At 47.0% G+C, this 72,089-nt stretch overlaps 1 pseudogene; it reads left to right on the forward strand.

Annotated features, from left to right (window-relative positions):
* Positions 1 to 25,675: 25,675 nt before the first annotated feature.
* On the forward strand, positions 25,676 to 27,050 carry LOC144823761 (E3 ubiquitin-protein ligase TRIM39-like; annotated as a pseudogene).
* The last annotated feature ends 45,039 nt before the right edge of the window (positions 27,051 to 72,089 follow it).

Below are 72,089 nucleotides of genomic sequence, written 5' to 3' on the forward strand. Positions count from 1 at the left end.
TAACCACATTGGTCATCAGGCAGGGAGGCGGCAGCACAACAGACTATGGAGGGCAGTGGAAAGGGGGGCAGGGGCAACTAACCAACAAAACAGGACTGGCAAGAGAGGCTGTGGCAATATAATAGACCATTGTGGGCAGAAGGAAGAGGCAGTGGTAGTACAACTATACATGCCAACAGACCCGATTCAGCCAGGAACCGTCCACTGTTCTTAAACCCAAAAGGGCTTTATTTGTTATGTCTCCTGTCTACAATCTCCTCCTTTTCAATGTAAATCAAATAAGGAAATCAATACCCCTGTTTTTTTTCAAAATCTCCCTTTTACCAAGTTCAAAATGTTAGCCTGTGTGGTATATTGGATCATGGAAGGCAGGAGGAATTGGGGTAGGGACATGGACTCAGATAGTGTTTTAGAGTTTAGGGTAGTGCAGTGGTGTTTGTATAGGGTAGGGAGTTGTTCTGGGGTTAGATTTAGGGTTTAGTCTAGTGCAGTGGTGTTTGTCTAGAGTAGGGGGTTGTGCTGGGAGTAGATACAGGGTTTAGGGTAGTGTAGTGGTATTTGTGTAGTGTAGGGGGTCGTGCTGGGTAGTGTTTTAGGGTGCAGGGTAGTGCAGTAGTGTTTGTCTATTGAAGGGGGTAGTGTTTTAGGATTTAGGGTAGTGCAGTGGTGTTTGGGTGGTGTAAGGGATGTTCATGGGCTTAGATTTAGGCTTTAGGGTAGTGCAGTAGTGTTTGTGTTGTGTTTGCGGGTGCCTGCTGGGTGTAGTGTTTTAGGGTTTAGGGTAGTACAGTGGTGTTTGTGTAGTGTAGGGGGTCATGCTGGGGTATTGTTTTAGGGTAGTGCAGTGGTGTTTGTGTAGTTTAGGGGTTGTGCTGGGGGTAGTGATGTAGGATTAAGGGTAGTGCAATAGTTTTTGTGTAGTGTAGGAGGTTGTGCTCGGGAAGAGTTTTAGGGTTTAGGGTAGTGCAGTGGTGTTTTGGTAGTGTAGGGGGTCGTGCTTGGGGTATTGTTTTAGGGTTTAGGGTAGTGCAGTGGTGTTTATGTAGTGTAGGTGGTAGAGTTTTAGGGTTTAGGGTAGTGCAGTGGTGTTAGGGTAGTGTAGGGGGGCCTGCTTGGGGTAGATGTAGGGTTTAAGGTAGTGCAGACGTGTTTGCTTGTGTAGTGTAGGGGGTTGTTTTATAAGGTTTAGGAAGTGCAGTGGTGTAAGTGTAGTGTAGGGGGTCAGGTTTGGGGTAGATTTAGGGTTTAGGGTAGTGCAGTAGAGTTTGGGTATTGTAGGGGATCATGATGGGGTATTGTTTTATGGTTTAGGATAGTGCAGTGTTATTTTTGTAGTGTAGGGGGTCATGCTGGGGTAGTGTTTTAGGGTTTAGGGGATCGCAGTGGTGTTTAGGCAGTGTAGCGGGTCATGCTGGGGGTAGCGTTGTAGGGTTTAAGGTAACACAGTGGTGTTTGTGTAGTGTAGGGGTGATGCCGGGGATAGTATTTTAGGGTTTAGTGTAGTTCAGTTTTGTTTGTCTATTGTATGGGGTACCGTTTTAAGGTTTTTGGTAGTGCAGTGGTGGTTGGGTAGTGTAGTGGATCGTGCTGGGCAAACAATTTAGGGTTTAGGGTAGTGCAGTGGTGTTTGTATAGTGTTTGCGGGTTCATGCTGGGGTAGTGTTTTAGGTTTTAGGGTAGTACAGTGGTGTTTGTGTAGTGTAGGGGGTTATGCTGGGATAATATTTTAGGTTTTATGGTAGTGCAGTGGTGTTTTTTGATGTGTACGGGGTCATGCTGGGGGTAGTTTTTTAGGGCTAAGGGTAGTGCAGTGGTGTTTGCGTAGTGTAGGGGGTTGTGTTTTAAGGTTTAGGGTAGTACAGTCATGTTAGGGTAGTTTAGGGGTTCGTGCTAGGGTGGATTTAGGGCTTTGGGTAGTGCAGTGGTATTTGGGTACTGTAGGGTGTCATGCTGATGTAGTGTTTTAGGATTTAGGGTAATGCAGAGGTGTTTGGGTAGGGTAGATGTCGTCCTGAGTGTAGAGTTTTAGGCTAGCGCAGTGGTGTTTGGGTATTGTAGGGGGTCGGGCTGGGGGTAGTGTTTTAGGGTTTATGGTAGTGCAGTGGTGTTTGGGTAGTGTGGGGGTTATGCTGGTGGTAGTGTTTTAGGGTTTTGGGTAGAGCAGTGGTGTTTGATTGGGGTAGCGGGTCATGCTGGAGGTAGTGTTGTAGGGTTTAGGGTAACGCAGTGGTGTTTGGATAGTGTAGGGTGGTCGTGCTGGGGTAGATTTAGGGTTTAGGGTAGTGCAGTGGAGTTTGTGTAGTGTAGGGGGTCATACTGGGGGTAGTGTTTTAGGGTCTAGGGTAGTGCGGTGGTAGCGTTGTGTAGGAGTTTGTGCTGGGGTATATTTAGAGTTTAGGGTTGTGCAGTGGTGTTTGGGTTCTGTAGAGGGTCGTGCTGGGGTAGTGTTTTAGGGTTTAGGGTAGTGCAGACATGTTTGGGTAGTTTATTGGGTTGTGCTGGGGTAGTGTTTAGAGTGTAGCGTAGCGCGGTGGTGTTTGGGTAGTGAAGGGGCTCATACCTGGTGTAGTGTTCAAGGGTTTAGGGTAGCACAGTGGTGTTTGGATAGTGTAGGTTGTCATGCCGTTGGTATTGTTTTAGTTATTAGGGAAGTGCAGTGGTTTTTGGGTAGTGTAGGGGGTCGTGCAGGGCGTAGTGTTGTAGGGTTTAGATTAGCACAGTGGTGTTTGGGTGGTGTAGGGGGTTGTGCCCGGGGTAGTGTTTTAGGGTTTTAGGGTAGCAAAGTGGTGTTTGGGTAGTGTAGGGGGTCGTGTTGTAAGGTTTAGGGTAGCACAGTGATGTATGGGTAGAGTAGGTGCTCGGCCGGGGTTAGTGTTTTAGGATTTAGGGTAGCGCATTGGTGTTTGGGTACTGTAGGGGGTCGTATGGGGGGTAGTGTTTTAGGGTTTAGGGAAGGGCAGTGGTGTTTGTGTAGTGTAGGGGTTGTGCTAGGGGTCTTGTTGTAGGGTTAAGTGTAGTGCAGTAGTGTTTTTGTAGTGTAGGGGTTGTGATTTAAGGTTTAGGAAGTGCAGTGGTGTTAGGGTAGTGTGGGGGCGTGCTTGGTGTAGATGTAGGGTTTAAGGTAGTGCAGACGTGTTTGGTTAGTGTAGGGGGTTGTGCTGGGGTGGTGTTTAGGGATTAGGTGGAGCAGTGGTGTTTGGGTAGTGTAGATGTCGTGCTGGGGGAATAGTTTTAGTGTTATGGGTAGTACAGTGGCATTTGTTTAGTGTAGGGGGTTGTTGTTTTTTAAGGTCTAGGAAGTGCATTAGTGTTAGGGTAGTGTAGGGTTTCAGGGTTGGGTTAGATTTAGGGTTTAGGGTACTGCAGTGGAGTTTAGGTACTGTAGGCGGTCGTGCTGGCGTAGTGTTTTAGGGTTTAGGGTAATGCAGAGGTGTTTGGTTAATGTGGGGGGTCGTGCTCTTGTAGTGTTTAGGGTTTAGGGTGGAGCAGGGGTGTTTGGGTAGTTTAGATGTCATGCTGGGGGTAGAGTTTGAGGGTTTAGAGTAGCGCAGTGGTTTTTGGGTAGTATAGGGGGTCGTGCTGGGGTAGTGTTTTAGAATTTAGGGTAGCACAGTGGTGTTTGGGTAGTGTGGGGGGCCATGCTGGGGATAGTGTTTTAAGGTTTAGGGTATCGCAGTGGTGTTTGGGTAGTGTAGCGGGTCTTGCTGGGGGTAGCGTTGTAGGATTTAGGGAAGTGCAGTGGTGTTTGTGTAGTGTAGGGGGTCGTGCCAGGATTAGTGTGTTATGGTTTAGGATAGCGCAGTGGTTTTGGGTAGTGTAGGGGGTCATGCCCAGGATAGTGTTTTAGGGTTTATGGTATCGCAGTGGTGTTTGGGTAGTGTAGGGGGCCGTGCTGGGGTTAGTGTTTTAGGGTTTAGGGAACCGCGGTGGTGTTTGTGTAGTGTAGGGGGTTGTGCCTGAATTAGTGTGTTAGGGTATAGGGTAGCCCAGTGGTGTTTGGGGAATGTAGCGGGTGATCCTGGGGGTAGTGTAGTAGGGTTTAGGATAGCACAGTGGTGTTTGGGTAGTGTAGGGAGTCCTGCTGGGGGTAGTGTTTTAGTGTTTAGGGTAGCCAAGTGTTGTTTGGGTAGTGTAGCAGGTAGTGCAGGGGGTAGTGTTCTAGGGTATAGTGTAGCACAGTGGTCTTCGGATAGTGTAGGAGGTCTTGCTGGGGGTAGTGTTTTAGTGTTTAGGGTAGCCCAGTGGTATTTGGGTAGTGTATGGGGTCATGAGGGGGTAAAGATTTAGGGTTTAGGGAAGCGCAATGGGGTTTGTGTAGTGTAGGGGGTAGTGCCTGGGATAGTATGTTAGGGTTTAGGGTGGCGCAGTGGTTTTTGGGTACTATAGGGGGTGGTGCAGGGGGGGAGTGTTTTAGGGTTTAGGTTAGCACAGTGGTGTTTTTGCTGGGGGTAGTGTTTTAAGGTTTAGGGTAGCTCAATGGTGTTAGGGTAGTGTAGGGGGTAATTTTGGTGTACTGTTTTAGGGTTTAGGTTAGCACAGTGGTGTTTGGGTGGTGTAGTGCGTTGTGCTGGGGGTAGTGTTTTAGGGTTTAGGGTAGCTCAATGGTGTTTGGGTTGTATAGGGGATCATGTTTTAAGGTTTAGGGTTGCACAGTGGTGTTTGGGTAGTGTAGGGGGTCGTGCTGGGGGTAGAGTTTTAGGGTTTAGGGTAAAGCAGTGGTGTTTGGGTAGTGTAGGGGGACGTGCTGGGGGTATTGTTTTAGGGTTTTTGGTAGTACAGTGGTGTTTGGGTAGTGTAGGGGATTATGTTGGGGGCTGTGTTATAGGGTTTAGTCTATCGCAGTGGTGTTTGGGTAGTGTAGGGGGTTCGACCAGGGGTAGTGTTTTAGGGTTTAGGGGAGCACAGTGGTGTTTGGATAGTGTATTGCAGTGGTTCCCAAACGTTTTCAACCCGCAGCTCCCTTGACCTATTGGGCGTTGGCTTCAGCTACCCTTCATGTTACTTTTTTTTAGGGTTGTGGATGTAAACCCGCCCTCAGGAGTTCTTCCAGTTTTCTCTCTGACAATAATTGGAATAAAGCCAATGTAGGGTTTATAATCATACGTAGACAGTTCCCACAGCTATCTACAATGCAGACACATTTGCAGTATGTGCATAAACAGCTGTCACCGTTTGCAATCATATGTATGTGCCTAACAGTCATTCTCTTTGCAAACCTGGAGCTCATCTACCTTTACTAACTTCTGCCTTGTTTCATATATTTCATACATGCCTACCCTCATAGTTTAAGCGTCTGACTCACTAATTTATAAGGTGAACAATAATTTATTTTGACTTTTTTCCACATAAAACTCCCATTAGTTCGATACAAGTCAATACGAAAATGATATTCTACCAATTATCTTTTAATAAGTCTCCCACTTACCTGCCCCCAAATGCTGGCAGGTAAGATATCCGATTGACTGGAATGTCAAACACAGAACATGAGTGAGTCCTGTTTTTTTATCTTCCTTGCCAAATATAATTCTTAAATGGAGAGTCTTGAAGGGTGGTGGTAAATGCTGTGGAAATGTTTTAATACACCACTTCAAATATTTGGGGACTTGAACGTTTATTCAAAAATTGTGCACAATTCATAAAATGGTGAACAACAACGGGGGTACATGATACGTCATTTCACAAAGAATGTTGAATGTGCAGAAAAAATATGTGTATCTATTTTCTGTGGTCCTCACTCTCAAGACAAACGCCGTCGCAATGTACTTCTTTTGGGCTTGCCAGTATCTGCGTTGATACGTCCATCCTATCAGCAGGACGAAAGACAGCACAGAGATGCGATTTCTGCACCGAAACACCTCCTTCCTAAAAGGGCAGCAGCATAATACATCCGCAAAAACTCCAAATAGAAAAAGGAATAGTGGGGCATATTACCAACGTTAAGCGATATTTATCGCTAACGATGCTTAGCAACGAATTTTTTAACGCTAAGCATCGTCAGAAATTATCGCAGATAAACCTTGGTATTATCAAGGTTTATCGCAAATGCGATAAAAATCGGCCGCAATGCATGAATATCGCTGAAAAGTCAGCGATAATCATGCATTACTGAGCTAATGCTCTTAGCCATGTTATCCACCTCCCATTGGATACCATGGCTAAGAACTGCTCAGGGCAGGTGTTAGTTTTTGGAGATATTCGCGCTTAGCGCGAATATCCCCAAAAGTAGGTAATAGGAGATAGCGATGTTGGCGACTGTTTCCAGTCGCTAACATCTTGGCACGCCCACTTTGCATGTCATTAGTGATAAATATCACTGACATGCAAAGCGGGGCCCAAGAAGGTCGCTATCTCCTACTAGCTGTCGCTAACTGGTGTTAGCGACAGCTAGGTAATAGGGAGATAATTTTATCTCCACTTTCTTGGCTTTTAAAGCCAAAAAAGCGGAGATAAACCCCCTTGATAATATGCCCCATTGACTTCATTTTAATATTTGTCTGCGCTAAGGAAAACGCGGCCATCCGTGAACACTAGTGGGATGTCAGAGTAACCCGCCTGGTGTGCACTTGCCATGAATTAAACACAGCTGCTGCTGCAAAGCCACATCACATCGAATAGTATGAATGGTAGACCTATTTTTATTTCTAGTTTTACATCAACCATTCAATTGAAAAGAAACCGAAGGTACTAGAAATGACTGCATAATGATAGAAACAGCAATGTCATAGGATTGAGAATACTACACAAAGTGTGGTCCAATCAGGGTACGTAGCCGAGGTAGTCATAGGCATGTGTGGTGCTGGTTGCTCTGCAAATACCAAGTTTTCAAGACTCTGCCATAGTTAAATGATGTCAGAACGTTTCTGTAGCACACAGTGGTTTCTAAACTGTTTGCTTGGTGTGTGGCGCGGTGGCCCTGGCTAGTGTTAAAGGGCACTGGGGTGCTGCGGTGCACAGATTGGGAACCACTGATGTAGGTGGTTATGCCAGGGTATTGTTTTAGGGATTAGGGTGGTGCAGTGGTGTTTAGGTAGTGTATGGGTCGTACTGGGAGTAGATTTAAGGTTTAGGGTAGTGTAATGGTGTTTGTGTAGTATAGGGGGCAGTGCTGGGGGTAGTGTTTTAGTGTTTATGGTAGTGCAGTGGTGTTTGTGTAGTGTAGGGGGTAGTGTTTTAGGATTTAGGGCAGTGCAGTGGTGTTCATGTAGTGTGGGGAGGTGCTGGGGGTAGTGTTTTAGGGTTTAAGGTAGTTCAGTGGTGTTTGAATAGTGTAGGGGGTCATGCTGGGGATAGCATTTTAGGGTTTTGGGGATTGCAGTGGTGTTTGTGTAATGTATGGATCGTGCTGAAGGGTGTGTTTTAGAGATTAGCGTACGTCAATGGTGTTTGTGTATTGTTGGGGGTCATGCTAGGGGTAGATTTAGGGTTTAGGGTAGTGCTGTGATGTTTATGTAGTATAGTGGTTCATGCTGGGAGTATATCTAGAGTTTAGGGTAGTGCAGTGTTGTTTGGGTTGTGTACATGTTGTGCTGGGGATATAGTTTTAGGGTGTAGGGTGGCATAGTGGTGTTTGGGTATTGTAGGGGGTCGGGCTGGGGATAGTGTTTTAGGGTTAAGGGTAGCACAGTGGTGTTTGGGTAGTGTGGGGGGGTCATGCTGGTGGTAGTGTTTTAGGGTTCAGGGTAGCGCAGTGGTGTTTGGGTAGGGTAGCGGGTCGCTATAGGGGTAGTGGTATTATGTTTAATGTAACGCAGTGGTGTTTGGGTAGTGTAGGGGTCATGTTAAGTATACTGTTTTAGGGTTTAGGGTAGCGCAGTAGTGTTTGGGTAGTGTAGGGGGTCATGCCGGGGGGTACTGTTTTAGTGTATATTGTAGCACACTGGTGTTTGGAAAGTGTAGGGTATCATGCTGGGGGTAGTGTTTTAGGGATTAGGGTAGTGCAGTGGTGTTTAGGTAGTGTAGGGGGTTGTGATGGGGTAGATTTTAGGTTTAGGGTAGTTTAATGGTGTTTGTGTAGTGGGTCATGCTGGGGGTAGTGTTTTAGGGTCATGCAGTGGTATTTGTATAGAGTAGGGGGTTGTGTTGGGGTAGTGCGTTAGGGTTTAGAGTAGTGCAGTGGTGTTTGGGTAGTGTAGGGGGGCTTTCTGCGGTATATTTAGGGTTTAGGGCAGTATAGTGGTGTTTGTGTCGTCTAGGGGGTCATGCTGGGGGTAGTGTTTTAGGATTTATGGTAGTGCAGTGGTTTTGTGTAATGTAGGGGGTAGTGTTTTAGGGTTTAGGGTAGTGCAGTGGTGTTTGTGTAGTGTAGGGGGTAGTGTTTTATTGTTTAGTGTAGCACTGTGGTGTTTGGGTAGTATATGGGGTCATGCTGAGGGTAGATTTAGGGTTTACGGTAGTACAGTGATGTTTGGATAGTGTAGGGGTCATGCTGATGTAGTGTTTTAGGGTAGTGCATATGTGTTTGGGTAGTATAGGGGGTCATTCTGGGGTAATATTGTAGGGTTTAGGGCGGAGCAGTGGTGTTTGGGTAGTGTAGGGTTCGTGCTGGGGGCAGGGTTTTAAGCTTTAGGTTTTAAGCCATAAATTCTGAACATTAGGACTCTAGTTCCTTATTATATCACTGTAGGAAAGATACTGCTCACCAGGGAAGTCTGCTGCTGGTATTGAAAGTACATGTTTCAGTCTGCATGTCAGATTTTTTTTATGAAATAGAAGAGGAGTTGAGAATTCACTCAAAATGTGCCCTAATTTTTCTTTCTGCAGCACTAATCATACTTTCTATGCCAAAATGAACACCCTTATTTTTTTTCTTTTTAAATTAAATATTGTAAAAGTTACCTCTTTATTCCAATCAAGATGGCTTCAGGTGTGCCATACCTTTGTAATAAGTAGGACTGTTAGCGCTCTAGTTGTTCTTTAGAACACTCTGGGAAGCTGCAGTAGAACACAAGGGAATCAACTGACAGTCTCTGCTCTTGTTGGATGTACATGCTTTACTGAGAATGTCAAACTTCATTCTCACATGACTGAGAAAGATAATGTGAATTTACAGAAAATAAGCTCTTTGTTTAGCTTTTAGATCGGCTTCCAAACCTCTGTGGGAAAAGCATGAGAAAATACTTTTCTCTCAAACAGAATTAATGATATCCCTGCAGAAGGCTTTTTCACATGGTAATATCACCGTAGCACACAACACAATTCCTAAAATGAGTATGGTACGATCAACCAATGATTTCTAAAGTAACTAAAGTCTGAAAACCTTTTATTAACTGCAATGCTTTTTAATGAGGTGCTATCATGTATATTGGTCCCAAGATGGCTGCCAACACTTGTTGGATAGAGTGCTGACAGCCAATCAGAACTCACAATGAGATGTGTCGTTAGGCTCTGCCCAGATATATATGTATGTTTTCCTTTTATATCTAAAAAACTACTGAACATACTTATACCATTTAACCAAACGGTACGAGTGTGAATGAAGGACTACATCTTTACCAAGTTTGGTGTAATTCTGTTCAGTAGTTCGGGCTGTAGCCGCGATGAACGGTTCATATGGAAAATTGCATGGGGAAAACTTGTTTTGGGACCCGCTTTTTTCGCGGACCCCGCTTCACGAATCAACCTGAGACTTTCAGGATATGAGCGGACCAGAGCTGACCATTAATTTTGAAAATTTCACAAACATTCATCAACCGGCGCAAAAGTTATTCCAAATAGAATGTTCTGCATTTCCTATGGAAAATAGGTCCTAACTATAACTAGCTACTGGCAACCGCCAGTAGGTAATACATATTTAAATTTCAAACTAAATCACATTCACTGGATGATGTCATCAGTGATGTCATTTGTGATGTCATCAGTAATGTCATCAGTGATGTCAAAGACCATGTCACGAATGATGTAATATGTGACATCATCAGCAGTGCATTGCGTTTGCGCAAATTATAGTTAGCAAAAATTACTATAACAAAGGAATTTCTATGGGTTTTATACGATTGAAATGTCCAGCTAACTATAACATCCCTGAAATCTATGTTTTTTTCTGTGAATTTCAAAGGATTTTTAAATGCTAAATTCTAACTATAACGTCTCTGAAACCTATGGTTTTTTTCAGTGAATTTCAAAGCTTTTTTAAATGCTGATTTCTAACTACAGCGTCTCCGAAAATATATATATGTATACATATATATATATATTACCTACTGGCGGTCGCCAGTAGGTAGTTATAGTTAGGACCTAGTTTCCATAGGAAATCAGCAACATTCTATTTGGAATAACTTTGGCACCGGTTGACGAATCTTCACAAAATTCTCCAAGAAGATGGGACGCTCTGCTATCCTCCGCTATACTCTATCCTAAACGTTTTGGGGTGATTTGTCAAGTGGGGGCTGAGAAAAAAGGGAGGTCCCAAAACTTGTTTTCCCCATTCAATTTTCCATAGAGACCTTTAAGCGCGGCTGCAGCCCGAACTGCTGAACGGAATTACACCGAATTTGGGAAAAAGCTAGAGTTTGGCTCGCAGATCATGCTTTTTGTTAAATGGTGTAAATCCGTTCAGTAGTTCCTGAGAAAATCAAAAGTAAATTCACTGATATATCTATAGACGAAGTACGGAATGCGTATGGTACGCGTACCCTCCCGAGCATGAACTTTATGCTAATTGGCTGACAATACTCCAAACCAGGAAGTGTTGGCAGTCATCTTGTGCCTCGGTAGAACCAAGGCACAAGAAAACTGAAAAAGAAACGTGAAAAACAAGAAAAGGGGGCAGGGTAGAAACACCCTGACCCCCTAGGCCTGCTCAGAGGCATGTTTGCAGAGGGGGAAGTAATTCCCCTTGAATACTGGGGGTACCTGGAGGCCAAGTAGAGCACCAGAAAACTCCAATATGTGCCAGGGGTCTGCCTTGCAAAAAGGGGCGTGGCCTCATTACACCTCTCTGCAACACAGCCCCCTGGCGAATACTGTAGGTTTCTGGTGGGCTACTTGGCCCCAGGGTCCCCCAGTATTCAAGGGGATTTAGTTCCCACTCTGGAAACGCGCCAGGGGTCTGCGTTGCAGAGAGGTGTAATGAGGTCACACCTCTTTTTACACCTCTCTGCAACGCAGCCCCCTGGCGCATACTGGAGGTTCCTGGTGGGCTAGTTGACCCCAGGGACCCCCAGTATGCAAGGGGACTTAATCCCCCAACTTAGAACACACTACAGTGCGCGTTTGCACGGTGGTGAAGTTAGGGGGCGGGGCTTGAGGCGATATGTGTGCAAACATTCCCTGTGGCGTGTTTTAAGTTGGGGAATTAATTCCTCTTCAATCCAGAGGTCCCCTTGTGGCCAACTAGCCCAACAGGTACCTCCAGTAAATGCCACGGAGCTGCGTTGCAGAGTGTTGTCAAAAGGGGGCATGACCTCTGAACACCTCTCTGCAACGCAGCTCCCTGGCGCAACCTGGAGGTACCTGGTGGGCTAGTTGGCCCACAGGGGACCGCAGGATTGAAGAGGAATTAATTCCCCAACTGAAAACGCACCACAGGGCATGTTTGCAAATGTCACCTCAGGTCCCGGCCCCTTCCTTCACTATTGAGCAAAATATTCCTCTAAAATCAGCTGAACTACGAATTACCGATTTACTCACCTGTTATCACGAGAGACGTCAGTGCTGCATCTTTGAGCCCAGTACGGACCCTGAAAAGTAAATTTAAGCGTACTTACCATTAACTTATATTTCCTTCTTTTATTGTGCGGTTTTCAGCAGAAAAGTTTCAAAGTGTCTATTTTTGAAACATACAAATATTCGTCTAAAATGAGCCAAACTACGAATTCCAATTTACTCACCTGTTATCAGAAGAGACCGCAGTGTGCATCATTCAGCCCACTACTGATACTGAAAAATAATTCTAACCGTAGTTACAGTAACTTGAATTTCCTTCCGTAGGCTAATATTGACTGGTTTCACTTGGAGATTCTTCTAAGTGTGGAGTTTCGAAACTAAAAATCCTCTAAAATCAGCCGAACTACGAATTCCGAGTTATTCACCTGTTATCAGGAGAGAGCTCAGTGTTACATCTTTCAGCCCAGTACTGATCCTGAAAAATAATTTTAACCATACTTACCAGTAACTTGAATTTCCTTCCCTAGGATATCATTGCCTGCTATATAAAATATATATATATATATATAAATAAAATAAAAAAAATACAATTTCAATATTTTTAAAAACATTTTTTTTCAATTTATATTAAAAATATGTAATGTAATTAAAAAAATCAAATATCTAAAAATAAATTCTTTAAAACAATGTAGTAAATCAGTATAAAAAAAATAACAATACATTTAAAAATTATCATTTACAAAACCTTTGAAATTCACTGAAAAAAACATAGGTTTCAGCCACGTTATAGTTAGGAATTAACAATTAAAACACCTTAGAAATTCACTGACAAAACTAGGTTTCACACATATTAGAGTTAGATGGACATTTCACTCATACAAATCCATTGAAATTCCCCCGTTATGGTTAGTTCAGCTAACTATAAATCACGCGCCCGCAATGCACTGCCGATGACGTCACATATTATATCACTTCTGACATGGTCGGTGACATCACTCATGAAATCACTGATGACATCACAAATGACATCACTGATGACATCATCCTTGTGAAAGAGTGGCATACCTCCTTTCACCCTAATATAACTTTTGATACACACATTCAAAAATAGAAACACACATTTTCAAAAAGATTGAGATATCAATACCAGTTACAACAACCTATTCAGTAATTCAAACATCTACATACACCTTTACTCATTCACTAACAGTTCTATATAGTCACTCATACAGGTACTCACTTATCATATGTACTCCTACACCTATACATCCTGTTACACACCTACACTCATACATAGAGTTAATCATACACATACTCACACATGCATTTTCTTGCATCTACAGCTATACACACACCACTACACTTACTTCTACAGAAACGTACGCATATTTACTCTCTTAAAGAATCACTTATAGAAACACATACTTATTTATACAGGAACTCTCACTCTCATATAAACTCACTTATATACATCAATACTCACATATTGTAGATTAATACATATGTTCTTACTCATAAAGACACTATTGAGACAGTCATTCGCTCACTAACACACCCATACACACACTCATCCACCCATACAGTCCTGCACACATGCTGTCTTCAAAACACATACAAACAGTGAGTCAGTCATTCATGCATCTGTGCGCTGTTACTCCCCTGAGGCGGAAAGCCGGGGTGCTTAGGCTGAAAGTTGATTCTTAAACGCTGACTTTGTTTTATGGTGGCATGATTTGAAATGTTATCGTTTTTAAAAACAGACTGAATTACACGATTTTAAATGTAATTTTAGTGGCAAGGTTTTGGTTGAACTAACGTGGAGTGTACTTAATTGGGAGCAGCTTTTAAAAACGAACCTGTTTGCACTATCGTTTTTTATTTTAAGTTTGCACTTACCACTTTAACTTTTAACTCGGTGGCCCGGGCATTCTCCCTGCCTGTTCACTGTCTCCCGACCCACGTGCAGCCGAGTAGGTGCTGTCACGGAAGGAGGCACAGGGACCCGCCATCTTGGAGGGAGGGGAAGGTCTGCGGACTAGTTGTCGCAGCCTCCCGCACTCCTACCGCCCCTATAAAAACATCATGGGGACCCGTCGTGCAGCGGGCGGGCGCAGCGGGCGTGCCGGCGGCACGCCGAAGGCGCGCCAAAGGCAAGCCCGTCAGCGCCCGTCCGTGCCGGGCCCGCGCACAGCGCCACTTCCCCTGGTTGGACCTCCCCAGATCCTATCAGTAAGGTCACTTACAATCGAGCGCAGTTACTAAGACTGCGGGGGGTAGGTAATAACCACAGCTGCATCACGATGGCACCAGATAGCGAGCGTCAGGAAGCCACGCAATGCTGTCCTGTTTGCAAAGTTATTCTCCCACAGATTATCGGGGCTAGAACTAGGGCTTTTACCATTTCTCACATGTCCAATGAAAGTCGCGGAGATCAAATTACTAACTGTCTCCTTATTAACGCCAGATCCCTGGTAAAGCACAGCGTTGAGTGTGCTGAGCTTATCTTGGACAGAAATATTCAAATAGCCTTTATCACCGAGACGTGGATGGATGCAGCGTCCGGCCCCGATCTGGTCAAGGCGACTCCTCCGAATTACCGTAACTTTGTCCTGGACAGACCTCGCAAAAAGGGTGGGAGTCTGGCCATCATCTATCAAGCATCCCTTCAGGGAACCTTTTTCCCAGTGAGCTCTGGGGCGTGTGAAGCCCTGGGATTCAAGTTGGAGCTTTCCAGCCATCATTCCTTTAAGGGGTGTCTCCTGTACAGGCCACCAGGGACGAAGTCTACCTTCCTGGAAGCTGTCGGTAGTATCCTGGAGGAAGCCATGTGCACCAATTATTTCACGGTTTTGGGCGACTTCAATTTCCACTTAGAAAGCAACACCGATACGGACACTATTGCCCTAATGGAATTGATGACCACAATGGGTCTGACCCAGCGAGTCGTCGGGGCAACGCACATGGCTGGCCATACATTAAATGGGATTTTTTCAAATAATCCCAATTTGATATTTAGTAAGGCTGAACCAATGCCCTGGTCAGACCGTGGAGTTGTGCTATTTACCATCCTTAGTCCATTGGTTAGAAAGAAGTTGAGAGAGGGGCAATCATCCAGGATGTGTAGGGCCTGGAAAAATACTGATGGGACAGCCCTGGAGGGCTTGCTGATAGCGTCCAGGCCACTCTCACAAACCAATGTGAGTAAAGCTTCCATCGAATACACTGAATGGCTTGATAAAGCCTGTCACAGGTTAATCCCACCCAAAAAATGTCGACCTACTGGGCCGGTACACTCTGCCCCATGGTACTCAGCAGAGCTTAGAGAAATGAAAACAATATGCAAAAAGCTAGAAAGGATTTGACGAGTGAATTATCACAAACTGGACAAAGAGAGATTAAAAACCAGCCTTAGGTCATATAAAGAGCACATCAGGAAAGCCAAGAGCGATTTTTACACAGAGAAAATCGAGAAGGCTAAGAACTCAGCAAAGGAACTTTTCGACACGGTGGTCAGTTTAACTTCCCCGAAATTGGTGGCTGTACCTCCCAAGATCGAATTTGTTCAATCACTGGCTGACTTCTTTGTAAATAAAGTTCAAGTAATTTTTTCCACACTTGAACAGCAAGTGACTTTGAGTAGGGCAGAGAATCTACAAGGTGCCCTCCCAGCCGGGACATTAGCCTTCAACCCAGTAAACTCAGAGGAGGTCTTAAAACTTTTGATGGAAACCAAGTCCGGCTCACCTCAAGATCCTTGCCCTACGTCAATTGCAAAGCTGGCAGCCGGCACTATTGCAGACTCTCTAACCGGTATTTTTAATTTAATGTTTGAAAAAGGTGACTTTCCCTCAGTATGGAAGCGGGCATCCATCAGTCCACTACGTAAAAAACCCTCACTGGACGCTATGGACCCGAACAGTTACAGACCAATTGCCAGACTACCCCTACCCGCAAAACTGGTTGAGAAAATCATGAACTCCCAGCTCTGCTCCTTTCTGCGTCACGCAAAGGGTTTAGACCCGGCTCAACACGGGTTTAGAGAGGGACACAGCACTGAGACCGCCCTGATTTAATCTACAGAGGAGATCCGGAAGGTGCTTGATGATGGGGGCCAAGCAGTGCTGATCCTCTTGGATTTGACGGCGGCCTTCGATACGGTTCACCATGATTTGCTGGTGGACCGGCTGGAGGGCTGCGGGATCCAGGGGCAAGCACTTAACATCTTGAAGGCCTTCCTGAAAGACCGGGTACAAGTGGTGGCTAGGGTGGACGTCGAATCAAGACCTTTCGAACTCCCCGGGGGGGTCCCTCAGGGATCCTCCCTTAGCCCCACTTTGTTTAATATCTATGTATCCTCCCTTGCTCCGGTGATTAGAGCCTTCGGGTTCGAGTTAACCTCGTACGCAGACGATACCCAGATCGTGGTCTCGGTGCATCCGGAGAAAGAGCTGGGGGTGGCAGCCAGGTTTCAGGAATGTATGTCTGCTGTTAGTTCTTGGATGGCAAAAAGTTGTTTAAAACTAAATTCCTCCAAGACTGAGGTGATCGTCTTTGGGTCCAACTCAAATCTCTGGAGTCCAAGATGGTGGCCAACAGATATGGGAGACCCGCCTGCTCCAGCTCAAAAGGTAAAAAATCTGGGAGTCATCATAGACAGCCAACTCTCTTTCAAACCCCAAGTTATGGCGTTGACCTCGTCCATATTTTGGCTCTTGAAAACCATTAGGAAAGTGCTCCCCTTTTTACCTGAGGGAAGCAAAAAGACGGTAGTGACGGCACTTGTTCTCTCGCACCTTGACTATTGTAATAGTCTTTTTCTCTAGGCCCAACAGGGAGTATTGAACAAGCTGCAGGTCCTTCAAAACGCGGAAGCCTGCCTTATTGGAGGTCTGCCCAAATTTGCCTCAGCTACCAAGGAACTGGAGAAATTGTATTGCCTCCCGATGCGAAAGAGGATCATGTTTAAAGCCCTCTGCATTGTCTTTAAGGCACTGCACGGATTGGGCCCAGTGTCTCTTCAGGATCAATTCCAATGGTACAGACCAGAGAGACAGCTGAGGTCTGCCAGTATGGGACTGATAAAAATAGCTCGGATCAGGAAGGCACGCTGGGGGGGAAGGAGCTTTGTCCGAGGAGCGGCAAAGGCTTGGAACTCCCTCCCCCTGACCCTTAAATCAATCACCAATCTGTTAGCGTTCAGAAAACATCTCAAAACATGGCTTTTCACCGTTTAGCCGGGGAATCTTAATCTCAGGGAGTTACCACTTCAGCGCCAGGACACCGGTTGGTATTAGTGCGCTTTATAAGTGTTAAAATAAATAAATAAATAAGTAATACCCCCACCAAACCATACAGACACTCATACTGATACTCAAAAAACCAACTAATAACCCATATAGACAATAATTTAGCTACTCACCAACCCATACAGCTACTTATACACAAAGTTGGACACTGATACAGATATTTACATATTTAAACATTACTCGTTAATACATGTATTCACTAAGGTACACTTAATAAGTCAGTTATACAATCAATTTTACAAAAAAACCCATTCATTTAGATACTTATTTACTCATTTATTCTTCCATATTTATTTTTCAGAAAAACACAAATTCACTGGATGATGTCATCAGTAATGTCATTTGAGATGTTATCAGTGTTGTCATGAGTGATGTACCTGACCATGTCATGAGTGATGTAATATATGACGTCATCAGCAGTGCATTGCGGGGGCACGAGTTATAGTTAGCTGAACTAACTATAACAGGGGAATTTCAATGGTTTTGTATGAGTGAAATATCCAGCTAAATATAACATGTATGAAACCTAAGTTTTTTTTGTGAATATATACATACATACATACATACATATAAATATATATATATATTTATATATAAAAACATTGTGCTGTTCTATAGTGAAGGTTGTATTTGTAGTATGTAAGAGGTTCTATGGGTATGTGTCTGGTTCATGCTGATTGAGAGGTCGTGTGTGTGTGAGACGCAGGAGGTGCTTGGAATTTTGATATTTATCCCATCACGTTTTTGACCATTGTGACAAAACAAAATAAATAAATGCAACTTTTTCCGCATATTATGTTGTGTATATTATAATTTGGAAGGCAAGGACTTTTGGGTTGTCCCTACTTATCAGTGACTGTGTAGCACCTTACGTATTAGCATGGAGGCGGATGGTCTTTCTGTGCGATTATATTGGATCACTGACAGCGTCAACACAATAGCCCCCCTCAAGAAGAACAACAATGCACATGCCAAGAAAGCTAGATGGTTTAACCCAAAACTTAGAGCATCCAGGCGCAGCTGCCGCCACCTCTAGATGACCTTGAGAAACTCCAAATCCAAAGAAGCCCAGAAAGACTTCAAATATGCCAACACCACTAGCTCACCAGAAACATGAGGAAAGCTGCAATTGAAGACAGAATCTCCACACATACACACAACAACAAAGAACTCTTCAACATCATCAAGGAGTTCACTCAACCCACCAGCGAGTCGACGGACATTCCCCTCTAACATTCCCCCCTCACAAGACCTCTGCAACAAACTCAGCACCTTCTTGCACCACAAAACCAAGAACATCTACCACAACTACGACAACTTCGACGAAGACAACCAACACACGAAACCCCCAGCAACCACCCCAACACCTTAAAGCCAAAGATTGACAGCTGGACAATCATCACTACCGAAGACATACTGAAGACGATTAAGTCAATCCACTCCAGGGCCCTCATGAGCCCCTGCTCAACCACATCTTCAACAGAGCCGGCAACACCATCACACCCATGGTTCACCACAGCATTAACTACTCCCTGGCGAATGCCTCCTTCTCCAATGACTGGAAAAATGCCGAGATCAACCCCCTCCTAAAGAAGCCATCGTTGGACCCAACCGACCTCAAAAACTACATACTCATCTCCCTGCTCCCATTCCCAGTGAAAGTCATCGAGAAATCTGTCAACAGCCAACTCGCCACCTTCATCGAAGAACACAACATCCTTGACCCATCACAATCCATCTTCAGAAAAAAACACAGCACAGAACCTGCCCTCCTTGCCGCAACAGATGACATCTGCTCCCTCCTGGACAATGGAGAAACAGTAGCACTTATCCTCCTCGACCTCTCAGCAGCCTTCAACACGGTAGCCTACCGCACCCTACTACGAGGGACTCTACGACGCAGGTATCAGGGACAAGGCCATTGACTGGATCTTCTCCTTCCTCTCTTGCAGAACGCAGTGGGTCAGACTCCCCACTTTCCTCTTGCACCCTACACAAACACCTGCGGAGTCCCCGAGGGGTCCTCCCTCAGCCCAACGCTCTTCAATGTCCACATAGCTCTCCTCGTCCCCATCTTCAGAACCTAGGGACTCAACATTGTTTCATAAGTAGATGACACCCAACTCATCCTCTCCCTGTCCAACGAAGCCAACGCAGCCAAACACAACTACCAAGAAGGCTTGGAAGATGTCGCCAAATAGATGAAAAGCAGCTGCTTGCAACTCAACACTGAAACAATAGAAGTACTCATCATCGGCCCACACCCCGATGCCTGGAACAACACATGTGAGCCTAGCGCCTTCGGAAGCTCACCAGCCCCAACGGACCACGCAGGCAACCTTAGAATCCTTGCTCAAAATGGTCCACCAGATCAACTCAGTCACATCCTCCTACTTCCACATCCTCTGCTTCCTACGTAAGACATTCAAATGGATCTCCTTCGAGCACAGATAAACCTTCACCCAAGAACTGGTCACCAGCAGACTTGACTAAGGCATTGTACTCTACGCTGCAATAAACAAAAACCTCATCCGCAAGCTTGAAAACACCCCAAACACCGCCGCAAGATTGGTCCTCAACTTACCACAACACTGCCACATCTCCCAACACCTGAGCACTCTCTACTGGGTCCCCATTGAGGCAATAATCACCTTTAAGATCCTCACCCACACACACAAAGCCCTCCACAACACCGGATCAACATACATTAACAGCTGAATCAATTTCCACGTACCCCCAAAGAACCCTATGATCAGCCCAGCTCTCCTTTTCTGTGGTTCCCCGTGCCAGAAAGACCAGATGAGGAGGCCACTCCTTCTCCATGTTCGTGTCCAGTGCATGGAACGCCCTACCGCTCCACCTCAGGCAGACAACATCACTATTCATCTTCACGAGAAACCTCAAAACCTGGCTCTTCGCCAGACTCCCACCTTGATGGACTGGAACCTGCACCCCCTTTCCCCCTCCAGCACCTTGAGACCCTTACGGATGAGTAGTCGTGCTTAACAAGCCCATGATTGATTGATTACTTGATAGGCATCATCAAATAGATATAATAGTAATAACATTTACATAAATACTTAGTGGATGACCTTAAATCACCTAGAATAAACAGAGAAGGTAAGCTAAACTGCATTCAATGTTATAAGTGGTTGTAAAAAGTGTTTCAAGCAATACACACCTGATTTTGAAAATATGGCAGTCCAATTTTGGGGGTCCCTGTATTTAACAGTTGGTAAACGCCGACACGTGTTTCGTTGCAGACCTAAGGGAGAGGTCAAGGCTTTTTCAGAGCACCAGAAAGAATTTTAATCCAAGCAAATGGGGGTATGGAGGGTGGGACTAAATCCCAGAGCAGTGTCAAATCCAACAAGAATTGGGGTGCGTAACTAACTGTAATAAAGGGTCTAACATTCAGCCCTTGAGAGGATCCCCTCACCTAGAGGGAGGGCTCCTTAATACACTAGCATCTACACAGATCAGAAGGTTGACAGCTGATAATGAAACACCAGCAACGACATATTAAAGGAGAGAGGTAATACTTAAAGGCTGTCGGAGGTTCAGAATGACCGAGATAGGGGTTCAAATGGATACGCACAGTCAAAAGATAATCTAGTCAGGGGCCTATTGGAGGCTGTGAAAGGCTGCTTCAGCCCGGGAAAAGGAGCAGGAGTAATACAGGCCCCCCAACATAGAACTAAAGGGGGGCTGTGAGAAACCAGCCAGATCCTGAGATGACAGGGTGGAGATACATCAGATACGATTGAGAGGAGCAGGAGATAGCTGCCCGGCCAGAGCCCTCCTGCTAAGACAGTGTTAAAGGCCCACATGGTCTTGCAGGGGGCACCATGAGAAAGAGAAACACCGTGCTACAATGGCAGCAGGGGCCATAGGCAAGCAGAGGCTGCTCCTACTTGTGGGCAGAAGCAGCTACTGCCTCTATTGTCTGGACTTGCCCCCTTCATCTTGCCACATCCGGCAGGTGCTGGGGGCTTTGACCTGGATGGGAGAGCCCGTTGTGTCCCTGTTGTGAGAAGTTGGCCTGATGTATGATGTTAACTATTCTAGTGAGCACCTTGTATCAGTCCAAACAATGCCTTATGGTGATGGTTGTAAAGTCAATGTTATAGACAAGCTATCCAAGGGGTAGCATGGACTAAGCAGTCTTAGGCTTAACTCAAGAGGGCATGTGAAGCCAGCTATTTTAACATATGCAATCCTGTAATATCAAATGAAAGGGCACCACACAAGTTATATATTATAAAAATATATGTATTTATTACTAGAATAATCCCCTGTACTCTTTATGAGGACAGAGGCACAAGCGTTTAAACAAAAGCACAGTTAAAGATACAAAAGTTGCACAATTATGGATAGGGCCGGTGGCCACTCAAACCATATACTAAATAAGTGGTATAAGTACCGTTTTACGAACAATGGTAAGGCCTAGGGCCTTGGGAATGGCTGGGACTACACTGAGCTAACAGTAGTTAGGTCGGGAGTAGCCCGCGGGACTCGGGTGCAGCGCTAAAAGCACACGCATGCACCTATGCAAAGTCAATGGTGCGTAAAAATTACATAGTTACTGTTTTGGAAGTCTTCCGACTGGAATACAATTAAGCCGATTTAAACTAGGACACTAGAGGTGTAAACCACTACAGGAGCACTGGTGTTTGATCGTTACCTCACCCACAGGAAGCGGGTGCATAGGTGCCAAAGTGTGTCGGGTTTCGTCGTGGAGTTCTATGGAGCCTGGAGATGAAGATGCAGCAGGCGGCCAGGAGAGAAGAGTCTGGTTGGATCCAAGGGTGGATCGAAGATGTAGAGTATCTGAAAGCAGAGGGGACAGAGCCTGGGTCACTAGGCAGTGACCAGGAAGGAACCAGGAAGGAACAAGGCAATGTTGGGCACAAGCAGGTGGTTGTTGAGAAGCTTGTCTCTGCTGCCACGTGAACTCTGGGGCATCGAGGATGTCCAGGAGTGGATCACAAGCTGTCCCACAAAGGCTCTCGCTGTCAGCGGTGTCGGCTTCTGGATCAGAGTTAAAAGGCCTTGGCAAATGCAACCCATGCAGGATTTGAAGATCGCTTCTTACTCGGACAAGCAAGATCAAAGAGGTTGCTGCTTTTTAGGGGAGCGAGGGCCAGTCTGGAGCAACTAGACTCGCAGAGTAGTTTTGTAGTTTTGTCGTCGTAGAGGCCACTAGCCAATGGGCAAATGACTGGACAGACGCATCAAGCAGGAAAATGCAAAAGGGCCCCACGCAGCACTCGATGAGTGTGGAGGGGTGAACTTCGGTGCACAAGCTGCTTGGGGCTATTTAGACCCCAATGCACAACTTCAAGAGTGCCTCCGGAGCTGCACGGTCAGCACTTTGCAGTCTTTTCAAGATGGCCGGCCCCACGCTTCACGTCGCCTCCACGGGTCTCAGATTCGCTGGGACTGTGGATCGGGCTGTTGGAAGTCAGGGAAGCTGGTTCTTGTTGATCTCTGTCACTCGATCTCTGGCTGTAGCTGCAACAAAGCAAACCGTTGGGCGCTGGATGGTGCCTGTTTGCACAGGGTGGTCACTCCTTGACCACAAGGGAGATTCTTCAGTCTTCCACGTCGAGTGGGATGTCGAAGGGTCAAGAGTTTCATTTCAAAGTTTCAGTCAGGATTATCTAAAGTCTATGGGCACAGCTCCCACCTTTATTCCAAATCAAGGGGCTGTATATCCTGCTAGGTCCCTCCTATGGGTGGGACCGAGGAAGGGGGTGGTTACACCCCTTTCCCTTTGTCCAGTTTCACGCCAGAGCTGGGGCTGGAGTACCCCAGCATCGGTTTGAACTGGGCTATGCATGGGGAGCCTTGTGCGCCCCAGGCAGTGTCTAGTTTCACTCGCCCTGCCTGCCTCAATCCACTATCTCCTGTCTGGGGTGGTGTAACACCTCCCTGTGACAGGAAACCTTTTGTCCAGGCCTTCCCTGCCGGAGTTTCGGTCAGCAGCAGGAGGCCAGACCCGTGTCTGTGGCAGCAGCATCCATTTTGTGATGCTGAGGCTCTGGTTAGAATTAACCGCATTTAAGTAAAGTAACGTCTTCTCCCTCTAAAAGGGTGGAATGCTATCCCCGTCGCCAGAACTGGCGAGGGGGTAGGAAGGGTGGAATGCTACACCCATCACCAGAACTGGCGAGGGGGTAGTATTCCAAAGTGTATGACAGCTTACACAACATGATTTGGTAAAGCCAAATCAAAGTTAGCAATACCCGCGAGGATTATAATGCACTTAAGAGTATATGGTATGGCAATACCCTGGAACAGCTATAAGGAAATGGTTCCGAAAGCTGCAGACAGGCTCAGCTCATGCTAGAGCACCATATCACATAAAACCAAGCACTCTGCCTCCAGGATTGTTAAGGCCTGCCATAGGAGTGACTTATAGGTATATATGTGTCCAGATATAGGTTTAGACATAGGTATACTATATCTAAGCAAGGGGTGATTACACGACCTTACCCCAGCTGAGTGATCAGCCAGTTGTGTCTGTTTGGATGGCCAGCCAGGGGTGGCAAAAGTTATGCTGCAGCCCCTGGTAGGCCTTGGATGCACGTATGCCCTGGGTACCTATAGTAGACTGTACAGGGGCTGATAAGGTGATCCAATCCAATTAGTTATGCACCTAGGGTACATGGAGTCCATTTTAAAGAGAGAGCAGATAGCCTGGGGCCCTGATTAACAGGATCCCAGGCCAACTAAGTCGAAAACCAGCTAAACACTAGGCAAAAAAGCTGGGGTAACCATAGTCAGGCATCCACCCTCCTACACCTGTGCATAGCAGCCCTGCCACTGTGGACGTGGGATACATGAAAGCAGAGTTTGGCACAAAGAGGGGGACTGGGCAATGAACTGTCAAACCTACAGAGGGATGGTGCAACCTCAGATGCAGAAGATGGGACCGACCACAGACCACTTCAGTGACAAGTTGATGGCAAGGGCCCCATAGCACCACAATAGCGTCTGGAAAAGCCCAGGAACAAAAAATCAATGCAGTAGCAATGGATGTAGGACTTGCAGACTGATCATAAGAAATTAGTGGATACATGTATTGCAAACATGGGTGGACAAACTGGGCTACCAGGCAGAAGTGTATGGGTGGTGGATGTGGGAGAGTCTGATACTCTGCCCATGCCCCCCTCACCCTGAGCAACAGAGAGATTAGACAAAATAGGAACGTGAATAGCATAGGCATCGGAGGACCCACTCTTTATTGGAAGGGACTTCAACTTTGATAGGGTAACCATGTCTAGGGATAGACCTAGAACTTCTTAGCTATATTTTTGACTTAATGGGGTTGGCAGACCTGTTGTAGAAGAACACCCCGGGACCAGACAGTACATTTGGAACTGTAACAAAATGCACTCTTTGTGTTCAATATTTTTAATGCCAAAAAATCAACTGGGCAGGTTTAGAGATACAACCATCTTTCCACTAGGAATCTGACCATTCCCCACAATATCACATCTACTAACAGACATCACAGGGACGAGGGGGATACGAAAAGTGTACCCTTGGTACTTCACTGACTGAACACCAGGGAACAGGTCACCGAGTCTCCAGAACTATACTTTAAAGAAAACTCGGGCACCATTGACTCTGAGACCTACCTCTTGGAAGCATACAAGACTGCTGCTGGGACAACCCATGCACATGTCACGGGCAAACAAAAGGAACAAGACAAAGAGGCTAGGGACCATGACATGAAACTAGCACTCTGGGAGGGAGAATATGTGACCAATTTCGACCATAGTTTAGCCACCATTAAAGAATGGGTTAGAGATGACTTGCATACCCTAGATCACTAGGAGGTTAGGGCACTGCATAGAGTGGAACAGGGCAACCTCTGAGGTTGGCAACATTAGCATGGTTAGCCAAGAAATAAGAAGGCCAAATATGGCTTTCGTAATTAAAATGGGATATAGCAAGATGACTGAAACCCCAGAGGCCGTAGCGCAAGCCCTTGTGGTGCACTTGGCTGACCTTTAATAACCCAGAGGGGAGATGCACATACATAGCATAAGGGACTTTATTAATGATCTACCAGCACTTGGAAACAAGAGAAGATAAGCTGATCCATAGACATATCCCCAGATGAAAAATGGGAAATACCCAGATCCCAATGGATTCCCCCCTGAATTCTTTAAATATGCAAAATCCCAAAAAGTGGGCCTGCTGAGAGCAATGATTGTTAGGGTGAGGAAGGAGGGTATCCTGACCCATGACCTCTTGCAGACAACAGTAGTGATGATGCGCAAGAGAGGAAGGAGCATGCCTTCCTATCAACCAATATCACTCCTCAAAATGGAAACTTCTGGCTGGATCAATAACGCGGTACAAAAGGGGGTGGTAATGGACGGAGCATTTGAACCAATCAAACACTCACACCCAGTCAAAATATCTGGGTTTAATCCATCACCGTTCTTTAGGCCACTCTGTCACGCCAGTTCAGACATGGCTATATGCAAATCAGTCTGACCCTGTGCCTCATGGGAACAGTCCAGCCCGAACTGCCAAGCCATGCCTTCCCTGGACCGGAAACAAGCTTCCGAGGACCGGTTTCTGGCATTCCAGCCGTCTTCAGCCCGTCTTGCTTGAATCCAGTGGCAAAGTGAGCAAGGGACTCACGTCTGAGCATACCCTGCCACACTTATGGCGACCAAAAGCGGTACAAAAGGGGGTGGTAATGGACGGAGCATCTGAACTCACGTCTTCCTCCTCGCAGCATCATGGCCGCAGCAGACCAGCTCCTGAGCCTGCAGGAAGAGGCGACCTGCTCCATCTGCCTGTAGTATTTCACCGAGCCTGTGTGCGTGGAGTGCGGCCATGCCTTCTGTCTGTTCTGCATCTCCGCGGTCTGGGAGGGGCTGCAGACAGACTTCACCTGCCCGGAGTGCAGAGGGACATTTCCGAATAAAACCCTCCTCCCTAACAAGCAGCTGGCGAACCTGGCCGAAAAGATAAAACAGCTTCAGGCCCGGACCAGGGGGCCCCAGGGAGCGGAGCTGTGCGGAGAGCACGGGGAGAGGCTGAGCCTGTTCTGTGACGACGAGCAGGAGCCCATCTACATCATCTGTCGAGAGAGCAAGGGCCACAAGGCTCACTCGGCGCGCCCCATTGGCGAGTCTGCCCAGGAGTACAAGGGCAAACTTCACAGTTGTCTGGCCACATTGATGAACAGTCTGGAGAACCTTGAGGTGCTTCACTGCAAAGATCAAAAAAGGATAACAGAGATGGAGGAAGCAGTCAAGACCAAGGAGATAAAAATCCTGAGTACATTTGAGGAGACGAAAATGTGTCTGGAGCAGAAGAAACAACTTGAGCTTAGCAGTATGAAAACAAAGCATGAAGAAAGTCTACAGATGGTCCTTAGAAGCATTAGTGAGCGGGAGAATCAGAAACTAGCACTGATGGACCTGATCAGCAACATAGAGGAGAAGTGTCAGCAGCAGGATGTTGAGCTACTGAAGGGCATCAAGAGCATATTTCACAGGTTTTGATAATATAAAACATCGGAAACCTAAGGCTAATTCTGCTGGAACACGGCTAAGTATACAGAAATTTAGCCTTCCGCTAACCTACCTGTTGGACAAGATAAAGCAAGTGAAAATCTCCTCGGCGTGTCACCTGTGGACAAGTTATGGTCATATTCTTCTGGGCATCCTGGCTATTCTTATAGCAGTGATTTATGCATTTTTGGGCATTCTTCCGAAGGAAAAAGTGATGGTGACTCTGGATCCTGACACGGCTCATCCTCAGCTCCTCCTGTCTGAGGGGGGGAGACGAGTGAGATACACGGGCACATGGCAGACCCTGACAGACACCCCCAAGAGATTCACCCGCTACCCCTGTGTGCTGGGGAGCGAGGGGTTCACCTCTGGCAGACATTACTGGGAGGTGCAGCTGCTGCAGGAGGAGGGGGGAGTGTGGGAGGTGGGGGTCGCAGCAGAGTCTGTGGACAGGAAGGGAAGCTTCACATGGTCACCTGAGGGTGGAGTCTGGGCTGTGCAGGGGTGGGATGATCAGTACAGGGCTCACACCTCCACGGAAGCTGGGGGTGTATCTGGACTACGAGGGGGGGCTGCTGTCCCTGTACAATGCTGACTCCATGGAGCTTCTCTACTCCTTCCCAGGCCCCCTTCACACAGAGGCTCTTCCCGCTCTTCAGTCTCTATCGACGTCTCTACACGGGAGGAGTGGAGCTGAGGCTAGTGTGTCATCCACAGTTTAAACACCAACATTCCAAAGAATCTTCTTCACAATGACCCTCTCACCTGTTCCCACGACAACCAGAAGCCTCAGTGAAACTATGTATCTCTTTTTCTTGTACATTTTTAAAACAAGGGCAGACAATGTTTGCCGTGAATCATACACCAAACAGCATGTAACACGATAAAGTCTCAGCAGAATTAAACAAGCGTTGGCATAGCCAATAGGTCTCGCCTTTGGGTCCTAATAAGTCTTTAGCAAGAGCTATTGGCTTTTGGCAATGTTTCTAAGAAATGTTGTAGAGCAGTGTGGCTGCTGTGCTCCGTACTGCAAACTTGGTGTCCAGTGCAGTGACGTGGGGCAGTGGCATAATGTGGTGTGTTGTGGAGCCGCTTGGTTTGGCTATAGAGGAGTCTGGCACCTGCGGCCGTCACCTACCCAGCCGGACATTGGTGCATGGCACTCCTCGTCCTTTCGCTGCTGTCTCTTTATATCTTCCTCCGATGACCTCCTCTCCCTCTCTCAGAACCTCTTTTCTTGTCCCCATCTTCCTTCTCACCCTCTCCTCTGATCCTGACCTGCCGTCTTGTTCAGTCCTTTGTCAGTTCCTTTCAACCTGCTCCCACTCATTCCCACGTTTCCCTGCGCCCTCTTTTCCCTCGCTCCCATTGCTCCTTAATATCTTCTGTTTTTGAAATGATCTAATCATTAGATGTATTTTTATAACCTTGTTTTTCCTCTTCCTCACAACGATCTTTCATGTAAATTCTGTAAAGTTTGTAATATGCTAAATGCTAAATTCCTCATGTAAAGCGCTCTGATACCTCCGGGTCTAGTAGCGCTATATAAAACTCTTAAATAAATAAATAAATAAACCAATCAAACACTCACACCCAGTCAACAGATCTGGGTTTGATCCATCACCGTTCTTTAGCCCACTCTGCCACCCCAGTTCAGACATGGCTATATGCAAATCAGTCTGACCCTGTGCCTCATGGGAACAGTCGAGCCCGAACTGCCAAGCCATGCCTTCCCTGGACCAGAAACAAGCTTCCTAGGACCAGTTTCTGACATTTCAGCCGTCTTCAGCCAGGCTTGCTTGAATCCAGTGGCAAAGTGAGCAAGGGACTCACGTCTGAGCATACCCTGCCACACTTATGGCGAACAAAGTGGTACAAAAGGGGGTGGTAATGGACGGAGCATCTGAACCAATCAAACACTCACACATGCTGGGCAACATCTGGAAAGAGAATGAGATACCATTTGCTGAACTGCAGAAACAATTTGAGCTGTCCTGCGGTCGCTACCTGCATACCGACAACTAAGGCAATTCTTGCAGTCCTATGGAATGGCCTTACAAGACGCACCAGATGAGTCGCCCGGAGAGTGTAGGTTTCTGGGACTTTCACTTACCAGTCATGCAGTATCCCAACTGTATGCCATGCTCCTACATGATAGCCTCCTCTCTTGACAGCTTTAGGGAAAATGGGAGAGAGTCCTAGGCAAACTAGATGGTGTCGATTGGGTGCAGGAAACCTGTCGGTGTCCCCATCAGGTACTCATAAGGGCTGAGTTCCCGTTGGTCCCATTGAAACTACCTCCCACATCCTCCTTCATGAGGAAAGGATTGTTCAGGATGGGGATGGATCAACCAGTCTCTGCTTGATGGTTTGCAGACAGAAAGCCACCCTGGTACATACCATCTGGGGGGGAAACCCAAGGATCTAGGAATACTGGGTAAAAAAATAGGCCGAAGGTTGTCAGCAGCCCTGGAATTTACATTGGAGCTCACACTGCAGCGTATACCCCTGGGCATCTGGTGAAAACAAACCCTGGGCCGCTATACCCTCCTCTTTTGAAATGCTGCCCCGATGGTAGTAGAACAAGATGTGATAAGACAGTGGTGGCAAAAGAAGACCCCGACCCCGACCCCGACCCCAACCCTGGAAGTGTAACTTGAACGGGAGCATGATGGTAAAAAAACGTGTGTATCAGGCGATGGGTTGTCCTAGCAGCTTTGAGAAAATCTTGCCCATTGGAGGGTCGAAGAAAATAGCCCTAGAGGGAGGCACAAGAGGGGGTTTCAGAAGGGGGGTTGTAATGGGGGCTTTATAGCTGACTGTGGTGATGCTATTATGTGTCTCCATATGTATGAGGGTTACCTTCTTTAGCCCATTGGGGCGCAGGACGGTGGTTTTGCTAGCATTATATTATAGAAAACAACACTCATCTATACAGGAAATTACGGTGCTAAGGAAAGCACATTCTAGTGAGGAGTTCAGAGGGGGGAGGTTCCTAGGTAACAGGTCAAGCCCTAGGGAACAGATGCATTTTTAGATGAGAGCAGATACAACACCCCATGCTGGACCTCCTGATAGGTTTGGTTATCGCCAGTGCATAGAGGTGTGACCTCAGGTTCTGAATGGGTACACAGAATTCGACTCAGGACGGTGGTTATGCTAGCATGGCTAATGCACCATGACCGGTATGCCTATTACTATTCAAGGGCTGATGGCCATCTTATCACATGGTTGAATTAAAATCGATAAAAAGGGTATGCAAAAAAAAAAACTGAGTGGTCATAGAAGTGTCAAGTACTATACAGTACAACCGGTGCAGACTTGTGCCTATTGTGTGTCAAATCTGGAGAAGAATTTTAAAATTGGGAAATTACATTTGAGGTAAGCTGAGGTTTACTTACCAAAGTTCTGGATGTTCCAAAGAGGCATTCCACTAAATGTTACAATACATCTCAAAACCCCAGCTGACATTCTCAAATAAATCAAAGTTCTACAATGCTTACTGTTGATGAGAGATGCAGGAATGTTTAATGAAAAGTTGCTTTTCTCTACACTGCATGGGCACTATAAATCATGAGATAAAAGGAGTGGCTGTATAAGTATAGTAATCACATTAACCTGTCATCATGCAGCATCATCTCTTTCCAGAACTCTAAAGATTATACACACCAAAGGAATATTAGAATCGTTGTGTTCCTTTCTTAAAATAGTAGGAGGGAAGCATGAACAACACTGTAGAAGATACACAAAGTCTATTCTATGACCTCCTCAGAGAAGTTCTCCATGGACGTGCCAGACAGTAACTACCCCTACATTCCGAACATAACAACCCTGTAACAATGATTCTAACAATAGTTCTAACAATGAGGTACATACACTGTATTCTGGGTTGGTGTAAGAACACCACCTGTCTCCCTTTCTAATATAACAATAATTTAAGAGGTTATATATATATATATATATATATTGCATACCAATAATCACAAATACAAATGAAGACTTAGAAACAAAACAAATCATTGAAAAATGCATGTGTATAAGCAAGTGTAACAAAAAAGTAACTATTATAGCAGAATTGACAATGTAAAAAAAAAATAGGCGTAGTGAAGCAAGTAGTCTTAAATTAGCCACAAACAGTCATTTTGTCTAGTCGGCAACCTAGACACCCTGCAGTCCATTGTAATTTTATAACTCACAGGTTTATTTCCTACCATATCTTTAAAGGCTTGACTCTCTCTTCGTTATTCATTCATCATAACCAGTGTATTTATATTTCATTTTGCACTATTCAGTCTCAAATTCCACATCATTTCTTCCTAATCTTTTCACAGCCTTGGAAAATGTGGATTTACCTTTGGGAATACACCATGGTAATTTACCCTTAACTCTCTGCCCACCGATGCCCAAAAATTCTTAGTTCTGAATTCTAGGACTTCTGTCTAACCAAGACTTTTTTTTTGTCTCCATTGTTTTCAACCTCTGTACTACTCACGTGCATTGGAACAGCCAACTTGAATGTTGTCCTTTATTAACAATTCAAATGATTTTTGACCAGTTGCACGGTCTGTACTGGCTATAGGTAATCGCACCATTGCTTCACATGGTCCACAAAAGCCTTGCCACATTCATCTAAATGCATTTCTTAATTATTCTGTTTAGCATCTCTAAAAGACCATTAGCCTTTGGGTTTGCATACAGCTGTTCTTTATAAAAAAAACAATGGTTCTGTCGGGAATCATGTCCACTTAGCTTCCGCTGTAATTAAAACATTTCATGGATATTACAATAACCATTGAATGTAGGGAACACACAAGCACACAAAATGGAAGAGCAGAGGTTCAGGGGATGAATTCCTTTTTACTCTTTAGATTAATAAATCAAAAATGTATACGGCTGTCCAAAAAAACAGTATAGCACGTGGACTGTGAAACAAAAGGTGACATATCGTGTTAAGTGATAAGGTGCTGTACAAAAATAACATATATAACACACATTTACACAAAAGGACAGAATTTTACACAGATGTCCCACATTAGATATATAAACCAGAGCATGTTATTTCCTTATTCTAGTTGAGGAATTGTGTGGACAAGTTGGACTAACAACTTCGACGTTTTGACCCTTAGATGTAATGACGATACATAAGCATCTATAGCGGGGCTTCATCAGGACAGGAGGGGATCATACAGCCTGTAATTTAAAGAATGTTATCAGAATGGTGTGTGTGTTTATAACTAAACAGGGAAGGAAACAAATGGTGGAAAGCTGCTTACCTAGTAACAAAGAAGTGGAGTGATTTGCTCCCTTGTTTTCTACTTGTGGAGTTGTCAGCCGACACCCTCCATTCAGTTCAGGGATAGTCTGTTCTGAAAAAGATGTAAGAAGACCATTGTGTGGGTCAAGTCTCTGTTTACTAGGGACTGCAGAATTGAAGGAGAGGTAAGTAATGATAAATACATACCTAATACAATTATTTTAATCACAAGCCGGTGGAATGACTGGGTTGGACGCCGTCGTATCAATCGCCTGGGACTGTGGAGACACGGAGGGCATAGAATTTAGCCCCTAATAGCCACTAGCCAATGTGCCCATGGACCAATACAATTCCATCAAGAGACGCGAAATCAGGCCATGCAACGGACCACACATGTGGTGTGACACCAGAAATGCTTACTTGTCAGTTTCAGCTGGAGAAGTCCTCGTCTGTCTATCGTTTGTAATGAATGACAGCTAGAGCACATGATCGGTCTGTTTTTAACCAATCACGGAATGCACTGTATGTGTGATTTGTAGGGATGGGCATAGGGATGCAGTCATATAGCATTCAGGACACTGCAATTACACCTATATAGTTTTTAAATGATTTTGATGTATTAACATTTTTGACCTCCATGGGGAGGGCACTCAAGCTAAACTTTTACCCAGCTCAGAGTTCCACGACCCCGTACACAGAAGTGACCATGTCCCCCTGAAACTGAAAATGCTAATTTTCAACTTTATTTTTATTTTTTGACTCTGTTTCATTCATTGTGTGTTTATAATGCAAGTAAGCCACAATTATTTTTATTTTAATCAATTTTTTTGCATTTTTTCACACTTTGATGCATCTTGAGACAAAGCCATTTTTTGCTTCAGGTACACTTCAAAGGTGATAGAAATTCGTTTTGGAGGTGCACAGGACACTACAATTGCACATTTATAGCATTCCAAACACTGCAGTTGCACCTGTACACTTTTTGAATGATTTTGTGTTATATATTTTTTTGACCTCTTGGAGCACATGAAGCACCATAGCCTCCTGTAGAAGAAGTGACTCTGTACCCTGAACAGCTAAAATGTGACAAATATCACTACAACAGGTGGATGGATGCTTGAATTGGGTCTCATACATTGCTGATATATCACCTGAGGTATAATTTGGGTTCCTGATGTCCACAAGGACCCACAAACTGTCATGAGAGTCGATACCGAAAATTAGCAAAAATCGTCAAAAAAACTTTTTTTGACAAGATTTGCTAATTTGTCAAATAGCTCAGACTGGATATCAGAGACACCGTTTGAGTGTTCGAGATATAAATGCACTTTTTAGAAAGGTCAGATCTGATGCTTTCATTTGATCTGTCTAACTCTGGTATTATTTGAAGTTTTTTTTCCAGCTTCCAGCCAAGGGAAAAACCTAATATCGTACCCGATTTTGAGCACCTTGGGCTGGGTGGAAGAAGTGACATTGCCCCCTTAAACCCAAAAACTTTAAAAAGTTACCCCTGGAGTCTAGAAATGGGTCATAGACACTCCTGCAATGTCATCTGAGGTACACTATGGGGTCCTTGGCTCCAGAACTAGAAATGTGATGTGACTCTGGGCTCTATGGCCTATAATGGAAAAAATGAGTTTGACACCAAACACCTCGAAATGTCAGAAATAGGAGTCAAACATGTACCTGGAGGCTGGAAATGAGCCCTAGACACTCTTGCTATATCACCTGAGCTATATAATGGGGTCCTGGTGGCTACAGGGACCTGAAAACAGTCATTAGGGTTGATACTGAAAATGTATTTGAGTCTTAATTTGATGTATCACTTGCCCTAGTAAACAATCCACAAAGTCTATTTTTTTTCATTTTTCCCAAGCTCAATGTTAAACACATGCATCACCAATGATGCAAAAAGTCAAGTCAGAAATTTCAAACAGCAATAAAAAAGTGAGAAAAACAGATATTTGAAAAATTCCTTTTGTTTATGCGGCCTTATGTCCAAAGCCATCCAACAAGAGCATTTTTTTTTAAATTCGGTCGATTTAAAAAAAATCTGCGAACTATTTTATTTCTCTCAAAAAAGTGCCAAAAAGTGACTTTTTGTGCAAAAAAGTGCCCATACAATATTTTTTCATCTAATAAACTTTTTATGACTCAGAATACACTTAGGCTTCAGGTCAATGTGTTTTCGTTTGGGGGAGGGGCCCAGGGAAAAAAACACCTTTTTTTTTCTGGCTTGGTCAAAGGTCAGGCTACCAGCTTGACTCTTGTCTCACCAGTGATGCATTTGCATCACTAGTGATGCACATGCATCACCAGTGCTGCATATCAGGTTTAGTGTGCATCACTAGTGATGCATGAAAAGGTTAAATTGATTTAAAAATTAATGGAGATATACATTATGTTTAGCATGTTATTAGGCACATGTTCCTTGCTGTTTTTTTCATTTTCCACCATTTTTGACCGTTTTATGTCACTTTGAAGCGCTGGTGATGATTGGGAAATTGATGAAAATTGTGATGAGGGATGATTCAAAAGTGCTGAAAATACATTTGGGAACTATTCAGGACATTGCAATCACACCTATATAGTTTTTAAATGATTTTGAAGTATTAAAATTTTTAAATATCATAAGGGAGGCAAGCTGAAATTTTACCCCACTCGGAGTTCCATGACCTCGGACACAAAAGTGACCTTGTCCCCCTGAAATTTAAAATGCTAATTTTCATGTTTATTTGTAAAGCTATTCATTCTGTTTCATTCATTGTGTGTTTATAATGCTCTAAGGCAACTTTAACACTCATTTGTTTTCATTTCAATCCATTTTTGAACACTTTGATGCACCATCGATGTTTTTGGACTTAGTCATTTTTTGCTTCAGGGGACTTCAAAAGTGTTTGAAATTCATTTTGGAGGTACACAGAACAGTGCAAATGCAGTTATATAGCATTCATGACACTGCAATTACACCTATATAGTTTATTAATGATTTTGATGCACTAAAATATTTGACCTCCATAAGGGGGAAAGCTGAAATTTTACCCCGCTCGGAGTTCCATGACTTCCGTGACCTTGTCCCCCTGAAATTTAAAATATTTTTTTTTAATGTTTTTGTAAAACTAGTCATTCTATATCATTCAATATATGTTCAGCATGCTATTGGGCCACTGTAGCACTTTGGTTTTTTTCATTTTAACCCAATTCTGACCGTTTTTTAACACTTTATGATGTTTTTGGACTTAGCCATTTTTTGCTTCAGCAGACTTCAAAAGTGTTATAAATTCATTTTGGAGGGGCACAGAACACTGCAAATACAGTTAACAGTATTCAGGACACTGCAATTACACCTATATAGTTTTTAAATGATTTTGATGCACTAAAACTTTTGACCTCCATAAGGGGGAAAGCTGAAGTTTTACCACGCTCGTAGTTCCATGACTTCGGTGACCTTGTCCCCCTGAAATTTAAAATACATTTTTTTAATGTTTTTGTAAAACTATTCATTCTATATCATTCATTATATGTTCAGCATGCTATTGGGCCACTGTAGCACTTTGTTTTCTTCATTTTAACCCAATTTTGACCGTTTTGTAACACTTTATGATGTTTTTGGACTTAGTCATGTTTTGCTTCAGCAGACTTCAAAAGTGTTATAAATTCATTTTGGAGGGACACAGAACACTTCAAATGCAGTCATATAGCATTCAGGACACTGCAATTACACCTATATAGTTTTTAAATGATTTTGATGTTTTAACATTTTTGACCTCCATGGGGAGGGCACTCAAGCTAAACTTTTACCCAGCTCAGAGTTCCACGACCTCGGAAACAGAAGTGACCATGTCCCCCTGAAACTGAAAATGCTAATTTTCAACTTTATTTTTATTTTTTGACTCTGTTTCATTCATTGTGTGTTTATAATGCAAGTAAGCCACAATTATTTTTATTTTAATCAATTTTTTTGCATTTTTTCACACTTTGATGCATCTTGAGACAAAGCCATTTTTTGCTTCAGATACACTTCAAAGGTGATAGAAATTCATTTTGGAGGTGCACAGGACACTACAATTGCACATTTATAGCATTCCAAACACTGCAGTTGCACCTGTACACTTTTTAAATGATTTTGTGTTATATATTTTTTTGACCTCTTGGAGCACATGAAGCACCATAGCCTCCTGTAGAAGAAGTGACTCTGTACCCTGAACAGCTAAAATGTGACAAATATCACTACAACAGGTGGATGGATGCTTGAATTGGGTCTCATACATTGCTGATATATCACCTGAGGTATAATTTGGGTTCCTGATGTCCACAAGGACCCACAAACTGTCATGAGAGTCGATACCGAAAATTAGCAAAAATCGTCAAAAAAACTTTTTTTGACAAGATTTGCTAATTTGTCAAATAGCTCAGACTGGATATCAGAGACACCGTTTGAGTGTTCGAGATATAAATGCACTTTTTAGAAAGGTCAGATCTGATGCTTTCATTTGATCTGTCTAACTCTGGTATTATTTGAAGTTTTTTTTCCAGCTTCCAGCCAAGGGAAAAACCTAATATCGTACCCGATTTTGAGCACCTTGGGCTGGGTGGAAGAAGTGACTTTGCCCCCTTAAACCCAAAAACTTCAAAAAGTTACCCCTGGAGTCTAGAAATGGGTCATAGACACTCCTGCAATGTCATCTGAGGTACACTATGGGGTCCTTGGCTCCAGAACTAGAAATGTGATGTGACTCTGGGCTCTATGGCCTATAATGGAAAAAATGAGTTTGACACCAAACACCTCGAAATGTCAGAAATAGGAGTCAAACATGTACCTGGAGGCTGCAAGTGAGCCCTAGACACTCTTGCTATATCACCTGAGCTATATAATGGGGTCCTGGTGGCTACAGGGACCTGAAAACAGTCATTAGGGTTGATACTGAAAATTAATATGAGTCTTAATTTGATGTATCACTTGCCCTAGTAAACAATCCCCAAAGTCTATTTTTTTTCATTTTTCCCAAGCTCAATGTTAAACACATGCATCACCAATGATGCAAAAAGTCAAGTCAGATATTTCAAACAGCAATAAAAAAGTGAGAAAAACAGATATTTGAAAAATTCCTTTTGTTTATGCGGCCTTATGTCCAAAGCCATCCAACAAGAGCATTTTTTTTTAAATTCGGTCGATTTAAAAAAAATCTGCGAACTATTTTATTTCTCTCAAAAAAGTGCCAAAAAGTGACTTTTTGTGCAAAAAAGTGCCCATACAATATTTTTTCATCTAATAAACTTTTTATGACTCAGAATACACTTAGGCTTCAGGTCAATGTGTTTTCGTTTGGGGGAGGGGCCCAGGGAAAAAAACACCTTTTTTTTTCTCGGATTGGTCAAAGGTCAGGCTACCAGCTTGACTCTTGTCTCACCAGTGATGCATTTGCATCACTAGTGATGCACATGCATCACCAGTGCTGCATATCAGGTTTAGTGTGCATCACTAGTGATGCATGAAAAGGTTAAATTGATTTAAAAATTAATGGAGATATACATTATGTTTAGCATGTTATTAGGCACATGTTCCTTGCTGTTTTTTTCATTTTCCACCATTTTTGACCGTTTTATGTCACTTTGAAGCGCTGGTGATGATTGGGAAATTTAATGAAAATTGTGATGAGGGATGATTCAAAAGTGCTGAAAATACATTTGGGAACTATTCAGGACATTGCAATCACACCTATATAGTTTTTTTTATTTTTTATAAACTTTATTTTTGGTAGGCGAGGAAAATAAAGAGGCACAAATCATACAGTTTACAGAGCAGTTGACACATACAGATCAGATAGGCCAGATCCGAAAAGGAAGTACACAGCCAGGAGTGGCCCACATCCCGGAGGCAGGGCGGCATCTCGTTAAACCTGCGATACTATGAAAGGAATATGCTCTTGTGCGCCCAGAATCCCGTGATTAATATCAATATCGTCGCCAATTTACTTTTATTATGCTGTACCAACCCAAACAACAAACCAATAACAAACCCCCCCCCCCCCATGAATGGCATTTGTGGCAGTGACGCAATCACATAAGGAGATGTAGGCAAGGGCCCGCTACAAAGCGATCTTCATAATAGAGTGTGGTCGATGGTAGTCACAATGACAGATAAATGTATGCGACAAGGAATATCGGCATGGCCCATGGATCCGCTACACTACCTCATGAAAGTCCACCCCGGACCCCTCCCCACCATCATCAGATTCCGAGGAAGCGGGGGAAAACAGCTCCGCACTAGTAGCATCAGAGTCATCCTCCTCCATCCCCTCGATACACATGGTCCTCCAAGCAAGTAAGTCATCCTGGAGCTTCCCATCCCTGCGTGTGCTCTGCATATGTGTCTCCTCCGCTAAGGCCCATTCCCTAGCGTCCCGCAACCAACTAGAGACTTCAGGCGCCCTCTGTCCCATCCAAGTAATGGCCACCCGCCTCCTCACCAGAACCAACAGGAGTTGAAGCAATTTGTAGGACAGTCCCCTCTTCCTGGGCTTGGGTACCAGGGCAAGTAGACAGTGAAGCGGTTCCAGTTTGATCGTAAGGTGCGTAATCCGGGCAATGCGTGCTACCACCGCCACCCAAAAGTCATGTACCAAGGGGCATTCCCAGGCCAGGTGAAGGAATCCCGCCCGAGCTGCACTACATCTCGGGCAATTATGGCTTCTATCCGAGGAGATACGGTGGAGGGAGGCAGGTGTCATATATGTGCGATGGAGGAAATTAAAATGTATCAATTTGAAACGCGCATTGCAGGAGACTTTACGAGTCAACAGCCCTATGCGCTTCCTCTGGGCCGGATCTAATTCAATCCCCAGGTCCGTCTCCCAAGCTCTCCAAGCAGGCATCAATGGGGGAGTCGAGTCCCTGCGCATCGCCGAGTAAAGAAGGGAGATTAGTCTCCTACCTCTGCCACAGGACAAGATGATGTCCAGGGTGCTAGTGATCTCGGGCGCCTCTGGGAATTGGGGCCATGTCGTCCTGGCCACATCCCGGAGACATCCATAATGCAGGTACTGGCCCTCACGCAGTCCAAAGGAGTCCGCCGCTCTCTCAAAGGACACAAACGAGTCGTCCGGATAGAGATCCGCAAGAGTCTCACAACCGCCCAGGCGCCACTCCCGGAAAGACATATTCGCCTCCATCGTGCGTATTGGGGCCAGGATCCAAAGGGGGAGCTCCCTATGGAATGGCGCACGCCGCAAGACTCGCTCAACGAACTGCTGCCAAATATGAGCCGTATGCCTGACGACATAGGGCAGTGCGTCATCGGCGCCCCGACCCTGCATCAGAGCCTCCTGTAGCACCCCGTCCGAGGCCACTCCTGCCAACAATGCCAACTCCCAGTTCTCGGTGTCAGCAAACCATCTAGCCGCCGGGAGAAGTTGTGCAGCATAATAGTATAAATCAAATCTTGGGGCCTCAAGGCCTCCCGCATCCCAACACTGCGTCACCATGCGCAACGCAACTCTGCTGCGACCACCCGCCCAGAGAAGAGACGTAAGGAGCGAATTCAGTGTACGGAACACCCGGGAGGGCAACGGGCATAGGGTATTCTGCAGCACATAGAGAACTCTAGGGAGCACCACCATCTTGGCAACTGCTAGACGGCCCATAAGGGAGAGAGGAAGCGTATTCCAGAATACAACGGACTTGCGGAGGGCAACAAGAATCTTGTCGATGTTATGAGTTAAAAGAGCCGCATCAGAAGCGGCCACCTGAATACCCAGGTACCGGAACGCCAGAGATTCACACCGGAGGCCCGCACAGTAAGAATCCGCCGCCGGGGCGAGATCCTCAGGCGCCAGTGGGAACACCAGGGACTTATTAACATTCATGCGCAGTCCCGAGGCCGCACCAAAGCGGTCCAAGAGGCGCAACAGAGCGGGGAGGGCCTCCACCGGAGAAGTCAGGTAGAAAAGCGCATCGTCGGCGTAAAGGGAGATGACATTAGTGGTGTCTCCCACCACAATACCCCATTCATGCAATTCCTTACGGGCAGATATGGCCAGGGGCTCAATTGCGAGAGCAAATAGAAGGGGGGACAATGGGCAACCTTGTCGGGTGCCCCTCCCCAACGTCCACTCATCGGAGCGGGCTGAACCCAGTCGCACTCTGGCTCGGGGTGTTCTATATAGGACCCGTATCCATTCCCGAAAGCCGGGACCAAATCCCATCTTGACGAGCACATGCATCAGGTAACCCCAATGCACTGTATCAAAGGCTTTAGCCAGGTCAACAGAGACCAGCACATGGGGAGTGTCCCGCCCCCGGACCTCGTGCAAAATGTGGTTCAAGCGGCGTAGGTTCATCGCCGTATTACGACCCGGGACAAAGCCACATTGGTCTGGGTGGACGAGCCGAGCCACATGTGGGGCAAGGCGATTGGCCAACAGCTTGGTCAGAATTTTCGCGTCCGAGTTAATCAAAGTGATAGGACGATACGAAGCCGGATCTGTGCTGTCACCACCCGGTTTCAGGATCATACAAACTTCACCCTGATCCAAGGTGGGCGGGAGGTCACCCGTGCGTAAGGCTTCATTGTAAACCTGTAAAAGGAGGGGGACCAGGGTGTGCCCGAATGTATGATAAAACTCAGCAGGGAATCCATCCCCGCCAGGGGTTTTGGCTCGTGGGAGGGCGGCAATCGCCGTAGAAATCTCACCTAGCGCCAGTTTGACATCGAGGTCTTTCGCCGCCGCCTCAGGGAGGGTCGGCAAGTCGATGTTGTTGAGGTATAGGTGGTAAACCTCCTCAGATATAGACCGATCAGCCTCATACACAGCCCGCAGGTGATCCCGTAGAACTGTGAGTACAGCAGCCTCCGAGTGGACCATACCGCCATCGGGCGCCCGCAGGGCCACTATACGCTCAGCCGTAAACTCCCGACGAAGTATCCAGGCCAACAAACGGCCGGATTTATCCCCCTCTCGATGCAGTCTCTGCCTATATTGGCCCAGCGTAAATCTATCGAGCCGCGTGAGTATATCATGGATCGACCCAAGGGCTAGGCCCTCCACGCGTTGATCCGAGGAGTCCGGATCAGGGCGGGCCTGGACGCGCAGGAGCTCAACTTCCGCAGTTCGTAAGTCAGAGAGCAGTTGTTTCCTGACCCCGTACGTCAGGCCCATGCACGCACCGCGGACAACCGCTTTCAGCGCCTCCCATTTAGTGGAATAAGACAAGTCACTTCCCGCCCAGTTAAGGTCCAGATAATCGGATAGGGACGTTGCCACATGGTCCCGGGCTACCTGGTCTTGGAGCAGATCAGTCGGGAGTCTCCACGAGCGGGGACGTTCCGCCTGGTCAGGCCAATGCGCCACGCACGTGACCGGAGCATGGTCCGATAGGTATCGGGCCTGGTGTGTGACCGTCAACGTGAGGGAGGAGGGGAGATTGGCCGCCAACACCCTATCCAGCCTACTATGAGTGCCATGGGTCGGGGAATAACAGGTGTAAAGCTTCTGTGTGGGGTGACACGCGCGCCAGACATCAATCGCCCCGATATTATGCATCACGTCCCGCAAACACGCCGTCATACGGGGCTTAGTTCCCGCCCGAGGCGGATTACGATCCAGTTCATGATGTAGCACACAGTTAAAGTCCCCGCACCAAAGGAAGGGCGCGTCAAGGCTAGGAGCTACCAGATCCTGCATCCGGGAGAAAAATGCAGGGTCATCTACGTTCGGCGCATAAGTATTAAAGACCAGAAGGACCTTATCGTCCAATCTGAGCTTCGCCAATATGTACCTGCCTTCCACATCCGCATCAATATATTGGACAGTGCATGGAACCCCAGGGGCCACCCAGATTAGGACCCCCCTAGCGTATGTAGAGTAGGAGGAGTGAAATAGCTGGCCTCTCCATTTCTTGGCCAGTCGCTGCGCACCATCATCATCTAAATGGGTTTCCTGTAAACAAGCAACTGAAATCCCATGGCGTTTCAGGAAGGTGAGGACCCTGTGTCTCTTAGTGCACGTACCCAGGCCACGCACATTCCACATCAAGAGTTTAAACCCCATGACCACCATTCGTGCCCAACCGGGCAGCAGCGTACACACAGCCTAAGCTGTCTCCAGTAGACCCTTGCCACAGGGAACTGCAAAAATGCATCACACAAAACAAGCGCCCCGGTAAGTAGGGGCAACATGCGCCAAATGCCAGTGTCATCATTGTCACACCCAAAATCCCACCCCCCCAACAACCCCAACATACAAAAAACTGACTGGAACCCCCTCAACCCCCCCACCCACGAGCAACAGGATAGCAACAACCAAAAACGCCACCCCGCCCTTCCCCCGCCAGTGCCAGGACGTGCACAGCCACCCCATTCAACACTCTCCACTCACACTCACACACAACAGAACAACCCAACGCACCCCCCCTCCCAGCTCCCCAAAAGACCCAACGAGTCCGATAGGTGGACCCGGACAGCTCTCCCCCCCTAAGTCAGCAACGCGGGAGGAGCAGTCCATACTCACAGCTCCCAGCACTCGGTGCACACTCAACCCAGACTCCAAGTACGAGGTACCGAGCAGTGAACAGTCACTCGCAACATCCACACTGAGCGAGCAGAAGTCTAAAGAGCTGCCGGGCTACAGGGAGCCACATAATAACAGCAACTGCACAGCAGAGTCAGTGTAGGCAGGGCAAGGATCATTCCAAGTCTAGGGTCTGCAAGGCAGTCTCTGGGACCACTGGGGCCGCAGAGTCCACGGTCACCGGGGTCTCCCGCAATGTGTCCGGTACCAATATGTCATCAGGTGCAGCCTCACCGTGCAAACGTTCCCCAGATCCCCCAGGCGAGTTGTCCATCAGGATGGCCCCGTCCGGACCCACCGTAGGCCGAGTCTCAGGAGGACCACGGGATCCAGAACGACGATTCCTCCTGCCACGCCGTCATCTCTGCGGCCTGGTCCCCCAGACATCTCGTGTTCCCCCTCTCTCACCCGGGGGCAGATCATCTCCTCTGATCTCGAGCCACTCCCATACCTCTGCTGGCGTCTCAAAGAAATGTGCCCGGCCCTGTGCGAGCACCTTGAGTTTAGCGGGGTATAGAAGCATATATTGTAGCTTCATGTCGCGCAACTTCTGTTTGACCCCCAAGTAGGACTTCCTTTGCTCCTGCACCTGCTGGGTGTAGTCGGGGTAAATTGAGATTCTACTGTTTTCAATCATGTGGGGCCCCGATTCTCTCGCCGCCTTAAGGATGCAGTCTCGGTCTTTATAGTTGAGGATTTTTGCAATGAGGGCTCTAGGGGCTTCTCCAGGACGCGGAGGGGGCACCAGGGCCCTGTGGGCTCGCTCCACAATAAAGACATTGGACAATCCACTCGGACAGAGACGCTCACGGATCCAAGTCTCCAGGAATCGTTCAGGGTTTCCTGCCTCCAGCCGCTCCGGGACCCCCAGGACTCGTATGTTACTTCGGCGCGCCCTACCTTCTGCATCCTCGGCCCGTCTCTCCAACGCTCGGGTAGTAGAGGCAAGTTGAGAGAGTGACTTCTGTAGGGACGCCACCTCCCCCTGCAGCTGAGTGATGTTGCCCTCTGCGTCCGAGACCTTATCCGCCACCTTGCGAAGGTCAGTCCTTAACAGGTTCACATCCACGGACACCGTCTCAATTTGTCGTTCCAGGGCAGTGTGTGAACCTTGGATAGCCTTAAGAAGTTCCGCTCTGGACGGCTCCGGCGGCTCCCCATCCCCATCTCCCGCGCCCGTTTGGCGCGTAATCCTCTGCGGCGGCAGACGAGGGGTAGTGTACTGCGTGATCGTGTTTGGTTGGGTAGCCTTAGGGCCACGGCCAGTCCGGCCCGTCATAGTCGCTGCGCCAAGGGTCGATGTTCGCAATGGGGCCCCCCACTGAAGTCACCCAAGCAGGGCGGAGTATGTGCCACCACAGCGCCGAAGGAGCCGGGCAAGCGATGTACGGGTCCACAGGATCAGGACCACAGTGGGCAGTGCAGGTCACAGAGTGGGCGCCTCCAGAGCGCAGTGCCACGAGCCCACTCCCTCCACAGAGCAGGGCAGAGCGGGGCTTAGATGCACTCCTCTATCTGTTGCCACCGATTCCAAGGGGCCGCCCAAGACCAGCTCCAAAATGGCGGAGCGCCGGGGGACGGCCGGCGCCCGTCCACGGACCCAGCAACACCTCCCCGTGCGCCCCCCCGACGTTCCACAAGTGCCGGATATCTCGATCTGCTGCAGGGCACAGGAGACTGCTCAGCGGGAGGGGGCACAGGGGTGGCAGAGTCACTGTAGAGAAATTCCGGCAGACACACAGCAGTTCAGGGCCCCCACACGCACCCTCGCGCCACAAGGGGGGGGCCAGGGCAGATGTGATCCACAGCCCCCACTTCCAGTTGAAGGCGCTCCGCCGTCCGGCCGTGCAGCGCTATGAAGCAGAGGGGGGGGGGCCCCACGCACTCCAGCCCAGCGAGGCCGCTCAAGATGGACGGCACCCTTGTCCCGTTCCCCTCCTCACCGCATCTCAGTAGAGCCTCAGTCCTCCGGCGCCGCAGTCTTCCGATCCCGGGACGGGGATCCTGAGCAGGGAGCCGGCGGGCATCCGATGGCGCACCGAGGCTGGGGTCGCCACCCGTTTCCTCCGCCGCCCGGTCCAGTGAGTAGGCCAAAGCCGCGGCGCCGCGTGAGGGAGCACGCCGGCGCCGCCGTCAGGAGCAGCCAGGCCACAGGACTCGGCGGATTGCTGACCACGGGTCCGTGCCCCCAGGCACAGGAGCTCGGCGGAACTTCCACCGCCTCTCCGACACGCTTTCTCGGGGTCGAGAGGGTCCGGGCAGGACAATTGAAGGATTATTTCGGTCTTCGGGACGGAGCTGGTGGAGCTCACGTCCTGTCGGCCATGCTGCTTGGCCACGCCCCCCACCTATATAGTTTTTAAATGATTTTGAAGTATTAAAATTTTTAAATATCATAAGGGAGGCAAGCTGAAATTTTACCACACTCGGAGTTCCATGACCTCGGACACAAAAGTGACCTTGTCCCCCTGAAATTTAAAATGCTAATTTTCATGTTTATTTGTAAAGCTATTCATTCTGTTTCATTCATTGTGTGTTTATAATGCTCTAAGGCAACTTTAACACTCATTTGTTTTCATTTCAATCCATTTTTGAAAAAGTGACTTTTTGTGCAAAAAAGTGCCCGTACAATATTTTTTCATCTAATAAACTTTTTATGACTCAGAATACACTTAGGCTTCAGGTCAATGTGTTTTCGTTTGGGGGAGGGGCCCAGGGAAAAAAAACACCTTTTTTTTTCTCGGATTGGTCAAAGGTCAGGCTACCAGCTTGACTCTTGTCTCACCAGTGATGCATTTGCATCACTAGTGATGCACATGCATCACCAGTGCTGCATATCAGGTTTAGTGTGCATCACTAGTGATGCATGAAAAGGTTAAATTGATTTAAAAATTAATGGAGATATACATTATGTTTAGCATGTTATTAGGCACATGTTCCTTGCTGTTTTTTTCATTTTCCACCATTTTTGACCGTTTTATGTCACTTTGAAGCGCTGGTGATGATTGGGAAATTTAATGAAAATTGTGATGAGGGATGATTCAAAAGTGCTGAAAATACATTTGGGAACTATTCAGGACATTGCAATCACACCTATATAGTTTTTTTTATTTTTTATAAACTTTATTTTTGGTAGGCGAGGAAAATAAAGAGGCACAAATCATACAGTTTACAGAGCAGTTGACACATACAGATCAGATAGGCCAGATCCGAAAAGGAAGTACACAGCCAGGAGTGGCCCACATCCCGGAGGCAGGGCGGCATCTCGTTAAACCTGCGATACTATGAAAGGAATATGCTCTTGTGCGCCCAGAATCCCGTGATTAATATCAATATCGTCGCCAATTTACTTTTATTATGCTGTACCAACCCAAACAACAAACCAATAACAAACCCCCCCCCCCCATGAATGGCATTTGTGGCAGTGACGCAATCACATAAGGAGATGTAGGCAAGGGCCCGCTACAAAGCGATCTTCATAATAGAGTGTGGTCGATGGTAGTCACAATGACAGATAAATGTATGCGACAAGGAATATCGGCATGGCCCATGGATCCGCTACACTACCTCATGAAAGTCCACCCCGGACCCCTCCCCACCATCATCAGATTCCGAGGAAGCGGGGGAAAACAGCTCCGCACTAGTAGCATCAGAGTCATCCTCCTCCATCCCCTCGATACACATGGTCCTCCAAGCAAGTAAGTCATCCTGGAGCTTCCCATCCCTGCGTGTGCTCTGCATATGTGTCTCCTCCGCTAAGGCCCATTCCCTAGCGTCCCGCAACCAACTAGAGACTTCAGGCGCCCTCTGTCCCATCCAAGTAATGGCCACCCGCCTCCTCACCAGAACCAACAGGAGTTGAAGCAATTTGTAGGACAGTCCCCTCTTCCTGGGCTTGGGTACCAGGGCAAGTAGACAGTGAAGCGGTTCCAGTTTGATCGTAAGGTGCGTAATCCGGGCAATGCGTGCTACCACCGCCACCCAAAAGTCATGTACCAAGGGGCATTCCCAGGCCAGGTGAAGGAATCCCGCCCGAGCTGCACTACATCTCGGGCAATTATGGCTTCTATCCGAGGAGATACGGTGGAGGGAGGCAGGTGTCATATATGTGCGATGGAGGAAATTAAAATGTATCAATTTGAAACGCGCATTGCAGGAGACTTTACGAGTCAACAGCCCTATGCGCTTCCTCTGGGCCGGATCTAATTCAATCCCCAGGTCCGTCTCCCAAGCTCTCCAAGCAGGCATCAATGGGGGAGTCGAGTCCCTGCGCATCGCCGAGTAAAGAAGGGAGATTAGTCTCCTACCTCTGCCACAGGACAAGATGATGTCCAGGGTGCTAGTGATCTCGGGCGCCTCTGGGAATTGGGGCCATGTCGTCCTGGCCACATCCCGGAGACATCCATAATGCAGGTACTGGCCCTCACGCAGTCCAAAGGAGTCCGCCGCTCTCTCAAAGGACACAAACGAGTCGTCCGGATAGAGATCCGCAAGAGTCTCACAACCGCCCAGGCGCCACTCCCGGAAAGACATATTCGCCTCCATCGTGCGTATTGGGGCCAGGATCCAAAGGGGGAGCTCCCTATGGAATGGCGCACGCCGCAAGACTCGCTCAACGAACTGCTGCCAAATATGAGCCGTATGCCTGACGACATAGGGCAGTGCGTCATCGGCGCCCCGACCCTGCATCAGAGCCTCCTGTAGCACCCCGTCCGAGGCCACTCCTGCCAACAATGCCAACTCCCAGTTCTCGGTGTCAGCAAACCATCTAGCCGCCGGGAGAAGTTGTGCAGCATAATAGTATAAATCAAATCTTGGGGCCTCAAGGCCTCCCGCATCCCAACACTGCGTCACCATGCGCAACGCAACTCTGCTGCGACCACCCGCCCAGAGAAGAGACGTAAGGAGCGAATTCAGTGTATGGAACACCCGGGAGGGCAACGGGCATAGGGTATTCTGCAGCACATAGAGAACTCTAGGGAGCACCACCATCTTGGCAACTGCTAGACGGCCCATAAGGGAGAGAGGAAGCGTATTCCAGAATACAACGGACTTGCGGAGGGCAACAAGAATCTTGTCGATGTTATGAGTTAAAAGAGCCGCATCAGAAGCGGCCACCTGAATACCCAGGTACCGGAACGCCAGAGATTCACACCGGAGGCCCGCACAGTAAGAATCCGCCGCCGGGGCGAGATCCTCAGGCGCCAGTGGGAACACCAGGGACTTATTAACATTCATGCGCAGTCCCGAGGCCGCACCAAAGCGGTCCAAGAGGCGCAACAGAGCGGGGAGGGCCTCCACCGGAGAAGTCAGGTAGAAAAGCGCATCGTCGGCGTAAAGGGAGATGACATTAGTGGTGTCTCCCACCACAATACCCCATTCATGCAATTCCTTACGGGCAGATATGGCCAGGGGCTCAATTGCGAGAGCAAATAGAAGGGGGGACAATGGGCAACCTTGTCGGGTGCCCCTCCCCAACGTCCACTCATCGGAGCGGGCTGAACCCAGTCGCACTCTGGCTCGGGGTGTTCTATATAGGACCCGTATCCATTCCCGAAAGCCGGGACCAAATCCCATCTTGACGAGCACATGCATCAGGTAACCCCAATGCACTGTATCAAAGGCTTTAGCCAGGTCAACAGAGACCAGCACATGGGGAGTGTCCCGCCCCCGGACCTCGTGCAAAATGTGGTTCAAGCGGCGTAGGTTCATCGCCGTATTACGACCCGGGACAAAGCCACATTGGTCTGGGTGGACGAGCCGAGCCACATGTGGGGCAAGGCGATTGGCCAACAGCTTGGTCAGAATTTTCGCGTCCGAGTTAATCAAAGTGATAGGACGATACGAAGCCGGATCTGTGCTGTCACCACCCGGTTTCAGGATCATACAAACTTCACCCTGATCCAAGGTGGGCGGGAGGTCACCCGTGCGTAAGGCTTCATTGTAAACCTGTAAAAGGAGGGGGACCAGGGTGTGCCCGAATGTATGATAAAACTCAGCAGGGAATCCATCCCCGCCAGGGGTTTTGGCTCGTGGGAGGGCGGCAATCGCCGTAGAAATCTCACCTAGCGCCAGTTTGACATCGAGGTCTTTCGCCGCCGCCTCAGGGAGGGTCGGCAAGTCGATGTTGTTGAGGTATAGGTGGTAAACCTCCTCAGATATAGACCGATCAGCCTCATACACAGCCCGCAGGTGATCCCGTAGAACTGTGAGTACAGCAGCCTCCGAGTGGACCATACCGCCATCGGGCGCCCGCAGGGCCACTATACGCTCAGCCGTAAACTCCCGACGAAGTATCCAGGCCAACAAACGGCCGGATTTATCCCCCTCTCGATGCAGTCTCTGCCTATATTGGCCCAGCGTAAATCTATCGAGCCGCGTGAGTATATCATGGATCGACCCAAGGGCTAGGCCCTCCACGCGTTGATCCGAGGAGTCCGGATCAGGGCGGGCCTGGATGCGCAGGAGCTCAACTTCCGCAGTTCGTAAGTCAGAGAGCAGTTGTTTCCTGACCCCGTACGTCAGGCCCATGCACGCACCGCGGACAACCGCTTTCAGTGCCTCCCATTTAGTGGAATAAGACAAGTCACTTCCCGCCCAGTTAAGGTCCAGATAATCGGATAGGGACGTTGCCACATGGTCCCGGGCTACCTGGTCTTGGAGCAGATCAGTCGGGAGTCTCCACGAGCGGGGACGTTCCGCCTGGTCAGGCCAATGCGCCACGCACGTGACCGGAGCATGGTCCGATAGGTATCGGCCTGGTGTGTGACCGTCAACGTGAGGGAGGAGGGGAGATTGGCCGCCAACACCCTATCCAGCCTACTATGAGTGCCATGGGTCGGGGAATAACAGGTGTAAAGCTTCTGTGTGGGGTGACACGCGCGCCAGACATCAATCGCCCCGATATTATGCATCACGTCCCGCAAACACGCCGTCATACGGGGCTTAGTTCCCGCCCGAGGCGGATTACGATCCAGTTCATGATGTAGCACACAGTTAAAGTCCCCGCACCAAAGGAAGGGCGCGTCAAGGCTAGGAGCTACCAGATCCTGCATCCGGGAGAAAAATGCAGGGTCATCTACGTTCGGCGCATAAGTATTAAAGACCAGAAGGACCTTATCGTCCAATCTGAGCTTCGCCAATATGTACCTGCCTTCCACATCCGCATCAATATATTGGACAGTGCATGGAACCCCAGGGGCCACCCAGATTAGGACCCCCCTAGCGTATGTAGAGTAGGAGGAGTGAAATAGCTGGCCTCTCCATTTCTTGGCCAGTCGCTGCGCACCATCATCATCTAAATGGGTTTCCTGTAAACAAGCAACTGAAATCCCATGGCGTTTCAGGAAGGTGAGGACCCTGTGTCTCTTAGTGCACGTACCCAGGCCACGCACATTCCACATCAAGAGTTTAAACCCCATGACCACCATTCGTGCCCAACCGGGCAGCAGCGTACACACAGCCTAAGCTGTCTCCAGTAGACCCTTGCCACAGGGAACTGCAAAAATGCATCACACAAAACAAGCGCCCCGGTAAGTAGGGGCAACATGCGCCAAATGCCAGTGTCATCATTGTCACACCCAAAATCCCACCCCCCCAACAACCCCAACATACAAAAAACTGACTGGAACCCCCTCAACCCCCCCACCCACGAGCAACAGGATAGCAACAACCAAAAACGCCACCCCGCCCTTCCCCCGCCAGTGCCAGGACGTGCACAGCCACCCCATTCAACACTCTCCACTCACACTCACACACAACAGAACAACCCAACGCACCCCCCCTCCCAGCTCCCCAAAAGACCCAACGAGTCCGATAGGTGGACCCGGACAGCTCTCCCCCCCTAAGTCAGCAACGCGGGAGGAGCAGTCCATACTCACAGCTCCCAGCACTCGGTGCACACTCAACCCAGACTCCAAGTACGAGGTACCGAGCAGTGAACAGTCACTCGCAACATCCACACTGAGCGAGCAGAAGTCTAAAGAGCTGCCGGGCTACAGGGAGCCACATAATAACAGCAACTGCACAGCAGAGTCAGTGTAGGCAGGGCAAGGATCATTCCAAGTCTAGGGTCTGCAAGGCAGTCTCTGGGACCACTGGGGCCGCAGAGTCCACGGTCACCGGGGTCTCCCGCAATGTGTCCGGTACCAATATGTCATCAGGTGCAGCCTCACCGTGCAAACGTTCCCCAGATCCCCCAGGCGAGTTGTCCATCAGGATGGCCCCGTCCGGACCCACCGTAGGCCGAGTCTCAGGAGGACCACGGGATCCAGAACGACGATTCCTCCTGCCACGCCGTCGTCTCTGCGGCCTGGTCCCCCAGACATCTCGTGTTCCCCCTCTCTCACCCGGGGGCAGATCATCTCCTCTGATCTCGAGCCACTCCCATACCTCTGCTGGCGTCTCAAAGAAATGTGCCCGGCCCTGTGCGAGCACCTTGAGTTTAGCGGGGTATAGAAGCATATATTGTAGCTTCATGTCGCGCAACTTCTGTTTGACCCCCAAGTAGGACTTCCTTTGCTCCTGCACCTGCTGGGTGTAGTCGGGGTAAATTGAGATTCTACTGTTTTCAATCATGTGGGGCCCCGATTCTCTCGCCGCCTTAAGGATGCAGTCTCGGTCTTTATAGTTGAGGATTTTTGCAATGAGGGCTCTAGGGGCTTCTCCAGGACGCGGAGGGGGCACCAGGGCCCTGTGGGCTCGCTCCACAATAAAGACATTGGACAATCCACTCGGACAGAGACGCTCACGGATCCAAGTCTCCAGGAATCGTTCAGGGTTTCCTGCCTCCAGCCGCTCCGGGACCCCCAGGACTCGTATGTTACTTCGGCGCGCCCTACCTTCTGCATCCTCGGCCCGTCTCTCCAACGCTCGGGTAGTAGAGGCAAGTTGAGAGAGTGACTTCTGTAGGGACGCCACCTCCCCCTGCAGCTGAGTGATGTTGCCCTCTGCGTCCGAGACCTTATCCGCCACCTTGCGAAGGTCAGTCCTTAACAGGTTCACATCCACGGACACCGTCTCAATTTGTCGTTCCAGGGCAGTGTGTGAACCTTGGATAGCCTTAAGAAGTTCCGCTCTGGACGGCTCCGGCGGCTCCCCATCCCCATCTCCCGCGCCCGTTTGGCGCGTAATCCTCTGCGGCGGCAGACGAGGGGTAGTGTACTGCGTGATCGTGTTTGGTTGGGTAGCCTTAGGGCCACGGCCAGTCCGGCCCGTCATAGTCGCTGCGCCAAGGGTCGATGTTCGCAATGGGGCCCCCCACTGAAGTCACCCAAGCAGGGCGGAGTATGTGCCACCACAGCGCCAAAGGAGCCGGGCAAGCGATGTACGGGTCCACAGGATCAGGACCACAGTGGGCAGTGCAGGTCACAGAGTGGGCGCCTCCAGAGCGCAGTGCCACGAGCCCACTCCCTCCACAGAGCAGGGCAGAGCGGGGCTTAGATGCACTCCTCTATCTGTTGCCACCGATTCCAAGGGGCCGCCCAAGACCAGCTCCAAAATGGCGGAGCGCCGGGGGACGGCCGGCGCCCGTCCACGGACCCAGCAACACCTCCCCGTGCGCCCCCCCGACGTTCCACAAGTGCCGGATATCTCGATCTGCTGCAGGGCACAGGAGACTGCTCAGCGGGAGGGGGCACAGGGGTGGCAGAGTCACTGTAGAGAAATTCCGGCAGACACACAGCAGTTCAGGGCCCCCACACGCACCCTCGCGCCACAAGGGGGGGGCCAGGGCAGATGTGATCCACAGCCCCCACTTCCAGTTGAAGGCGCTCCGCCGTCCGGCCGTGCAGCGCTATGAAGCAGAGGGGGGGGGGGGCCCCACGCACTCCAGCCCAGCGAGGCCGCTCAAGATGGACGGCACCCTTGTCCCGTTCCCCTCCTCACCGCATCTCAGTAGAGCCTCAGTCCTCCGGCGCCGCAGTCTTCCGATCCCGGGACGGGGATCCTGAGCAGGGAGCCGGCGGGCATCCGATGGCGCACCGAGGCTGGGGTCGCCACCCGTTTCCTCCGCCGCCCGGTCCAGTGAGTAGGCCAAAGCCGCGGCGCCGCGTGAGGGAGCACGCCGGCGCCGCCGTCAGGAGCAGCCAGGCCACAGGACTCGGCGGATTGCTGACCACGGGTCCGTGCCCCCAGGCACAGGAGCTCGGCGGGACTTCCACCGCCTCTCCGACACGCTTTCTCGGGGTCGAGAGGGTCCGGGCAGGACAATTGAAGGATTATTTCGGTCTTCGGGACGGAGCTGGTGGAGCTCACGTCCTGTCGGCCATGCTGCTTGGCCACGCCCCCCACCTATATAGTTTTTAAATGATTTTGAAGTATTAAAATTTTTAAATATCATAAGGGAGGCAAGCTGAAATTTTACCACACTCGGAGTTCCATGACCTCGGACACAAAAGTGACCTTGTCCCCCTGAAATTTAAAATGCTAATTTTCATGTTTATTTGTAAAGCTATTCATTCTGTTTCATTCATTGTGTGTTTATAATGCTCTAAGGCAACTTTAACACTCATTTGTTTTCATTTCAATCCATTTTTGAAAAAGTGACTTTTTGTGCAAAAAAGTGCCCGTACAATATTTTTTCATCTAATAAACTTTTTATGACTCAGAATACACTTAGGCTTCAGGTCAATGTGTTTTCGTTTGGGGGAGGAGCCCAGGGAAAAAAACACCTTTTTTTTTCTCGGATTGGTCAAAGGTCAGGCTACCAGCTTGACTCTTGTCTCACCAGTGATGCATTTGCATCACTAGTGATGCACATGCATCACCAGTGCTGCATATCAGGTTTAGTGTGCATCACTAGTGATGCATGAAAAGGTTAAATTGATTTAAAAATTAATGGAGATATACATTATGTTTAGCATGTTATTAGGCACATGTTCCTTGCAGTTTTTTTCATTTTCCACCATTTTTGACCGTTTTATGTCACTTTGAAGCGCTGGTGATGATTGGGAAATTGATGAAAATTGTGATGAGGGATGATTCAAAAGTGCTGAAAATACATTTGGGAACTATTCAGGACATTGCAATCACACCTATATAGTTTTTAAATGATTTTGAAGTATTAAAAATTTTAAATATCATAAGGTAGGCAAGCTGAAATTTTACCCCACTCGGAGTTCCATGACCTCGGACACAAAAGTGACCTTGTCCCCCTGAAATTTAAAATGCTAATTTTCATGTTTATTTGTAAAGCTATTCATTCTGTTTCATTCATTGTGTGTTTATAATGCTCTAAGGCAACTTTAACACTCATTTGTTTTCATTTCAATCCATTTTTGAACACTTTGATGCACCATTGATGTTTTTGGACTTAGTCATTTTTTGCTTCAGGGGACTTCAAAAGTGTTTGAAATTCATTTTGGAGGTACACAGAACAGTGCAAATGCAGTTATATAGCATTCATGACACTGCAATTACACCTATATAGTTTATTAATGATTTTGATGCACTAAAATATTTGACCTCCATAAGGGGGAAAGCTGAAATTTTACCCCGCTCGGAGTTCCATGACTTCCGTGACCTTGTCCCCCTGAAATTTAAAATAATTTTTTTTAATGTTTTTGTAAAACTAGTCATTCTATATCATTCAATATATGTTCAGCATGCTATTGGGCCACTGTAGCACTTCGTTTGTTTTCATTTTAACCCAATTTTGACCGTTTTTTAACACTTTATGATGTTTTTGGACTTAGTCATTTTTTGCTTCAGCTGACTTCAAACGTGTTATAAATTCATTTTGGAGGGACACAGAACACTTCAAATGCAGTCATATAGCATTCAGGAAACTGCAGTTACACCTATCTAGTTTTTAAATGATTTGGATGTATTAACATTTTTGACCTCCATGGGGAGGGCACTCAAGCTAAACATTTACCCAGCTCAGAGTTCCACAACCTCGGACACAGAAGTGACCATGTCCCCCTGAAACTGAAAATGCTAATTTTCAACTTTATTTTTATTTTTTGACTCTGTTTCATTCATTGTGTGTTTATAATGCAAGTAAGCCACAATTATTTTTATTTTAATCAATTTTTTTGCATTTTTTCACACTTTGATGCATCTTGAGACAAAGCCATTTTTTGCTTCAGGTACACTTCAAAGGTGATAGAAATTCATTTTGGAGGTGCACAGGACACTACAATTGCACATTTATAGCATTCCAAACACTGCAGTTGCACCTGTACACTTTTTAAATGATTTTGTGTTATATATTTTTTTGACCTCTTGGAGCACATGAAGCACCATAGCCTCCTGTAGAAGAAGTGACTCTGTACCCTGAACAGCTAAAATGTGACAAATATCACTACAACAGGTGGATGGATGCTTGAATTGGGTCTCATACATTGCTGATATATCACCTGAGGTATAATTTGGGTTCCTGATGTCCACAAGGACCCACAAACTGTCATGAGAGTCGATACCGAAAATTAGCAAAAATCGTCCCAAAAACTTTTTTTGACAAGATTTGCTAATTTGTCAAATAGCTCAGACTGGATACCAGAGACACCGTTTGAGTGTTCGAGATATAAATGCACTTTTTAGAAAGGTCAGATCTGATGCTTTCATTTGATCTGTCTAACTCTGGTATTATTTGAAGTTTTTTTTCCAGCTTCCAGCCAAGGGAAAAACCTAATATCGTACCCGATTTTGAGCACCTTGGGCTGGGTGGAAGAAGTGACTTTGCCCCCTTAAACCCAAAAACTTCAAAAAGTTACCCCTGGAGTCTAGAAATGGGTCATAGACACTCCTGCAATGTCATCTGAGGTACACTATGGGGTCCTTGGCTCCAGAACTAGAAATGTGATGTGACTCTGGGCTCTATGGCCTATAATGGAAAAAATGAGTTTGACACCAAACACCTCGAAATGTCAGAAATAGGAGTCAAACATGTACCTGGAGGCTGGAAGTGAGCCCTAGACACTCTTGCTATATCACCTGAGCTATATAATGGGGTCCTGGTGGCTACAGGGACCTGAAAACAGTCATTAGGGTTGATACTGAAAATTAATATGAGTCTTAATTTGATGTATCACTTGCCCTAGTAAACAATCCCCAAAGTCTATTTTTTTTCATTTTTCCCAAGCTCAATGTTAAACACATGCATCACGAATGATGATGCAAAAAGTCAAGTCAGATATTTCAAACAGCAATAAAAAAAGTGAGAAAAACAGATATTTGAAAAATTCCTTTTGTTTATGCGGCCTTCTGTCCAAAGCCATCCAACAAGAGCATTTTTTTTTTAATTCGGTCGATTTAAAAAAAATCTGCGAACTATTTTATTTCTCTCAAAAAAGTGCCAAAAAGTGACTTTTTGTGCAAAAAAGTGCCCATACAATATTTTTTCATCTAATAAACTTTTTATGACTCAGAATACACTTAGGCTTCAGGTCAATGTGTTTTCGTTTGGGGGAGGGGCCCAGGGAAAAAAACACCTTTTTTTTTCTCGGATTGGTCAAAGGTCAGGCTACCAGCTTGACTCTTGTCTCACCAGTGATGCATTTGCATCACTAGTGATGCACATGCATCACCAGTGCTGCATATCAGGTTTAGTGTGCATCACTAGTGATGCATGAAAAGGTTAAATTGATTTAAAAATTAATGGAGATATACATTATGTTTAGCATGTTATTAGGCACATGTTCCTTGCAGTTTTTTTCATTTTCCACCATTTTTGACCGTTTTATGTCACTTTGAAGCGCTGGTGATGATTGGGAAATTGATGAAAATTGTGATGAGGGATGATTCAAAAGTGCTGAAAATACATTTGGGAACTATTCAGGACATTGCAATCACACCTATATAGTTTTTAAATGATTTTGAAGTATTAAAATTTTTAAATATCATAAGGGAGGCAAGCTGAAATTTTACCCCACTCGGAGTTCCATGACCTCGTACACAAAAGTGACCTTGTCCCCCTGAAATTTAAAATGCTAATTTTCATGTTTATTTGTAAAGCTATTCATTCTGTTTCATTCATTGTGTGTTTATAATGCTCTAAGGCAACTTTAACACTCATTTGTTTTCATTTCAATCCATTTTTGAACACTTTGATGCACCATTGATGTTTTTGGACTTAGTCATTTTTTGCTTCAGGGGACTTCAAAAGTGTTTGAAATTCATTTTGGAGGTACACAGAACAGTGCAAATGCAGTTATATAGCATTCATGACACTGCAATTACACCTATATAGTTTATTAATGATTTTGATGCACTAAAATATTTGACCTCTATAAGGGGGAAAGCTGAAATTTTACCCCGCTCGGAGTTCCATGACTTCCGTGACCTTGTCCCCCTGAAATTTAAAATAACAATTTTTAATGTTTTTGTAAAACTAGTCATTCTATATCATTCAATATATGTTCAGCATGCTATTGGGCCACTGTAGCACTTTTTTTTTTTTTCATTTTAACCCAATTTTGACCGTTTTTTAACACTTTATGATGTTTTTGGACTTAGCCATTTTTTGCTTCAGCAGACTTCAAAAGTGTTATAAATTCATTTTGGAGGGACACAGAACACTTCAAATGCAGTCATATAGCATTCAGGACACTGCAATTACACCTATATAGTTTTTAAATGATTTTGATGTATTAACATTTTTGACCTCCATGGGGAGGGCACTCAAGCTAAACTTTTACCCAGCTCAGAGTTCCACGACCTCGGACACAGAAGTGACCATGTCCCCCTGAAACTGAAAATGCTAATTTTCAACTTTATTTTTATTTTTTGACTCTGTTTCATTCATTGTGTGTTTATAATGCAAGTAAGCCACAATTATTTTTATTTTTATCAATTTTTTTGCATTTTTTCACACTTTGATGCATCTTGAGACAAAACCATTTTTTGCTTCAGGTACACTTCAAAGGTGATAGAAATTCATTTTGGAGGTGCACAGGACACTACAATTGCACATTTATAGCATTCCAAACACTGCAGTTGCACCTGTACACTTTTTAAATGATTTTGTGTTATATATTTTTTTGACCTCTTGGAGCACATGAAGCACCATAGCCTCCTGTAGAAGAAGTGACTCTGTACCCTGAACAGCTAAAATGTGACAAATATCACTACAACAGGTGGATGGATGCTTGAATTGGGTCTCATACATTGCTGATATATCACCTGAGGTATAATTTGGGTTCCTGATGTCCACAAGGACCCACAAACTGTCATGAGAGTCGATACCGAAAATTAGCAAAAATCGTCAAAAAAACTTTTTTTGACAAGATTTGCTAATTTGTCAAATAGCTCAGACTGGATATCAGAGACACCGTTTGAGTGTTCGAGATATAAATGCACTTTTTAGAAAGGTCAGATCTGATGCTTTCATTTGATCTGTCTAACTCTGGTATTATTTGAAGTTTTTTTTCCAGCTTTCAGCCAAGGGAAAAACCTAATATCGTACCCGATTTTGAGCACCTTGGGCTGGGTGGAAGAAGTGACTTTGCCCCCTTAAACCCAAAAACTTCAAAAAGTTACCCCTGGAGTCTAGAAATGGGTCATAGACACTCCTGCAATGTCATCTGAGGTACACTATGGGGTCCTTGGCTCCAGAACTAGAAATGTGATGTGACTCTGGGCTCTATGGCCTATAATGGAAAAAATGAGTTTGACACCAAACACCTCGAAATGTAAGAATAGGAGTCAAACATGTACCTGGAGGCTGGAAATGAGCCCTAGACACTCTTGCTATATCACCTGAGCTATATAAGGGGGTCCTGGTGGCTACAGGGACCTGAAAACAGTCATTAGGGTTGATACTGAAAATTAGCAAAAATCGTCAAAAAATATTTTTTTGACAAGATTTGCTAATTTTCCAAATAGCTCAGAATGGATATTACAGTAACTTTGTGAGTGCCCAGGACCTAAATATACTTGTTAGAAAGCTCAGATCTGATGTTTTCATGTGATCTATGTACCTTTGGTATTATCTGAAGTTTTTTTCAAGCTTCCAGCCAAGGGAAAAACCTGATATCGTACCCGATTCTGAGCACCTTGGGCTGGGTGGAAGAAGTGACTTTTCCCCCTTAAACCCAAAAACTTCAAAAAGTCACCCCTGGAGTCTAGAAATGGGTCATAGACACTCCTGCAATGTCATCTGAGGTACACTATGGGGTCCTTGGCTCCAGAACTAGAAATGTGATGTGACTCTGGGCTCTATGGCCTATAATGGAAAAAATGAGTTTGACACCAAACACCTCGAAATGTCAGAAATAGGAGTCAAACATGTACCTGGAGGCTGGAAATGAGCCCTAGACACTCTTGCTATATCACCTGAGCTATATAATGGGGTCCTGGTGGCTACAGGGACCTGAAAACAGTCATTAGGGTTGATACTGAAAATTAATATGAGTCTTAATTTGATGTATCACTTGCCCTAGTAAACAATCCCCAAAGTCTATTTTTTTTCATTTTTCCCAAGCTCAATGTTAAACACATGCATCACCAATGATGCAAAAAGTCAAGTCAGATATTTCAAACAGCAATAAAAAAGTGAGAAAAACAGATATTTGAAAAATTCCTTTTGTTTATGCGGCCTTATGTCCAAAGCCATCCAACAAGAGCATTTTTTTTTTAATTCGGTCGATTTAAAAAAAATCTGCGAACTATTTTATTTCTCTCAAAAAAGTGCCAAAAAGTGACTTTTTGTGCAAAAAAGTGCCCGTACAATATTTTTTCATCTAATAAACTTTTTATGACTCAGAATACACTTAGGCTTCAGGTCAATGTGTTTTCGTTTGGGGGAGGGGCCCAGGGAAAAAAACACCTTTTTTTTTCTCGGATTGGTCAAAGGTCAGGCTACCAGCTTGACTCTTGTCTCACCAGTGATGCATTTGCATCACTAGTGATGCACATGCATCACCAGTGCTGCATATCAGGTTTAGTGTGCATCACTAGTGATGCATGAAAAGGTTAAATTGATTTAAAAATTAATGGAGATATACATTATGTTTAGCATGTTATTAGGCACATGTTCCTTGCTGTTTTTTTCATTTTCCACCATTTTTGACCGTTTTATGTCACTTTGAAGCGCTGGTGATGATTGGGAAATTGATGAAAATTGTGATGAGGGATGATTCAAAAGTGCTGAAAATACATTTGGGAACTATTCAGGACATTGCAATCACACCTATATAGTTTTTAAATGATTTTGAAGTATTAAAAAATTTAAATATCATAAGGGAGGCAAGCTGAAATTTTACCCCACTCGGAGTTCCATGACCTCGGACACAAAAGTGACCTTGTCCCCCTGAAATTTAAAATGCTAATTTTCATGTTTATTTGTAAAGCTATTCATTCTGTTTCATTCATTGTGTGTTTATAATGCTCTAAGGCAACTTTAACACTCATTTGTTTTCATTTCAATCCATTTTTGAACACTTTGATGCACCATTGATGTTTTTGGACTTAGTCATTTTTTGCTTCAGGGGACTTCAAAAGTGTTTGAAATTCATTTTGGAGGTACACAGAACAGTGCAAATGCAGTTATATAGCATACATGACACTGCAATTACACCTATATAGTTTATTAATGATTTTGATGCACTAAAATATTTGACCTCCATAAGGGGGAAAGCTGAAATTTTACCCCGCTCGGAGTTCCATGACTTCCGTGACCTTGTCCCCCTGAAATTTAAAATAATTTTTTTTTATGTTTTTGTAAAACTAGTCATTCTATATCATTCAATACATGTTCAGCATGCTATTGGGCCACTGTAGCACTTCGTTTGTTTTCATTTTAACCCAATTTTGACCGTTTTTTAACACTTTATGATGTTTTTGGACTTAGCCATTTTTTGCTTCAGGAGACTTCAAAAGTGTTATGGGACTTAGTAATTTTTTGCTTCAGCAGACTTCAAAAGTGTTATAAATTCATTTTGGAGGGGCACAGAACACTGCAAATACAGTTATACAGTATTCAGGACACTGCAATTACACCTATATAGTTTTTAAATGATTTTGATGCACTAAAATTTTTGACCTCCATAAGGGGGAAAGCTGAAGTTTTACCCTGCTCGTAGTTCCATGACTTCGGTGACCTTGTCCCCCTGAAATTTAAAATACATTTTTTTTAATGTTTTTGTAAAACTATTCATTCTATATCATTCATTATATGTTCAGCATGCTATTGGGCCACTGTAGCACTTTGTTTTCTTCATTTTAACCCAATTTTGACCGTTTTGTAACACTTTATGATGTTTTTGGACTTAGTCATGTTTTGCTTCAGCAGACTTCAAAAGTGTTATAAATTCATTTTGGAGGGACACAGAACACTTCAAATGCAGTCATATAGCATTCAGGACACTGCAATTACACCTATATAGTTTTTAAATGATTTTGATGTATTAACATTTTTGACCTCCATGGGGAGGGCACTCAAGCTAAACTTTTCCCAGCTCAGAGTTCCACGACCTCGGACACAGAAGTGACCATGTCCCCCTGAAACTGAAAATGCTAATTTTCAACTTTATTTTTATTTTTTGACTCTGTTTCATTCATTGTGTGTTTATAATGCAAGTAAGCCACAATTATTTTTATTTTAATCAATTTTTTTGCATTTTTTCACACTTTGATGCATCTTGAGACAAAACCATTTTTTGCTTCAGGTACACTTCAAAGGTGATAGAAATTCATTTTGGAGGTGCACAGGACACTACAATTGCACATTTATAGCATTCCAAACACTGCAGTTGCACCTGTACACTTTTTAAATGATTTTGTGTTACATATTTTTTTGACCTCTTGGAGCACATGAAGCACCATAGCCTCCTGTAGAAGAAGTGACTCTGTACCCTGAACAGCTAAAATGTGACAAATATCACTACAACAGGTGGATGGATGCTTGAATTGGGTCTCATACATTGCTGATATATCACCTGAGGTATAATTTGGGTTCCTGATGTCCACAAGGACCCACAAACTGTCATGAGAGTCGATACCGAAAATTAGCAAAAATCGTCAAAAAAACTTTTTTTGGCAAGATTTGCTAATTTGTCAAATAGCTCAGACTGGATATCAGAGACACCGTTTGAGTGTTCGAGATATAAATGCACTTTTTAGAAAGGTCAGATCTGATGCTTTCATTTGATCTGTCTAACTCTGGTATTATTTGAAGTTTTTTTTCCAGCTTCCAGCCAAGGGAAAAACCTAATATCGTACACGATTTTGAGCACATTGGGCTGGGTGGAAGAAGTGACTTTGCCCCCTTAAACCCAAAAACTTCAAAAAGTTACCCCTGGAGTCTAGAAATGGGTCATAGACACTCCTGCAATGTCATCTGAGGTACACTATGGGGTCCTTGGCTCCAGAACTAGAAATGTGATGTGACTCTGGGCTCTATGGCCTATAATGGAAAAAATGAGTTTGACACCAAACACCTCGAAATGTCAGAAATAGGAGTCAAACATGTACCTGGAGGCTGGAAATGAGCCCTAGACACTCTTGCTATATCACCTGAGCTGTGTTGTGGGTCGAGTGCACTTGCCCACTAAGTTTAGGGGGGAGCGTGTTGTGGGTCGAGTGGACTTGCCCACTAAGTTTAGCGGGGAGTGTGTTGTGGGTCGAGTGCACTTGCCCACTAAGTTTAGGGGGGAGTGTGTTGTGGGTCGAGAGGTCTTGCCCACTAAGTTTAGCGGGGAGTGTGTTGTGGGTCGAGAGGTCTTGCCCACTAAGTTTAGGGGGGAGTGTGTTGTGGGTCGAGTGCACTTGCCCACTAAGTTTAGGGGGGAGTGTGTTGTGGGTCGAGTGGACTTGCCCACTAAGTTTAGGGGGGAGCGTGTTGTGGGTCGAGTGGACTTACCCACTTAGTTTAGGGGGGAGCGTGTTGTGGGTCGAGTGGACTTGCCCACTAAGTTTAGCGGGGAGTGTGTTGTGGGTCGAGTGGGCTTGCCCACTAAGTTTAAGGGGGAGTGTGTTGTGGGTCGAGTGGACTTGCCCACCAAGTTTAGGAAGGCGTGTGTTGTGGGTTGAGTGGACTTGCCCACTAAGTCTAGGGGGGAGTGTGTTGTGGGTCGAGTGGACTTTCCCACTAAGTTTAGGGGGGAGCGTGTTGTGGGTCGAGTGGACTTACCCACTTAGTTTAGGGGGGAGCGTGTTGTGGGTCGAGTGGACTTGCCCACTAAGTTTAGCGGGGAGTGTGTTGTGGGTCGAGAGGTCTTGTCCACTAAGTTTAGGGGGGAGTGTGTTGTGGGTCGAGTGCACTTGCCCACTAAGTTTAGGGGGGAGTGTGTTGTGGGTCGAGTGCACTTACCCACTTAGTTTAGGGGGGAGTGTGTTGTGGGTAGAGTGGACTTGCCCACTAAGTTTAGCGGGGAGTGTGTTGTGGGTCGAGTGGGCTTGCCCACTAAGTTTAAGGGGGAGTGTGTTGTGGGTCGAGTGGACTTGCCCACCAAGTTTAGGAAGGCGTGTGTTGTGGGTTGAGTGGACTTGCCCACTAAGTCTAGGGGGGAGTGTGTTGTGGGTCGAGTGGACTTTCCCACTAAGTTTAGGGGGGAGCGTGTTGTGGGTCGAGTGGACTTACCCACTTAGTTTAGGGGGGAGCGTGTTGTGGGTCGAGTGGACTTGCCCACTAAGTTTAGCGGGGAGTGTGTTGTGGGTCGAGAGGTCTTGTCCACTAAGTTTAGGGGGGAGTGTGTTGTGGGTCGAGCGCACTTGCCCACTAAGTTTAGGGGGGAGTGTGTTGTGGGTCGAGTGGGCTTGCCCACTAAGTTAGGGGGGAGTGTGTTGTGGGTCGAGTGGACTTGCCCACTAAGTTTAGGGGGGAGTGTGTTGTGGGTCGAGTGGACTTGCCCACTAAGTCTAGGGGGGAGTGTGTTGTGGGTCGAGTGGACTTGCCCACTAAGTTTAGGGGGGAGTGTGTTGTGGGTCGAGTGGACTTGCCCACTAAGTTTAGGGGGGAGTGTGTTGTGGGTCGAGTGGACTTGCCCACTAAGTTTAGGGGGAGTGAGCATGTGGATAACCTCAATGTCGACCCCGTGGGCGTCCAGGGATTAGTTCAGTCTGGTCTCCAAAGTAAGGGGCAGAATAAAAGCAGGGATCGCTGTGCAAGGCGTGGTATTTAATATTTGATCATTACACTGTATCCCTGTCATTTAATTAACACTGCACACTTTGGAGGTACAATTCTACACTCACTGTGGTACTAGTTCTATAAGCCCAGCGTCCTATCTTCTTTAATTTGCCCATGGTAAGCACCCACAGGCACAGAGACGATTCACAAATTGTGCTTTTACATACCTCCCTACCTACATAAAATCTTCAACATTGACTCATTCACACCAGTGCATCTCCTCTCCATATATGCACGTCACGCGTATTCGGAGGTATATTCCATGAGGAAATTAGAGAAACAACTACCTTGAATTATGAAAACAGTATTAAAACAGTTGTATAGTGATTGTTTGGCTTACACCATAGTCGCTGTCATCATCCATGCTGCCTCCAATTCCATTTTTGCACTCAAAAGCAACCTCTGTGTGGGTTTTCATTATGTAATCTAACACTGCAACATGACTCACACATAACTCAAAAACGTCTCTTATGCATACACAAACCTAGAATCCATTTACCAGGCACCCATACAACTATTCCCTTATGCACCCTTAGGCATTCAACACAGTGCTGCAGTTGCTTCTGTGGTCCCAGTGGTAACATATTATTCTAAGTCCTCTAGGCAGTGCTGCAGCTGTGTCTCTAATCGTACCACTACACTCCAAACCAAAACACATAGGTAAAAGGCATTTTAATTTACAACGCTAATAGCTGACTCTAAAAAATGCGAGACCTATTGCATTGCAAATGCTTGTTAAAAATGTTTTCAATTTGTAAATGCAAATAATGTGATGATGGGGTGCTTTCCTTTGCATGCTGCCATCTCTGTTTGTAGCTTGTAGCAAGGGGCCGCAAAGGGCAACCTGTCTAAGATAGATCATTTTGAAACCCCCAACATTTTGTAAAACATTCTAATAGCACATATAGACCACAGTAGAAAGTGTCAGGTAGGTCGCAAAGACGTGGCGTTGCACTCACTGTTTGCAACCTACCTGAAGTGGATCGGCCCTGTTTCTTTAAAATTGAAAGTTTGGATTGTTCAGGAGTAGTCGATCTAGCGATTGCCACAGACATAAAGACTGGGGCTTGGCTTTTACTTAAGAAGAGTGAGATAGCATCTACTGAGGCTGTCTCTGTGTTGGATGTGCAAAAGGACAGTTTAGGTTCGCAAACAACTCAGGAGCAAAATGGATGAGAGATTCCAAAATGTCAAACACCAGCAAATAAAGGAGGGATTGAGTCCCACTTAGTTTCCTGTTTAAAATCAGTGCATCAGGGTCATTTTTTATTTGACTGGTTATTCGATACGACAGGCCCAAGACTAGCATTTAACTTGCGTATTTGTAAGTGTAAAGGAGATAATTTTTACCCCAACATTCAAAAAAAGATATGTATTTGCAGTGCTTAATTTTATCAAGTAGCATCGTCATCATCATCATCAATAACTTTATTCGACAAAAACATAAGCCATAAAAGTACCCTATAAAAATAGTGAAATACCAGAATTGCTTTCTGCTTGTTCAACTGTCTCTATTTACCTGTCTTGCTAAAAAAAAAAAAACCAGTAGAGGTCAGTAAAATACCAGAATTGCTTTCTGCTGAGGGACTTTCTTTTTAAAAAAATTCTGGTAACTGGCTCTGTTTTAACTTTCTTGATTAAAAAAAGACCAGCAGAGGTCAGTACAATACCAGATTCATTTTAGCATTCTCTAGATTCCAGTCCATAGAAATTGTCTTCCACTAACACCCAAAGACTATAATATTTTTTTCAAATCTAGTATTTTCATTGATCTGACCACCGTAGGCCTTGATTTTTTATTAAAAACAAAGCTTTGGATTATACCATTTCCCACTGAAAGGCAATATTTCTCTTCATGTGTTCCTATACCTTTTGTAAGTTTGGTGCTTACTTTCCCTTCATGTTAAAAGCAGTAGATGTTTCAGCACCCAGGCTAATATGCTGCATAGCAAAATACATATAAGGTCCTACAGGCGTGATCAATTGCATTGCAAATGCTTGTTAGATAACCCTCACACACTCTAGTAGTGTCATGCTTCATCATAGGGTTCACCTTGACTCCTAAGGGCCAGGGTGGGCTCAACCGTATCTCAGGGAGCACTCAGAAGAATAGGCCAGAGGGTTAAAGATTAAAAATCCTCCAGAAACTCTTGGTATCCCTTTATTGTTGGAGTTTCTGGGGATTTTTTTAAACTAGAAAAAACGTAGGGTCGTGAAGATTTAATGGTCCCATGACCCTTGTACGATTGCCAACATGTTTCAGACTTTGTAGTGGCCCCTAAGGGGTCCTAGGCTTTTTTCATGGCAAAACAAGAGAGAAATCCCTCCCTGGTGTGAAAAAGGGATGTATGACGTTAGAACGCATACATTGACAACGCGTACCTTTACAACGCGTTCGTAACAACGAAAGTTGTTACCACGCATTGCGCTGGGGGGCGCAAAATTGATTAATTTAATTTACTATTCCAACACCAGTCCCCGTGGATAGTAGGGAAGGTGTTGGGATAGTAAATTAAATCATTTACTATCCTTGAGCGCCCCCCAGTGCAATGCGTGGTAACAACTTTCGTTGTTACGCCCGTGTTGTAAAGGTATTCCGTTGTAATGCTTGCGTTCTAAACGCTGCATACCGTGAAAAAGTGTTCCTTGTGTAGTGCAGATAGCTGCTTCTACAGCCCTGGTTCTTGGATATACTTATCCTGGATCCAGTGGTTTTTATAAATTTGTGTCCAACATAAAAGGTGAAAAAACGGTGATAGGTACTAGGTAAACGTGTCCATCTGGTGCTGCGCACTCCTCCTATTTATAAAAGAATTCTTGATTGTCTGCGCGCTTCCGTGCAATAAAAAAACATGCAATATGACGGCTCCACCGTCTGGACCCAAAATGTGCGCTCTCTTTTTATGTGGACTGCACACAACAGTTCCGGGTGGATGACCAGCTCTTTGTTGGCTACGTGGGCGCCAAGAAAGGTCGGGCTGTGCACAAGCGGACCATCTCTCAGTGGGTCATTCTGTGTATAAAGGTTTTTTTACTCCTTGGCTAAAAAGGAGCCTCCGGTGGGGTTGCGCGCCCATTCGACCAGGGCGACGGCAGCCACTACTGCCTTTGGTCATGGCGTTCCCTTGCATGACATCTGTCAGGCAGCTACGTGGGCCTCGCTGAACAGCCAAGTCCTGAGAGGCGGCTTTTTTGGCCGTTCTGTTCCCTAGGACTTTCTGGTGTGATCTTGGTTCGCAGACCCACCACCGGTGTTGGTATTGCTGGGATATCTGTTCTAAGGTAAGGAATCTATCACTGCATGTTTCTTTCAGAAGCACAAGTTACTTACCTTCAGTAACGATATATCTGTAAGAAACATTAGTAGTGATAGATTCCTTACCGCTCCACCCATCCTCCCCGTTCTGCGAAGCGATTTCTAGGGTTAAGGTCATCCCTTTCATGGCCCTAGTTTCATGGCACCAGTGGTCAATTTCTTGCATAGCAGGCCTAGCGCGGCCTGACAGGAATTCCGGCGGCCCTCTCCTGACACCGGGGGCCGCCGCAACGGGTCACTCGGCGGGGCAGGAGGCTCAGGCGATTGCGGCGGCCCTCTCCTGGCACCGAGGGCCGCCCGGGGGGAATTACCACGCCCGACAGAGCAGCCTTAGCTGCACTGACGTCCTGGGCTGCGGCGGTGAGTTGGGGGCAATTAGCGCTTCGTGGAGGCAGCGCTCCCAGGCACACACACAGCGCTGAGCCGGTATAGTGCTTTGGGGGCAATTAGCAGGTTCACAGCGCTTCAGGCAGGTCAGTGGGCTAGCGCTAAGTAGGGGAAGCGCTTAGCAGGCAGTCCAGACAGGGAGGCCAGGGGGCAAGGCAGGACAGTGCAGGCTCAGATGAAGACAGTGGGGCGCAGAGGCGGCACAGCACAGTACCTGGCTGATCCCGAGTAGTCCTGGTAAGTCAAGAAAGTAGTCTTCTCGGCACTTGGTTGATCTTGCGCCCTTAGGAGGTGGTTCTTGGTTTCTTGAAGAGGGGGTGGGGGGTGGTTGAGTTGAAGTCTGGTCAAGTTCCCCCAGAGGGTCACTGAAGATGGTCCCTGGGTTCCCTTCCCGCTGGGCCAGATCAGTGGGCTAGTTCAGGGTTCCTCACTCTACTTGGAAGGCAGCACCTAAGCCCTGTCACTCCCAGTGGCATAGGCCCCTGACTAGCCCTACCGCCTAAATCTCCTGCGTGGGTCCCCCAGGTCAGTGATGCCCCAACTGACTAAAAAAGTTTCCCTCCCTTCCTTATATATGCCCAGGTCAGGTGACCACTCTCTAAGGCGGCAAAAATAGGCTCCGCCTCTATTCTGGAAGGTTCCAGGAGCTTCCCTACTCTAACTATGGGCAGGCGATGGAAGGCTGGCACTGCAACAATGTTTAGCGTCCCAGCCAGCTCCTGGCAACTAGGGTGCTACTAGAAAAAGACCACGCTGCTGTAGCAGGGGCCAGTGGCAGCCATGTTTGAAGTAGAGAGCACCTGCACCTTAACATGGATTGGCCATGGAAAGGTGCCCGGAGACCTAAGGCCAACAAAAAGACGGTGGGAAAAATAAGGCAAGGGCGAAAAAAAAATAGGGAAAGACCACCCTAGGGCTGACAGGTCTAACATGCGTCCCCCCCAGCCGAAAGAGGGGAGAGCTACCCAACCTCTAGAGAGTTCTCGTCACTAAGGCGGAAAAACCGGGAGAGACCGTCAGCATTGGCGTGGTCAACTCCGGGCCGATGTTCCACCCTAAAGTCCATCCCCTGTAGGGAAATGGACCACCTAAGTAACTTGGGATTTTCGCCTCTCATCTGCATGAGCCAGCGAAGGGGTCGGTGGTCGGTTTGAATCAGGAAGTGAGAGCCAAAAAGGTATGGCCTCAGCTTCTTCAAGGCCCAGACCACAGCGAAGGCTTCTCGCTCGATGGTACTCCATCGCCGTTTCCGAGGGAGGAGTCTTCTGGAGATGAAGGCCACAGGTTGGTCTTGGCCGTCGTTGTTGAGTTCCGATCGCACGGCGCCTACGCCGTGCTCTGAGGCATCCGTCTGCACAATGAATTCTTTCTGGAAGTCAGGAGTGGCCAGCACCGGAGCGGTGCACATCGCGCGCTTCAGTGTTTCAAATGCCTCTTGGCAAGCAGCCGTCCAAATCACCTTGCGTGGCTGCTTTTTGGGTGTCAACTCGGTCAAGGGGGCTACGATGGTGCCATATCCCTTGACAAACCTGCGGTAGTATCCAGTGAGGCCGAGGAAGGCTCGGACCTCAATTTGGATCTTGGGGGGCTCCCAGGCCATGATGGTCTCAATTTTGGCCTGGAGGGGTTGCACCTTACCCCCGCCCACCAGGTGTCCCAGGTAGACGACAGATCCCTGTCCAATCTGGCACTTGCTAGCCTTGATGGTCAGGCCAGCACATTGCAAAGCCTGCAGCACCTCCTGGAGATGTTGCAGATGGTCCTCCCAGGTGCTACTGAAGACAGCTATGTCATCCAGGTAAGCCGCTGAGAAGGACTCCAGGCCAGACAGCACCTGGTTCACCAACCGCTGGAAAGTGGCCGGAGCATTCTTGAGCCCGAAGGGCATCACTCTGAATTGGAAGTGGCCCTCGTGGTGGAGAACGCTGTCTTCTCCTTTGCTCCATCGGCCATGGCAATCTGCCAGTACCCTGATGTTAAGTCGATGGTGCTGAGGTACTTGGCTGCTTCCAGCCGGTCAATCAGCTCATCTGCCCGTGGGATCGAGTTCAATTCCCGATAGTCCACACAGAACCGAAGTTCTGGTGTGGTGCCCGGTGGGGCCGCTTTCGGCACCAACACGACCGGACTAGCCCACGGGCTGCTGGAGGGTTCGATCACCCCCAGCTCCAGCATTTTGGCCACCTCACCCTGGATGCTGTTCTTCACTTTCTCGGACAGCCGGTAAGACTTGGTTTTTACTGGCAAACTGTCCCCTGTGTCCACATCATGGGTACACAGATGAGTAATTGCAGGCGTGAGGGAGAACAACGAGGCGTGCTGCGCCAATACCTGGCGGCAGTCCCTGTGTTGCTCTGGGGTCAAGAATGGGGAGTGGACAACTCCCTCCACTGAACCATCCTTCTCCTGGGCCGCCAGAAGGTCAGGAAGAGGCTCACTCTCCTCCTCCTCACTTCCATCCGTCACCATGAGGAGAGCAAGCTCCGATCGCTCATGGTGAGGCTTCAGGCGGTTGACGTGGAGCACCCGATGGAGCTGACGGGGGGTCTTCAAGTCAACGACGTAGGTGGTCTGGCCTCGACGCTCCACAATCTCGTACGGGCCAGTCCACCGGTCCTGGAGGGCACTAAGCTCCCCAGGCTCTATGACCCACACCTTCTGTCCAGCGTGCAACTCCACCTTCCGAGCGTTGCGGTCATACCACTCCTTCATGACGGCTTGACTAGCCTCCAAGTTGTCTGAGGCTTCCTTCCACAGCTTGGAGATCTGGCTGCGGAATGCCAGCATGTAGCTGACGACATCACGGGGAAGCTTCTTCGAAGTCTTCTCCCACCCCTCCTTGACAAGGCTGAGGGGCCCCCGAACGGGATGGCCATAGAGCAATTCGAAGGGGCTGAACCCGACTCCCTTCTGTGGTACCTCTCTGTATGAAAACAGCAGGCAAGGGAGGAGGATGCCCCATTTCCGCCTCTAGTCCTCTGGCAGGCTCCGGATCATCCCCTTCAAGGTCTTGTTGAAGCGCTCTACGAGCCCGTTAGTCTGGGGGTGGTAAGGAGTGGAGAACTGATAGGTCACTCCGCACTCCTTCCACATGGCCTGCATGTAGGCCGACATGAAGTTTGTGCCCCTGTCCGACACCACGACCTTGGGGAATCCCACTCTGGTAAATATCCCCATCAGGGCCCGCGCCACCACAGGTGCAGTGACGGTCCTCAGAGGAATAGCCTCCGGGTACCGAGTGGCGTGGGCCGCTAACGCCAAGATGAACCGGTGTCCCGCAGAGGTCGGAGGGTCCAACGGCCCAACGATGTCGATTCAGACCCGCTGAAAAGGGGTCCCGACCACCGGGAGCAGTTCCAAAGGGGCCTTCACTTTGGTCCCCATCTTGCCACTTGCTTGGCAAGTCTTGCAGGTCTTGCAATAGGTGTCGGAGGGAACTCTCATCCTGGGCCAATAAAAAATGGGGGACTAGCCTAGCAAAGGTCTTGTCCTGGCCCAGGTGTCCAGCCAAGGGTATTTCATGCGCCAATTCCAACAAAAAGGCCAGGTAGCTTTGAGGGACCACTAAGGCCCTCGAGGATCCATGCACCGGAACCTTAGGCTCACTGTAAAGGAGGGCATCCTCCCAGTACACGTGAAAACTGCCGGTCTCCTGATCAGTCACTTGGGCTTTAGCCTGTCGCCGCATGCCTTCAAGCGCAGGGCACTCCTTCTGCGCCCGACAGAAATCCTCCCGGGTAGGCCCTCCTTCCACATGCCACCCGGCAAGGGTCGGCAAGTCCCCCACGGGAACAATATCCACCTCCACGGACTCCAGGGGTACCTCCGCAGGCTCCCCATCCATCACACGGGATGTGTCCTCCACAACACTCTCCTCTTCACGACCAGCATTGGGTTGGGCCGTTGTCTCAGGCTCCAACCCGGGTTGAGTTTCTTGCCGGGCAGCCATGGACCGCGTGACCACGCAAGTCCACCCTGGTAACCCCAGCATCTCAGTGTGGGCCTTAAACTCCACTTCCTTCCAGGCGGTATGTTCCAGGTCGTTACCTAGGAGACAGTCCACAGGCAAGGCAGGGCTTATCGCAACTCTCAACGGGCCTTTAACTCCTCCCCACTCAAAGGGAACCTGAGCCACGGGATAGTAGCTCAGAATGCCGTCAGCCAACATGGCCGGATGGAACACATCAGGTACTACCTGCTCAGGGGACACCAGCCGCCTCACTACGGTGGTCATGCTGGCACCTGTGTCCCTCAGAGCATCCACCTCCTCCCCATTGACCTTCACCCTCTGCTGGTACTTAGCAGTATTCGATGGTATGGGCGTCTCTGGGACCATCTCTCTATCCCCAAGTGAAACCAGGGTTAGGCCTGTCCACTCCCCTGCCCTATCTAGGGGCAGTTCCATCCCAAGCGCTACACTAGCCACCCCGGGACTCTTGCCACCTGTGGGGGCTGGGGGTCGTTTGCGACACTGGGCATCTCCCTTGTAGTGTCCAACCTCCCGCATTCATAGCACCGGACCACTTTTGGCTGCTGACTCTTGTCAGGGTAATTGGGTTTTGGGGAACTTGACTGAGGTGGGGTACCTACTCCTTTCCCAAACTGTCTAGTTTGTGGGCCTCGTGAGAACTCCTTCTTTTTATCTCCCCCCTCTTTCTTCTGGGGAACGCCCTGTCCGCCTTTCGGGCCATATCCCCCGGGGCCCTTGTGTGACACCCGGGTGCTAACCCAAGTATCCGCCTCCTCCGCAAGCTCACGGGATCAGTCAGCTTGCGGTCCACCAAATGTTGGCGCAGCTCCGGAAAACACTTATCCAAGGGGTGCTCTCTCAAAAAAAGATTGTACAGGCCCTCATAATCATGCACCTCGCTGCCACGCACCCAACCATCCAGTGCCTTACGGGCATAATAAAAAAAATCCACCCAATTCTGTGTGGACAGCTTATGGCTGCCACGGAACTTCTGGCGGTACCTTTCGGGGTTGAGGCCAAACTTTTTAATGAGCGCCTCCTTCATGGGGGAATACCTGAACTGGTCCGC

The sequence above is a fragment of the Lissotriton helveticus genome, chromosome 1_1 (genome assembly GCF_964261635.1).
Source record: "Lissotriton helveticus chromosome 1_1, aLisHel1.1, whole genome shotgun sequence".
Classification (NCBI taxonomy): domain Eukaryota; kingdom Metazoa; phylum Chordata; class Amphibia; order Caudata; family Salamandridae; genus Lissotriton; species Lissotriton helveticus.